The sequence below is a fragment of the Vanellus vanellus genome (genome assembly GCF_965231255.1).
Source record: "Vanellus vanellus genome assembly, chromosome: Z".
Taxonomy (NCBI): Eukaryota; Metazoa; Chordata; class Aves; order Charadriiformes; family Charadriidae; genus Vanellus; species Vanellus vanellus.
In genome coordinates, this window is record NC_138908.1 from 30,921,397 (window position 1) to 30,993,485 (window position 72,089).

Below are 72,089 nucleotides of genomic sequence, written 5' to 3' on the forward strand. Positions count from 1 at the left end.
GGAGTATTGCTGCCCTATCTTTTCAGGGCATGGAATTAGTAGGAATTACACCAGCTGTTGGACCAAAATTTCATTTAAGTTTTGTTTCGAGACAGGTTTACTACCCTTCTTTTTTTAAAATGTTAATGTAACTGTACAAATGTGCTTTTCTAGTGAGACAGAATCTCACCAAATAGGAGAAGATTTTTTTCATGCCCTGGCTTCAAGTTGGCTAATGAGAGTGGTAGAGATCTTAAATTGTACGTGGTAGAATCCATTTTGTTGACTGAAGGTTGATGAATCTGAAAACTTACAGCATTTCCTTTATGATATAATTGATCTGCATCTGTTGCAGCCACTCTTCCATCATCTTTGTATGCATTAGGTTTTGCAGGTTATTTAATGTTTCTACTTAATTTTTCCTTTGAATCAATATTGCTTGGTCACATGGGACACCAGTTGCCATAGTGAAGATAGTTTTGAGTGTTGTCTGTACTGTGCACGTTTTTGGATCAAATAAACATTAGTCACAAGCTACTTTTGAAAGAATTCTCTATGCAAGTCCTTCTTTGGGTTGTGTAGTTTCTCTCTAGTTCAGCAGAACTCTTTCTAGTTCCTGTAATGTTGTTATATATTCAGAAGTCACTTCATTTGGTTTTTTTTATTTTGTTTATAAGGCAGAAATGTTTCATAAATAGCTGTGTTTGGGGGATCTGTAGAGTTTCCGCTTTCTCAACAAGTCTTTTGCTTGGAAGAGCAATACTTGGAAGAGTTTGTATGCTACCCAACAGGCAGCATCTTCTAGGTTAGGGGCGGACCTGCTGGGAAGCAGTTCTGAGGAGAAGGATCTGGGGCTCCTAGCAGACAGTAAATTATCCATGAGCCAGCAATGTGCCCTTGTTGCCAAAAAGGCCAATGGAATCCTGGGCTTCATAGGGAAGAGTGTGGCCAGTAGGTCGAGGGAGGTCATTCTCCCCCTCTACTCTGCACTGGTGAGGCCAGGAATACTGGAATACTGTGTCCAGTTTTGGGTTCCCCAGTTCAAGAGGGACAGGGAACTGCTGGAGCGAGTCCAGCGAAGGGCAACTAAGATGATTAAGGGATTGGAGCATCTCCCTTATGAGGAAAGGCTGAAAGAGCTGGGACTCTTTAGCCTGGAGAAGAGAAGGCTGAGGGAAAACCTTATTAATGCATACAAGTATCTAAAGGGTGGGTTGAAGGAGGATGGAGCCAGGCTCTTTTCAATGGTTCCCAGTGACAGGAAGAGGGGCAATGAGCACAAGTTAGAACATAGGAAGTTCTGTTCAAATACACGGAAAAACTTCTTTATGGTGAGGGTGACAGAGCACTGGCACAGGCTGCCCAGGGAGGCTGTGGAGTCCCCTTCTCTGGAGATTTGCAAGACGCGCCTGGATGCAGTCCTGAGTAATGTGCTCTAGGCAATCCTGCTTTAGCAGGGGAGTTGGACTAGATGATCTCTAGAGGTCCCTTCCAACTCTGAAACTCTGTGATTCCATGATTCTCATGTAGACACATGTCTAAAGTGGCACCTTTTTCTCTTCATGCTGTTAGCAGTTATGGACCTTTCCACTTTGTCTAACTGGTTGGACAAAAACCTAGGGAGCTACCAGACAAGTCTAGGTTCCCCAAGTCACCAGGTTTTTCAAAGTTTACACATTTTTTCTCCTGCAAATGAGCTGTTTATTCATGAATGAATGGCTGCCAGTTCAGCTTACTTCCCAATTTTGTTACCATCTCTGACGTTACACTCTGCTTTGTTGACTCCATGCTTTGGCATACTGTCTCTGTCCTCAGGTATCGTGGTTTTTGCTTTCTTGCACAATAGCTGTAATAAATGTATACACGTGTGTTCATATTACTAATACCTACTAGTACACACTTGATGTGTATAAGATGATGTGATGTGTGATGTGTATATCATATATATAGCTGCTGATTGTAGCCGTGGTAGGATGGGCAAGATTTTCTGAGCAGTCGTTTGTGTGGAGTGTGCAAGCCATGAGCGTATGGAAGTTCACCCATGACTTGCAGGGGGGCTAAAGCATCACCCTGGAGGAAGGGCTGCCCCCAGCAGGAGGAAGGATTGCAGGCAGAGGAGGTCACATTTAGGGCTGGAAGAGAAGACTTATGGTGAGATGCCTGGTTCCTTGCAGAAGGGCCATCTTCTCCTCTACAGTACCCTGTGGTAGCCTTTTCCACCCTAAAAGATGTACATTGTTCTCAAGGACTTTTGGTAGGATATGACACTTCTTCCACAGATGGGAGTAATTCAATTTTTTTCAACAGTACTGTATGGTTTGTTCTTTGTAACTGATGTGCATGGAATCACAAATGCTATTCGTTTTCTCAGACAATCACTATTTTCTTATGTTAAGACCTACTTTGCTTCTGATTGTAAAGCATATGACGTTTTTGAAATAACTAAAGCAGTAGTTTACAATTTACTGATAAAAAAGGAAAGCATTTGATGCATTTTAATAGCCAGGGCAATTAAACACTTTTTCAGCTATCAAAGATGAATCAAAATCACGTCTGTTGTCACATTCTGAGGACGCAACTGAGCTTGCAATAACTGTCCTTTTTCTCTCTGGTTTTACACAGTTCTTATTCAGCTCGTTGAAGACATCGAATTCAGCCAGTGGCAATATTTAAATTAAAAGAAGCCCCAAGGAATAGCAACTAACACTGTTTTTCTTAATGCAGCTGTCTTTATAGTGTCCAAAACCCTCCGAGCTGTCTGTTTCAGGATCCTAGAAATAGCCGAATGCCTGTGAAGGGTTTGCTCTGTGCAAGTGGGCTATTCCACCGGGGAAATACTGCCTGGGAGCTGGGGACGGTGGCACGCCAACCAGAGGCGATGCTTTCACCCTCAAGGACACGGTCTTGCAACAGTCAGACCAGAAAAGCGGAGCAGTTCAGGAACAGCCAAGTCTCTGGCGATGAGGGAACTCCAAAGTCAATCCAGGAAAGTTGGGACAGCATTTCGGCTTTAGGGTCAGCAAAGTGTCTGTCTGGGTTCAGTGACACCCGTAACATAGCTCAAAGGCCTGAGGTTCGAAGCAGTTTGCTGGCAAAGGCGGGAAGGGCCCTGGTGAGGCACCTCGTAGCTCTTCCCCCGCAGCCTGGTGCAAGCCCCGGCGGCTGCAGGTTGCCAGGGCTGGCCACCAGCATGGGCAGCCAGTCCCCCCAGGGCCGGGGCGGGGGGGGCAGCTTGCAAAGCCTCTTGGTGCACACAGGGTTTTGACCCAACATCTGTAATTGTGTAGCACAAAGTGTGAAGGCAAGCTTTGGCAGATATATCACCAGGTGAGCAAGTTAGCCTTTAATCCTGAAAAACATGAATCGATTATCGGGAGCTAAACTCTGTAGGGTCAATTTAAATACAACCGAATTTTTGCCCTCTCTGCTCCCTTCTCAGTGTGAATAGCTACCCAAATCAACAAGGTGCTTCTATCACATTTTGCCTTTGCGTTTTCTTTTGATATGCTTTCCTCTTAGGCATGCTTTCTGACCTACATTGGAAAGTGTCGTTCCACTCTTGCGAGGCATATCAGCAAACTGTAACACAGAGGAAATTGTTAGAGAATTTTAAGGAGAAAAGAAATGTCTTCTGCCTGCTCTTTCACTGTCAGCATTCATCCCCATTTTATCTATTTTTAAATCAATCACCCTAGTCCTCAGTTTCCCAGTCCTAAATATTTTATTTTGAGGATGTAATTTACTAACTCAAGAGCTCTTTCAAAGGCTTTCTAACTTGATTACTGTCATTTGGAACATCTGCCTGACAAACTTATGCATTAGCAGCTACTAAATGAAATGTGGTTTTCGACCCTCAGGAGATTCATAGGTTTAATTCCAGGAATCCTTAATCCACGAGTGATTTTGCATTAACTAAAGAATTATCCCTTGCCTCCTGTTTCCTTAAAATTAGCAACTTTTTTTTTTTTTTTTTTTTAATGGAATAACAGAGCATAGGGGAAAGAAGAGCTCCAGAGCACAGATATTTTTAGCTAGAATCTATTGTCAGTGTCTTTGAGATACCAGAATGAAGAGCCTTATCATCACTCCAGGTCTGGCAACACCTGCACAATTAATAGATTATATTCATAACAGCGAAGCTGAGTGGCAATTGACCTATTTTGCAAACAAATACATAAATATGTCTGAAACATTTAGTAGTTACAAAACTGTTTCTTCATTCAGGCTTTAGTGCTGTAGCATCCAAGGAAAAGCAAACGATGAAAAAAAGCTGAAGAAAAAAACCAACATGTTTTCTCTTTTCCTTAAAGTTCTTTGTCTTTGGGGGGATTTCTACTACTAGGAGTAGGGTTTGGGTGACTATTTGTTCAACGATGGACTGTAAAATGAATAATCGTTGAAAGCTACGGGTAAAAAATCAGTAATTTGAACAGGGTTTTAATAATAAAGAATGATGCAATGGAATATGCAGGGCCAAAATTATTCCCTGTGTGTTTTCAGTGGGATCAACTGAATGTCATTGGCAAAGTTACTAAGAGTTTCAATAGCTGAAATCTTTTCTCTTTTTCCTAATAAACCTCAGGGGTTACTTCAAAGTGGAATGATTATATGCATTATCTGGGGCTTAGAAAAGGAAAGGCAAAGCAGAACCCCAGTGGTAACTGCAGGATTATGGCTTTAAGCCATTCATGTTGCTAGACGCAATGCCCTATCCTCTATAAGAATTCACAGTGAGAGAAGCTCCGCAATCAGGAACCCGATTAGGGTTGTGATCAGCAGCGCAGAGTCTAATAGGAGGCCTGTAACTAGCGGTGTTCCCCAGCGGTCAGTACTGGGTCCAGTCTTGTTCAACATATGCATCAATGACCTGGATGAGGGGACAGAGCGTACCCGCAGCAAGTTCGCTGATGACACAAAACTGGGAGGAGTGGCTGACACACCTGCTGGAAAGCAGCTCTTCAGAGACAGACCTGGGAGTCCTGGTGGACAACAAGTTGACCGTGAAGCAGCAATGTGCCCTGGTGGCCAAGAAGGCCAATGGCATCCTGGGGTGCATTAAAAAGAGTGTGGCCATCAGGTCGAGGGAGGTCATCTCCTCCTCTACTCTGCCCTGGTGAGGCCACATCTGGAGTACTATGTCCAGTTCTGGACTCCCAGGTTCAAGAAAGACAGGGAACTGCTGGAGAGTCCAGTGGAGGTCTACAAAGGATCACATCTCTTATGAGGATCTGTTTAGCCCGGAGAAGACGGAGGGGATGTTATCAATGCTTATAAATATCTAAAGGGCAGATGTCAAGAGGATGGCGCTAGACTTTTTTCAGTACGAACTTTTTTCCCAGAGACAGGAGAAGGGGCAATGGGCACAAACTGGAACACAGGAAATTCCATCTCAACATGAGGAAAAACTTTACTTTGAGGGTAACAGAGCACTGGCACAGGCTGCCCAGAGAGGTTGTGGAGTCTCCTTCTCTGGAGATATTCAAAACCCACCTTGATGCATTCCTGTCCAACCTGCTGTAGGTGAACCTGCTTTGGCGGGGGGGTGGGCTAGATGATCTCCAAAGTTCCCTTCCAACGCCTACCATTCTGTGATTCTGTGATAGCCAGCACCTGCCAGACGCATGAATTAGCAGTTGTAATACAAATTCTAATTGTTCAGAAAAACTTGTAGTAAGATTAAAAAAGCCTGCAGTTTTGGAAACTGGACATATATTTTTCAAATAACTGCTGCTGGGTGACTCCAGTCTTAATATCACAGCGAATATATAATTCTCTTGCAGCTCAAGAAACATCTATGTAGAACTATTTTTTCAACAGAATGACATAAAAATGAGTCACACATTTGTGTTTTAGTATTTTATTAAATGCAGCAGGCCCTATGCTATCTAGCATATTCCTTCAGTTGATTTCTTGCTGGCTTCTCTACTGAGAATACCTAGCAGCTTTATTTGTTAAACATAGACAGGATGGTGGTGACACAAGGCTGGATACTGTGATTTATGGGGTGCAGAAAGAATGATTTCCATTTAAATCATGCAGATCTCTGAATATACAGTTTCTGAACATAAGTGTGGGAATTGCCAACAGAACATGTACAGTGCAGGGTATGTGAGGGTAATTGTCACCTACTGCCTGGCTGCGTAAATAAAGACTCATCTGAAAAAGCTACTGGTAATTCACTGATGGTCCTCATTCAGTCCTGGAAACTGTTTTTCTCTAGAAACCGTTTTTAGCACCTCCTTTTCTGACAGTGGTCATTGCCTATCAAAGCAAGGCAGAGATTATCTTAACTAGGCCATATTTTCCCTAAGAAGAGCAATACTTGTACTGAACATCATATAGAGAGGGTCACAAAAAATACAGACTACAAGATCAACATTTTAGTTAGGGAGGGCTTCTTTTTGTTTAATGTTATGATCCAGCTGAACAAGGTGAGTGATCTCAAAAGTATTTGACAATATTTTGCCTTCCAGTGTGCCACATTTCTCTAAAGAAATTTAGTTTTCATATAGCACAAGAGGAAGCTGAAAGGTCTTTCAAAATCATCTGTACATCTGGAAAAAACTTACTACCTCAAGCTAGTTTAGAATATACCTGACAAATGGCACAGGGACTCCTCATTGTAGCAGAGATATGCCAGTATAAAAATGGACTAAGACAATTGTGAGTCATACTTAATGATGTTTTTGAACTAGGAATTTCCCAACAAAACCAGTTTGTTAATGGCAGATTACAGGTATTTGGGTAGATGTAAGCTTCTCTTCACGAAAATTGGATTTTTGTGGCCAGCAAAATGGAAATGGAGTCATATTGCTTATCCTTCAAAAGAGGTTTTCCTCCTCTTACGACAGAATATGGCTTTGTTACTGCCATGATATATGAGTGATTACAGTGCTTTCACATGCCATCAATAAATAATTTCCTCTCCTATCTTTAATTTATAATTCTAATGAAATGCTTGGATAGAAACTGAGCTGAATACGTATGACTATCTTTTTGCTGGCAATCTGTAGAATGACAAGGATTTGCAAAAAATTTGTTTTTGTGTAATTCCAGGAGAGAGTTCAACTATCTCTGTGCTCCCAGCAAATGAGAATTAGATTCCTACGTGCTGGCAGGAGGTGGATTTAAGACATAATCCTCTTCTCACTGTTCCCCGCTAGTCGATATAGGCAGTTGCTGTTTGAGCTGACTTTTATGGATCCTATTCTCAGGCATATAACTCTCCCCTTAGATTTTTTAAGGCACTGTCATCCAACATGATGTCTGTGAATTTCACAAAGCATTTGAGCCCTTGAGCTAGGCACTGAAACAACGCCTGCAGCAATTCTGTTTCCATCAGCTATTCGGCTTCAAAGACAAGCAACATTTTCTCCTCAGCATGATGGCTTCAAATGACACAGGAACTTAGATCTCTTTGGGGTTTTAGAGAGGGAGAGATAGATACTTTATATATAAATATATATATAAAAAGATATATGTGTAAAGGTATAGATATGCTTAAAACAATGAAAAAGGTGGTAAAGGTGGAAGGTTATAAGTGGAACGCCTCCGAGTAGTAGGACTTCAAAAATGTTCTGCACCCTTGAAATTTAATCCAGACTTTTGCAATATCATAGTCTCTTAGTCTTTTTGTATCCAAGATTTTGATTTGGATTACTACAGAAATAATGATCCACTTTTAGAAATCTGGAGTACAGTCTGAATTTTCACAGCTAATGTTTTCATTCTTTTTTTTTTTTTAAAGAATTTTCGCAGCCTAAAAGGGCTTCATCCCACTTTCTTATGAAACCTGACATAGCCAGGAGTGAGTGCTAGTCTCTACCAGAAAATGGTAAGGGATCTGAAACCTTCTCCTTCCTCCCTGTATTTCACTCTGATTCCCTAAATTGCAGTGGCTAATTTGGGATATACCGTGTTTACTGCCAATTTGCAGTTTCTTTAACAACATTATTTTAAAAAATGAAGGAAAGGTATCAAAATTTTACACCATGAAATGCACCTAATAGACAGGTGTCTTTTTCAGCTACACACATGCTGTTCATTTAATTACAGCCACAATAGAATTATACTCTAGAAGTATTGACTTTCATTGTAATGTTAGTGAAGTGGAAAGCAATCTACAGTTCCTGCATGCTGTTTTTAGGAGCTGACAGACATAAATACCTTTTAATTTTAAAGCTCTACTTTGACATTTGAATTAATGACATCGTTAGGTTTTTGTTTTTTTTTTTTTTTGCATCCACTAAAGGTGATCGCTGGTAGTTTTCCTTTATAAAAAAGATAAATGTCAGAAGACCACTTTGATGTTTGTGTCAGTTTTGCTGTCTATGTGTATTCTTAACTTACTGAGAAGGCTTATCATTCAGATATAACTGAAATATAGATCTGAGAGGGCTCTAATTTACTAACACAAATGTGTTTGTGTAGCATCCTGTTCCTACGTACCTTTCGGACGAGAAGCTGGTAGAATGAGCTAATGCTCAGGCATTCCTCTCTGGAGTTCTATATTCAAATTCATGCTTTTACAATACCAGTAAAAATGAATCCTCATACACGGAGAGTACAGTTTGGAACAAATTAATCCCTCTTCACAGTTTGCTCACGAGCTAGGTATGACTGGCATAGCACAGGTGTTTCAGCTTGAGCTGGAAAAGCTGTGTAGAAAAGCATGTCCAGTGCAAAAAAAAATACAAAAACAAAACCAAAAAGCAGTACTATAGATCAAGTCTTTTACTATTAAAGTGCAGCCCACTCAGTGGAAAAACCTATTAGCATATAATAGAAGAGAGGTGTGCTCATACATTGTCAGAAAAGTACTGCCAGGTGCCTAGTAGCAATGCCTTTGGAAAAACTCCCACATTTTGCAAATACCCGGGTAGCTAGTTGAATGATCCCATAGCCACCTATATTTTATTGAATTATGTTGGCATTCAATGCCATTTTTCAAAATTAGTGTGGTTATGTCCTGAATTTGGAGAAAAAATTAAGTCATTCACTAGGTTTTCAAAGGCAGCTCCCTGGTAAAGTCTGTGTGTTTAATTTCTGTGCTTTCAGTGAGGCCATGAACCTAACTACTCCAACATATTTAAAAAAAAAAAAAAAGAGTACATTTCACATGTCTAATATAAAAATGTGTCCAGATTACTAGAGTCAGTAACTCATTACTGGGTCCAACAAAATTCCCACCTAAGATGACTGGTTTCAGCATTAGTATGCTCTGCTCCGAACTTACCATTACCAATTTTTTTAAAAATTAAGAATGTAAGTACATTTTGTTATTAGCAAGAAAAAAGAATGAATGAGAAAGGAAGAATAAAAAGAAAATTGAATGGAAATTGTGCTAGTGAGTACAACATGTTTTTCTTGAATCACAAGTAACACTCTAGTTGGCATTACTCACAAAGTCATCATTTAGTTTCTCTGACATCCATCATCCTGTCCATGAACCTTTTGTCTTTACATATGTATTTGTTTAGGTTGGGTAACTTTAATCAGAAAATACTATCTTAATGCCCATGAACGCTTTCATTTTTAAAACTGTAAAGATCTGCACCTGTATGTAACTATTTGATTAATTTTCGTTAACATAAATAGAGTCAGAGTTTGCCAATTACAGATACTTTCCATGTAAACTAGATTAAATGAGCTGGTCTGATTTTGAAGCCAGTGAGTATATTTTGGCCACGTGTAGTTAACAAAGATGCGCAAATACCTGGCAAAACCAGATGAAGAATAGATTTTACCAGACAAATAACTGTATACCAAAATAAGTTTCTGGTTTTGGATCAAATCTACTTTTTTAGACAGTATTTTAAAACCAAAGATATGTCCATCTATATAGGAAGCACTGTAAAAGACTGTCAGCTTGGTTTGTCTGTATGCAGCAGCTTGCACTGAATGTGCAGGACCCTTTTCATAGTATAATTCCAGTCAAGGCATTCACTCCTTTCTTGCAAAATATGCTTCAAATTATTGAGTAATTGCATGCTCAGCACTCAACTTGTTCTAACATTCTTTTTTTTTTTTTTCCTGTTTGTTTTTTTTTTTTTTGTGTGTGTGTGTGTTTTCTTCGGTTGGTTGGTTGGGTGGGTTTTTTTAAGTGAACTGAGCCATTTAGTTGAGTTGTAAGCCCAGAATCACCACAAAGATCAACTTAGCAGACTTCGCCAGTCCTATACTGGTAACACTGTCCATACATACTTGCAAGAACTATTAGTTTTGTCAGCATAGCAGTATCAGTTACCTGACGCAAAAGAGACGACCACAGCAGTAACAAGTGTTTCTTTGCCAGTCTAAGTGCCCTTTTTATAACTACGAATTTTTCCTCTATATGGTACAGCTGACACAATGCACAAACCCCCACTTCTGATGCAGGACTATGTAATAACAGGAACCATGCAAACCTCATGGTGCCCAGAAGAGCTCCAGGTGGAAATAGGTCAGTGTATCTCCTGCTGCAAGGCAGAAATTAAGACTGCTTTGTTACATTGCAAAAGCAGTTCCTGACCGTTTGATTTGAACTGCGTCTGATGCAGTCTTTGGAGAAACTGAATGGAGAACTTGTGGGTTTGCTACTGATACGGGGATTTCATTTCACTCTGATGTCATTTAAAACTGCCATTGCCATCTATATCATATAATCTGTTGCCTAATTAAGGGAATTAAGGGTATAATGTATAAGGTATTATGTCCTGAATACCAGGACGCAATCTGGCGATCTTCTGATGTTACCCTTATGGCAAAATTAATTATCTGACTATGCCGTCAGCTACTGGCAGTATTTCTAATAATATACATCTAATATACACTAAATTTGTTCCTAAAATTACTACTATTCATGTGCAACTTTCTTTGTCTGTCTACTGAATCTTTGCATCTAGTTTTACAGTAAATGGCATACTTTGAGACAGCAAATTTTAAACAGAAGAACATTATTTGCTTGAAATTAGTTTTGACTTAATGAGTAAGTTTCATAAATACTGGTATGTGTCTTATAATTTCTATTGTGTGTGAGAATGCACAGTAGAAGACATTTTGTTCATGTCATCTGCGGGGAATTAGTAGGTCAATTGAAATACATTCTTTATGGTGTCTGTTACAGGTATGGGAATGCGGGTGGGAGTGTGAGAGAGAGTTTAGATGCTTTATCTCTTGAAAAGCTGTATCGGCCTGATGGGTGACGATGTTACAATTCAGCCCATGATCTGCTTAGGAACTTAGTATTTTCTTAGTTTCCTGGAGATCCTGAGAAAGATTTATGAAAACTAATCCAGACTGTAACTGTATTAACTGTACCAGATTCACCAGGACAAGAGTGTGGATATGTGTTTATCCTCACAGAATTTTACCTTCCCTAAGTAAGAAACCCAACTTCATTTTTTTAAAATAAACAGTTCTTTCATCATCCACCATCCCCAGTTGCAGAGGAAAACTTCACGACGCTAAATCTCAAAAATAATTACCTTTATTTATTTCAGTCTCTCTCTCTCTTCTTTTTTTAATATGTGAGGTTAGCAGTGCAGCTCTCCATCCACACCCCAGCTGCTTCTTTACCCCTACTACATGAAATGAAACTTCCCAGTCAAATACTGGGGCATAATTTTGCAGTGACACTCAAGCCCTCAGCCCTCAGCCATTCCCCATGTTGATCTTGGTATGAGGGTAGGAAATGAACAGGTTGGTCCGAATATTTTCTCATTCTGAAAGGAAGTCCCTTCCTGGTGTTTGACGTAAACACCATTGTCACTCAGCCTAACTTCAGTGCCAGTTCAACAATTTACATATCCATGGGAAATGTGACCTTTTGCTGCAACATGCTTCAGCGCCTCTGCTGGCACCTAACCTACTGGCTAAAAGAAAGAAAACTACTGGATTGAAAATAATATACTGTTTTCCCTTAGGAAATACAGAGCCTGTGGTTCTGTAGATTTTCCCTTTATTATTTTCTTCGTGTCATAAGCATCCCATCTCTTGAGACAGGGCATGGGACAGGACTCTTTTACTAGCCTTTGAAAACAGGCAGATTGCCCAGCCTGACTTGGTTACACTGAGGAATACAGGGGATTAGCTCTAATTCTGTATTCCTCTAGTGGTCACAGCTGGGAAACAAACACCTATCAGCTGCTCAAACCAGCTAAATTGGGAGAGCCCTGCTGCTGCTGAAATACACCGCAGAGCTTAGAAACACCAATTGGCTGCCCTAGTAGTGTACAGACAATGAAAGTTAGCACACACGCAGTTTTCTTCCTCTAATGCTCTCTCCACCCTAACCACTCCACACAGAAGCAATCATCTTCTGCATTTTAGGTACTTCACAAAATAAGCCACCAAACGGCGATGCTTATTAACAGTATTTTATTTCATTTTATTTCCTTTTTTTTTTTTTTCAGAAAGGTATTAACTTGTTACTTTACTCTTTTTTCTTTTTTTCCCCTCTCATTTCTGTTGCATCTAAGTGGTAGAACCTTTTCACTAGTCATAAACAGTATCAACTACTGTAAAGTAAAATAAATAAAAAAACGAATATGGTATTCAGAAATATAACCAAGATATGAATCTTCATATGTTTTTTACTGTGTCCTTGGTTTGGGTTTTTAAGGAAAATCTCTGAAAGTGATAATCAGATAATCAATAGTTGACACAGGTTCTAATGTTGTTAGATGAACAAAGTAGAAAGAAAAAAGAAAAGATTTTAAGTATGTTACATCCTACTCTTTTATGAGAGCCTGGTTTAATAGCAAAGTTATGACAGAAGAGAGACTTCTGACGCCCAGTGTCGAAGCGAGTTGCCCTTTCAGTATTCTATGATACTGCTTCCAGCTGATCAAAACTGGCATCACAATCCATTAGAGGGGGACACTGTGCAAGTAGTGTATCAAAATACGCAACAAAACAGGCTTTATCCAATCAGACTTAAACTGAGACAGAACACAATTTGGTTTAAATAGTCATATACTTTATTTTAAAACTTTTAAAAAGCAATGTGTTAGAGCATACAATTTAGAATTCCAAAATTTCTATTATATTTTATACTCATAAAATAATAATCTCTGGCAGTCATTAATAAGAGTAAGGAAGCTATTTGTTAGTCAATATGCATTACAAAGTGCTGTAATAATGCTTTTTATGCTATATAAATGATTTTCCCCATTAAGTGTGCGCATTTTTTCTGCCTATTGTCAATCTGCTGCTAAACATTTCACAGAAGTTTGCTGTCTTCAGAATCTGACACTCCAAAGAGCCAGTTTAACAAATGAAAGAGCTTGATTATGACAAAAAAAATCTCAGCAGTGATGGTAATATAAACCTCTTAGTTTTGGGTTTGTTTGGAGGGCTTTCTTCAGCTTCACTCTCTTTCATTTTATGTCCCATCAAAAAAGTCCTCTGCAGAAGACATTTTTCTTTCAACCACTGTCAAATATTTATTTCTGAAAATATATATCCCCAAGTATATATTAAATGTAAACTACATTTTAAAAAGATGTTACTGGCATATTTTCACTCTCTAGAAACAACAACTTGTGCCACAATATCTTTATATGTTGAATCTTTTTTTACTGTTTAACACCACATATCATTCATATTCATTTATTACTACGAAAAACTACCAGACTCAGCATTTAAATTCCAAAATTAAGATAAAATAGATTTCAGTCACGTTTTACAGGTCATTTACTGAGAAATTGGTCTCAAGAGGTAAAAAATGATTAGTGAACAACAGTGATCAAGTGAGGAAAGACACAAGACATATCTGAATGTAAATATCAAGTATATAAAATATTAGTCTGGATAACTATGTATAAAGACAGGTGATCAACACTACTGTTTTCTCATATAGTAGCTTGTATAGACTGTCCCTTAATAGCCTATTATTAGGTTAATTAAAGTTTTATCTTCCCAGATAAGATCATCTCATGTACTTCTTTGGTTAACAAGACATATGCCTTCTTAGAATTATCTAAAAAATAAAGAGGATCAGTAATTGTAGATGGATTAAAACCTTCATCCACCAGTCGAAATTTTTGTTGTTTGAATGTTCCAGTCATTTCCATTTTTTCCTATTGAAGAGAGAAAGATTTGTTACTCAATACAAGAGCTTCTTTTCTTTCCTCACATTCACATTTGTTTTTGAAAATCTTACCTCATATAAGGTTAATACTGTTTATTCTCGTTAAGCTGGAAAACTAGAAATTTTGGTTCTGGGTGTTGTCGTGGACCAACACCCAGAGACACAGTGGAAAAAAGTTACAGCCCATTGCTTTCTTTATTGCTGTGCAGTGTCTCATTCGGTGTAGCCCCAGCCTGCCTGAGACAATCTAGCTTCTTCGTTTGAGCACAGTCTAAAACTACACATCATAAAGAATCTGAGAGTAAAAACTGCCACTATCAAGAACTTATTCCTGATAAAACTCCCAAAATTCTCTGTATCTATGATTATTGCCACCTTAAATAAATGGTTGAAAGAATCACATACTAAATCAGCCATACTCATATTCAGCCAGATCCAAATAAAGGCGGATGTTTACCACATATTTTATAATGTTTTCAAGCTTCTTTTCCATGTCACTGTGTCCCTTGGAAAAAGTAGTGGGAGGAATCTCTAGTGCGACTCTTTTCTCTATCCTCCCTGCTGCTTCTCAGCCCCACTTTATGACCTCTCTACATTATCTTCTCTTCTGTCTTTACATTTCTATATATATGCAAACAATCTCTGAAAATGAAAACTTAAGTATTATCTCCAAGAACTCAGAGCTATTGTGTCTACTCCAGATCTACTTCCAGATTGTATCTACCTGCTTTTGTTGGTATAAGAAACATTCTGACATCTTCTAAAGTACGATTACATATCAGATAAAGCTCAATAGGTTTTTAATTTTTTTTTAATTTTAAAATTTTAAATTTTTTTTTAAATTTTTTTTCTCTTGAAGTTCCACCCACTACCTTCTTTCTTGGTTAATGACAGCAGTACCAACAGCAATTAATCTGTAATGTAAGCATTTAAATTCTAATCAAAGTTCCACATATTCAATACCCAGGCTACCTCCAAGATTCAGATACCTTTTGCCCAGCATAAAGGCTTTTTTATGCCCTGTATAGCAATAAATCTAGACTAGGTTCTCATCATTTTGTAAACTGACTACTGCAACATTCTCAAGTGTAATCTTGCTTGCTTGTACCAGAATGCTGCTTCAAAGGGTATCTTCCTGGACTTACGAGATATATGTATATATACACACACATATATTTCAATTTCAAGGTCTTTCATAGCCTCCACCTTTTCCCCTCTTTATTCTGAATGAGTATTCAATCTCTGATCGACCCAGGGAACAAACTTCCATAACTTCTCTTTTCAATGATTATTTTTTTCATCTTCTCCTCAGACTTAGGAGACTTCCTTCATCAACATCTTTGAAAACATTTTTCTGTTTGCCTTTGTCATGATGTTTTCAAAACACTTATCGGAAATGAAGATGCTCATCAGACTTCACTTACTGTGATGATCAGCATTCTGTGTTTTCTATACTATCCCATTTTTTTCTAGCCATATCTAGTACCTTGGATTACATTTACAATTTTAACTCTTGGGGGGGGGGACGACGACCATTTTTTTTCCTCAAATTGGATAGTACTAGTACACAAATAGCGATGACTTTGATGATTATAGTGGAGACGATAATATATGTTTTAATTCACCTTTTCAATTTACCTAGTACCTTTTAAAATGCTTTAATGTCATTATGTTATACAGCAAATAACATTTCATTTACTGTGCACAACCAGTATCTGCTTTAGCTCTACTTCTCTATTCTCTCATTTCGACTGAATAAAATGGATTTTAGATTGTTTTCTCTGGATGCCATTGTTCACATTTTACTAATCTGAATCTTTTTGTTTTTCCCATGTTCATGCTTCTAATCCCCCTAAATCCTTTTGTATGATCTCTATCCTTACTTATTTGTACAATTCCTCCCATTTTAACATAATCTGAAAATTTTATTGACTTTTTATGTAATTCCTTTCCCAGGACCCCATTAATGAAGACAGCAATTAGGAACAGTTCTAAAACTAATCAAGTGATATATGAACAAGCACTTTCTGTTACTCATTTAGCCACCTCTGTGTTAAATGATGTAGGTGTTTGCATGCGCTGTGCAGTAATGCAGCTTACCTGGACTCTTAAAAAAAGAGGACAAGCATAACTTGGTAGATAGGTCACTACTTGCTTATACATTTGCTCCAAGTCTAATGTTGTATTCTGCTTTAAAATAAGAGAGGCCATTCCTGCTTTTCCTTCATGATCTGGGGGAAAGACAGCGAGATGAGAACTTTAAAACATGAACAAAGTTAACATTTTAGTGATCAATCTTACAAAAAAGAACTGTAGTGTATTAATAAACTGACAGTCATAAATCATTTTCTGAGTTTCAGTAAAGCTGGAAGATTACATTCATATTTTATATGGTATTACATATACTTGGAGATCATTCAAGTGGTCAATTAAGCAATAGTGCTGTAAATGAGTTTGGCAGGTGAGAGTAAACAGAGTCCCATGCTCAATATTAATCAATAAATATGGATAAGCATCAACACCATTCGTCTCTGAAAAACAAGAGTGCTGAGCCTCTTTCCTGGATTAGCTAATTATGTCTTCTCTTCAGTTTTAGCCTTCCTCTCTTGCCAGTATCTTCTCTCAAACCTGGATCTGAATGTTGTTAATGGAGAGAGATACTAAAATTTCTTACTGGTTTGTCTGGAAAGAGAGAGCACTGTGGGTCTATGGGAAAGACCCAAACGGGTAAAATAGAAAAGCAATGAACTTCGGCAATCAAAAATAACTGCACACCTTAGCCATCAGCTAGTAATAACAGCAGAAACATTCTGCCAACTTTATCTTTTGTCTCCTTTCTATATTTTTTTTGTCTAATGCTGAGGAACTTGATTTGTTTATGTTTAAGTGCAATTATCAAGACAGTTGCATACAATGGGTAGGAATCTGCAGGTAAATGCTGTACAGGAAATAAGAAGCTCTCATATTTTTGAGTCTGATTTTCAGTCAGTCTTCTTTATTATGATCTTTCTTGTTGTGTGGCTTTAAACTAGAGGCAAATGACACTCTTTTATCATTTTGTGGTGGGCTCACCCTGGCCAACAACCAAACATCCAGCCAGCTTCTCACTCCCTCCCTTCTCCCATGGGATGGGAAGGGAACAGAAGGAAAGCAGGAAGACTGATGTATCAAGATAATGGCAGTTTAATAGGGAAAGCATAAGCTGCATGCACAAGCAAAGCAAAACCAGGACTTCATGCACTATTTCCCATTGTCAGGCAGATGTCCAGCTATTTCCTGCAGGGCAGGGGCTCACTCAGCACATGCGGTGGTTGCTTGGGAAGACAAATACCATAACCACAAATGTCTCATCCTCTTCCTTTCCCCAAGCTTTTATTACTGATCATGGCATCATATGATATGGAATAACGCTTTGGTCAGTTTGGGCCTGCTGTCCCACCTACGTCTGCTCCCAACTTCTTGCCTGTCCCCAGCATACTCACCACAGGGAGAAAGCCTTGATACTGTGCAAGCTTTGTTCAGAATAGCCATGTGTTGGTAAGTTATCAACACTGTTTTAGCCATCAGTAGAAAGCACAGCACCACATGGACAGCTATAAAGAAACTTATCTCTACCCCAGCCCCACCTAGTACACATTTTAAAAAAAGATTTAGCATGCATGGAAATCAAGCCCAGATGGTCTAATGAAAATTAACCCCAAAAAACTATTAAAAAGAAAATAATGTATTTTCTTTCTTAAAAATTTATTTATTTTTCTCTTAATTTTCTTTTTCACCTAGCCCTTGGTTTTGTAATATATCTGTTTACAGATGGTTTATGAAGCTAAGTGAAAAGTGAAATAAGACAGAACTGTGTCTTCATACACTTTCCTTTAGAGTTACTTTAATTCTTACCTTGTTGACATTTTATTTTGACACATGGATGTGTGGATTTTTCACGGATGTGAATTTAATAAATCTTTAAACTTTAATTTAGATTATGTAGCTATCACAAATTCATGAAAGATAACTTCTCAAAAATACACATGACTGCATACACAAAAAAACCCACATGACTCACTGGCTCATTCGCAATCTGGTTGTATTTTCATTATCTACACCTACATGGTCCAATCACAAGTGATTTATAGGTTTAAAACATGAAATACAAGAGTTATGAGGGTTAAAATCTAACCTAGGGGAAGAAAAACATATAGCCAATGCTTCTTTTACCTGGCACAGATACCCCATACACATTTGCTTCTTGTATGAAGTCCAACATTACAATGACATCAGAAACTTCTGTAGTTGCAACATTCTCCCCTTTCCATCTAGAACATGTGAAAAAATAATTTAATCCCATGAAAACATACAGGTACCTCTACTTTAAAAAAAACATTAATTTTAGGAGGAACTCCATTCATTTCAGACTAACACCACCTCAAACTTGTTCCCGTTGGTCACATTGGTACGTTGATCTGATCACCAGAAGACAATACTTGCAATTCAAATGGTACTGGGTATTAGCTATCAATATAAAGCACAATGAAAACTTATCATAATCTGATAACAGTTTTCAAAATTTTGACATGTATCTAAACATATCAAATGTGACCAGTCTTTCCTATTTCATACATTTTTCTCCACTTCAGTATCCAACTTCCTTGCTCACAGCAAAACCATCACTAGTTACTACGTTCATTGGAAAGACTGTTCAAAGAGCTGTAATTCTACAAAACATTCTGGAATTGAACTATCCAGCTCCATGGGAACAATTTTTACAAAATTAAGCCCCTATGATCCACTTCAAGATCATTATAAACTACATCGCAATAGTGATAAACTGAGCACTTCTGGTTGAAAACAAATAGAACAGTATTATTCTATTCTGCATGTCCATGCTTTTTAATGAAGAAATGTGAAAAGAAACAATGATTATACCTGAAGGTATCTCCAATCCTGTCCCAAAAATAAAGAAAATTCTCATGGTCTTGAACCATTAGATCTCCAGTATTAAAATAAAGATCTCCCTTCTTAAATACCTCACAGAGTAATTTCTTTTCAGTGTGTCTCTTATTGCCAGCATAACCAAAGAAGGGGTTCTTCGCATTGACTTTGGAAATGAGAAGACCAGCCTCACCTATACAGAGAAGTTGAAAGAATGTAAACCTAGGGTATCACTGCACAACTCCTGTACTTTACATTATTATTAATTTGGAACATATGATTTTACAAGACCAGGAACCAAGTTTGGCAGGGTTCAGCACGTAAGACCTAATAATAAAAACTTACCTGTTTCTACTGCTTTACAATTCCTGCAGTTACCTCTACATGCAAAGTGACCATAAAGACACAGTACAATATTGTCCACTGAAATTCCCAGTCTTTTGTGTTTCTTCCTGATGACTCATCAAACAGCTTTCTCCCAGAACTGCTATTTATCAATTGTGAGTTCACTAGTAGGTTTGCTACTTTCTCAAAGTGCACACTTCAAGTGAATAATATCTCCAACTCCCCACACCTTACTGAATTTCCAGTGATGAGTCTCAACTTCCATCAGCTTCCTACTGAAAAACTAGTGTTAATAAAAAGCAAATGTTGAACCCAGGCATTAAATTCCTACTTAGTCTCCTTTCAGGAGTTCTGAGAACACTTCTTAAGAATTTTCATTGTGATATAGCAGCATTGCTACCTTTTTGGAGTAAAATATAAAAGTTTTAATATAACTTTTTTTTTTTTTTTTTCTCAAAAAAATGGGGAGAGGTGGGGATAGGATTATCCTGTTATGCATGTAGAGTATCAGGGTGTTCGTTTGCTGAAAGTGGAATAGTTGTATGTACTCCTAATATTTTGGAAGCACATTCTGAACAATAAAGTTGAAGAGTTACATTACTTTGGATCAGTGACAGATTATAAACATGAAAATATACACAAATAAAAATGTGTCAAAAGGTATGCACAGTTTTTAATTTAAGGCCACCTGCTCATAAAAGTGCTGTGCCTTTTTTCCATAAGTTGGTAGTGTTTATGGTGAAAGCATTTAGTTCACTTTAGTGTCACTGCGGCCATGATGCTCTGAAGATACAGGGCATGGGTAAGAAAAAATCTCCAGATAGAGATGATACTTTTTATTAGACTGAATGATATAATTGGAAAAAAAATATAGATCAGATGTCTAATTAGGGCATGTGTTCCCTTCAAAGCCCACTCTGACATCCCTACAGATAATTTCCTATAAATTGTCATGTTTTGGGGACCGTATTTTCCTGAAAGAGCCCATCTTTGATTAACACCTGTGAGAGAATCTCTTAAGTTCTTTGAAAAACCTGCTTCAGCTTCCTGATAAAACTGACCTTTAATATCAGTTTTTCTTGCTTCAGCTTCCAGGCATTAACTATAGCTGTTATATTCCTATAGTACAACAGATACCTGATAAACACTTTGAAAATAAGTATAATCAAGAGATACCAGATATTTGATAAGTATTTTGAAGACGGCTATAATCAAGTAACCTCTTTAAAAAAAAATAAAATAAGCATTTGCTTTAATTCTGCAGTCTTTCTTGCAGATCTCTTAGGTAACCATCTCACTATGTTAACCTCCTTTAAAAAACACAGATGTCATTATCTACATATTCAGAGGTAATATCACATCACTACTTTTGAACACTCTTCTTCTGTGAATATACCCAAGGATCTTCTAAGTGCTTCTGGTGTCAGCACTGGTATGTTTAATAATGTTCTGTCTTAGATCAAAAATCATATTGCTTTTGTCAGAGCAAAGAGTAATAGCTGATGTTGGCGTAGTACAGTAACACAATTGCAAAGCTCCTTAAAAAAAATCTCTGGAGTATTTGTATTACAATCAAAAGGCCGTTATATCCTATTAAAATACATACTTACCTTTCTTAACTTTTTCACACCAACCATGCTTATTTCTAATTGGTTCATCTTTTTGGAAATCATACTTGATTAAATCAAATGGGAAAAAAAGCTAAAAAAGAGAAAAAAGGTCACCAGTTATTAATCTACACAGTGACATCTGGTGGCAGCAAATATAAGCAAGGAAAACTACTCCAGTGTTGCTCATCTAAAAGTAGAATGTAGTTTCATTTAAAACTGCAAATAATCTGTACATCAACTTACACCATTTGGTGGAGGTAAGCAACAGCAACGCCAAAACATTTTTAAAATCTTGTAACTTTCAAAAATACGTGGTGAAGACATAGAACTGTAATTTTGTTAACTTTCTTACAAGTTAGTTATCGGATCCACATGTCATTGGGAGAGCCTTCATGAGTTGGGATATCTGGAATTTAACAGATATTTAATGGTGGTGGCTGATATGAAAAGTGTTTTGGGGGTCTTCTGGCAAAACAAAGGCCTAAATTTCCTTGCAAAGAGAAACCTGCTTGCTGTTGGGCTTTCCTCTTTACTAGCCTCAGGTTTCCCTCAAGCTTTCTCAGGCTGGTATATGGTGGAAAGGCTTAACATGAGCAGCAGCAGAAGGACACACAGTCCCGTGTTGTTTGACCCGGTTATGTAGCTGTGGATATTCCACAGTTATATCAGGGTTTGTTCTGCATTTTTCTGAAATACTGTGAACCCCTGAGCCCTGACACTGCTGACCTAACTGACCTCCTAGTTATGTTCTACAACTAACCCTCCTCTTGTGTAAGGATCACAGAGAATGTGGTTCTGAGCAAGCTGAAGGAGAGGGCATTATGCTCTTATCAACACTATAAATTGCAATACTATTTTTCTCCAATATACAGTCTGACTCTTATTTTGCTTCATTTTTCTACTGTGATACAAATCCAAATTAGACCTTTGAGAGACATTGACAGATACTATACGCCTGACACTATATGGACCACTGTGTTTGCAGTTATTATCCTAAAGCTTCAGTTTACCCAGATGGGGATTCTGATTTCTCTTTTCATAAAGAAGTGTATCAGCAATCTATTTAACAACTAGTCAAACCAAGGATATACAATTATCTTCTCCTGGAGAAATCTTGGCAAGCAGAGAAACCAATTTTAAAAACATACAAATATACACCTGCACTCTTCACTATGAAGAAGTGCAATATAATTTAAGGATTGTGCTATGAAAGTGATTGAAGTAAAGGGTAGGATGCCAAAACATAAATCCCTTTGCTTTTCTGCAACTTATTTGGATGAAGAGTTGCATAATTATTTTATCCTAATTTGAAATGTTACTGTAGCTATATCACATCATTTTGTTTTAAAGAAAGTCTGAATAAATAGCAACTTGAATCAAACATCAAGCACAAAATCTCAGCCTCATATGGATGAACTTGTTTCACTGAGTCTTTTTAATGTTCACCACTGTATTTGCCTTCTACCCTCAGTCTGAAACAAAAACATATTTTTAACAGTTGATCAAAGGAAAAAGGTAATAGCGTGCAAAATCAAGTCATGATCTGAGAACTGGACAGTTTTTGAATAAAGTGAAGAGTATTTTTTTAATAACTACAGACTATAGCATTTACCAAAGTCAGGAATTTAAGAGCCAAACAGTTCACCTTAATTCGAAAATAACTATTATTCTTGATGAACAGAATGGGAAGTATTCATAATAAACACAAGTCATGTCTTCTTAGAGTCTTTCGGCTGTCTACATTGAATGCTGTTCTTTTTCACTTTCTTTTTTACATTGATGTTTAATTCTTTAATAGGTTTCATATGACTGACCAAATGCAATGAATAATACAAATAATAAGAATGAAATGGTATAAAAGGAAATGTTATTCCAATATTTTTGTGTTTGATTAGAACAGCAGCGTGCCCTGTCCAGTTCCATTTTTATCTGTTCATTCCTCCATAGCTCAATAGCTGTATTTTGTCAACATATTAGTCTGTATGATGCATTAAGTTGTTACAAGCACTCAAACTTTAAGTGTCTGAGATGATCTAAAAACTTGAGACTTTTACTGTATTCATATTGCTGCATACATCTTTAGTGCCTGCAACTTTAGAGTATTAACTATGCCTATGGCAGTTAGCTTTTTGAAATAATAGTCATGCAAATACATAATGAAAAGGAGAAAACAGCACATACTGCATTAGACATGCATAACGAAACTATGCCAATACACATTCTGTGCAAACAGCTCTCTCTGTGCAAACAGCTTTGTTGTCATATTAAATACTGGAAAATGAAAGCTCCAGAGCAAAGCATTTAGTCTGGGTACAGGCCTACATTTATTTTATCTAATTACTTAAAATTTATTGGAAAACAGGGCCTGAGCTGTTGAAGCATTACCATATTATTTTCACACAGTACTGCATGCAGCATTCATCATTTTAATCTACATTTTACTCCCTAAAGCACCACATAAATGTACCAAGCAAAAAGCATAATTTATCTAGCTGAAACTTAAAATGAGTTAAACTGCAACATTACTGTCTGTTTGCTGGATGTTGTCTAGTAACAGCATCCCACACCCTGCCCCCTTTTTTCTTAATTTAGTGGAAAAGTATGAATTCAAATATTTTTTCGGAAATACTTTTGAAATTCCTAAATTAAATTTATAGTGAGCGCTCACAGAATCTTCACCAGAGAACAAAGATCACAGGCTATTGCTTTTTATTTAGTTATTTTTTTTTAGAGATGAGATATTCTTGAATTCTGTAGGAGAATATCTGTTTGATAAAACAATGCATTACATTACAAGCCTGGAGTACTGCATACAGCTCTGGAGTCCTCAGCACAGGAAGGAAATGGACCTGTTTGAGCAGGTCCATAGGAGGGCCACAAGAATGATCAGAGGGATGGAATACCTATCCTATGAGGACAGGCCAAGAGAGTTGGGGTTGTTCAGCCTGGAGAAGAGAAGGCTTAAAGGGGGCCTACAGGAAAGATGGGGACAAATGACAAACTTTTTAAAAGGGCCTGTTGTGATAGGAGAAGTGGTAATGTCTTTAAACTAAAAGAGGGTAGATTTAGACTAGATAGAAGGAAGAAATTTTTTACAATGAGGGTGCTGAGACACTGGAACAGGTTTCCCAGAGAGGTGGTAGATGCCCCATCCCTGAAAACTTTCAAGGAGAGGTTGGACAGGGGTCTGAGCAACCTGATCTAGTTGAAGATGCCCCTGCTCATTGCAGGGAGTTGGACTAGATGACCTTTAAAGGTCCCTTCCAACCCAAACTATTCTGTAATTCTATGATTCTATTTCCTATATTTAGTTCCAAGCATCTTAAAAAAGCCAAATGTAAGAAAAAACAAAATAATTCCGGAGCAGAGCATACTATCATAATATTTTATAAATGTTTTAAAAATACAATTGTAATGCCTCATTTATGTTGTAAAAGCAGATGTATAGGTCCTCCACAGTTTTTTTAGAGAAAGTAAACAAAACTAAAAAAAAACTTTCAAAGCTATGCTTAATATTAACTGAATCACCACATATTATAATAAAATAACTTGGAATATACTTGAAGCACCTTAGATAACTTAGATAACTTAGCTCAAAACTAGTAAAAAAAATAGAAACAACACTGATTTTTATTGGCCAATGAACTTTAGAGCTTCAATTGCTTGGATTAACACTTGCCAATGTTCCTCCTGCAAATCCGGTTTTCCAGGGTCTTCAGATTTGCTTAAACCTAACTTTGTTTACTTCTAAAGTAAAAAGAATCTCTTCTGCCACTTAAGTTCTAGGACTGTATGAAAAAAGTGTAAAATACTAATTCTGCATTTCTGTTTGAAAGACAGAATATTTTATATGTTGAAACGATTTATGATTTGTTATAAGATTTAAATCTTTCTCAGCTCAAAGCTGATTTTGATCCCCACAGTTTTGAGTAAGAGATTTAGATTCTTGTAATATTTGGAATACTTGTGCTTAAAATAATGAAAACATACATTTATAAAGAAAGTTTGGAATATTTTTTTTACATGCCCTTTTTTCAGGTGTACTCACCATGGGTTATTTTTAGCCCTTCTTACAAGCTTCCTTGGATCTCATTAGTCCCACTCTCCCATTGCGTGTTCTCTGCCATCACTCAGAATTTATTTCAGTGTAAGAAAGGGATTTATATATATATTTGGTAACATGACTGAGAGTCTCACAGATTTTTTCCATATCACATTTAGATAAATACACACATAATGCATGTCATTACAATAAAATCAATCATTAATATTATCTACATACATATGTATACCACATATAAATATTAAACAGTGATTTACTATATTACTACTATACTAATCTATACACTATCTTCTTTGTAAAACATTGTTTTACCAGCTAAAAAGCTATTCAGAGGCTCCTACTTTTCTGTTAATTGATTGTATATGAACATGGTTATTGAAGGATTTATTCATACACCATAGGGATGCTTTCAAGCACATAAACCAACCCCTCTTATATAAAGAGCATAGTGTGAAAATAAACAAGTGCAAACAAGAGCACTGCTTCAAGTTAACATCTCAAACACAGTGGCTTCTTGGATGTCTGGCAACTTCTATAACATTCATCTATTTCTTCCTATTAATTTATGTCTTCCAAATTATTTATGAAAATTAATGTGTTATGTAGAATCTTAATATTTATCACAAGTATTTTTCCCCAACCCTTGGCAGTTACTGACAGAAAAGTTACTTTGTTCACTCTGAGAGCTAGTTTGTCTTTTAAACTTTTGTCTGCATTTCACCTTTAGAAACTGTGTCATTTCCACTATCTACAACAGAAATGCCTTCCTATTTCTTTTCCTTTTTTCCTGCTAAAAATATAATACTTTGAACCTACCTGCTATTATTCCCACTATACGCTCAATATCTGTATGTATGGGGGTTTTATGCTGCTTTTACTTCATTCCGACTTGCAATTATGCCAGGAGAAAGACAGCACGTTTCTTCCTTCTCCTTTACTGTATCACATATATGAACACATAAGCATCTGTCTCCCTTTCTCAGTTCTCTTTCTTTTTATTCCCAGTTTAAGAAATAGGTGTTTAGAAAATCCCTAGAGAGTATGTCTAAGGGTGTCTCCTTGTATAGTCCATGTTCCAAGAGAATAATGTTTCAGAAGTTGTTGTAGAACATCTTTGAAGAAATAAAAAAGAAGAGAAATCGGATGGCTGGGCCCTGTCTGTCCCATTCTCTGCTTTCGAGCAGAAAACAGTCTCCCTTTTTAACTTCAGATCATTCACGGGTCAACAAATCAGAAATGAAGCTGCTCTCCTTTACATATTGCTAGATGTCGAGCAGTTGTCATTCAGACTGAAGTAAAACAAACACAACAGCTACACTTCAGAATGCATTTTTAATAATCTGTAACCTGTAAAATGAATTAAAAAAAAAAACCCACAACAAATGCCTGAAATAAGTCAAAGTGAACTTATCTATGACATTAAAATACATCGTTTGTGTCACGATACTCATAGACTGTAATCAAAAACACATATAAAAGGTCCCCAAACTTAAGTATTTGTTTAAATATGTACTTGTTTAAAAAAAAAAAAAATCACTAAAAGGTATGTGTCATGATATTTTCAACATTCCTTCTCTTTCTTAACCTCTTCTACACTTTTATGAAACTGTACTAATATCTAATAAGCCCTTGTTCATGTCAACACTACTCTGCTTCAGCATACGAGGGAGCTAGCTGCTCCTGCAAACAAGTCTGCAGCCTGAAGGAACTGCCATCCAGAGGAACTGCAACAGTGACAGAAGCAGAGCCCCAGTAATTAACAGAATGCAGAAATGTTAATGTGAGACCTGTAACTATTGTAATATTATCAGTATGTCATGTTGTTCCACTGACATAAATTCTTTCGAAGAGAGAGACCGTGTATGTCACACAACCATAAATGCTCTGGACCAAAATATATTACTTACAGAACAGCTCCTGATGGAGGAGTCTCTGAAAGCTTCTTAATTTGAAAGAGATTTCGGGCAGTTCTATTTCCACGTAAAATGGGTCACACGATCCACCCACTGACCTGGCTAGACATACCATACCTATGTAATCAAGGTGAGGTAGTTTGCCTCTGCACTGAATCTGGTTTTCGGTGACAACGTTCAGTCTTCCCTCAAACTCTACAGTCATAGAATGCCAAATGTATACACAATGGGGGAAGGGTTAGGAGCCAATACACCTCAGGCCCCTTGGAGAATGGCAGTAGCTAAATATTGAGCCCGCTTGCTAATAATGTGCTTTAGCTACTTCCCTTATGACAAAAACTACAGAAATAACTGAAGACTTACTGTAGATTTATTTCTAGGGAAAAGACAGTATTGAAAAAGACAGAATAAAATTGATTTCAAGCCAAGCAAAATGGAATGAATGGCTTTTTCTGTTCATAAAATATCTTATGGTCTTTCCATATTCATACTGAGTAAGCAAGGGGACAATCTATAATTATCTTAGCAGACTATACTGACGTTTCCATAGACCGTAACAGTTCCAACTTGGAGTAGTATATAAATTATAGAAAAGATGTCCAGTGAGATCAAGTATTCAGTTACAACTGCATTTATTTTTTAATTGGAGTTTGCATGAGCTATTTTTTCCTTCTAATCTGCAGTGACTAACTCAAATCATAAGTCCAATCATTAAAGAGGAAAAAGTAGGATGTTCATGTGCAAGAAACCCCCAAATAGTAATATTTTCCTTTGGAAACACAAACATCATATGTTACTGACATATGAAGTGCCACTATTAATTAATGCAAAACCTCCACACTACTTGATTAAAAATCATGGAATCACGGAATTTTCAGAGTTGGAAGGGACCTCTAGAGATCATCTAGTCCAACTCCCCTGCCAAAGCAGGATTGCCTAGAGCACATTACTCAGGACTGCATCCAGGCGCGTCTTGAAAATCTCCAGAGAAGGGGACTCCACAGCCTCCCTGGGCAGCCTGTGCCAGTGCTCTGTCACCCTCACCGTAAAGAAGTGTTTCCGTGTATTTGAACAGAACTTCCTATGTTCTAACTTGTGCTCATTGCCCCTCTTCCTGTTACTGGGAACCATTGAAAAGAGCCTGGCTCCATCCTCCTTCAACCCACCCTTTAGATACTTGTATGCATTAATAAGGTTTTCCCTCAGCCTTCTCTTCTCCAGGCTAAAGAGTCCCAGCTCTCTCAGCCTTTCCTCATAAGGGAGATGCTCCAAGCCCTTAATCATCTTAGTTGCCCTTCGCTGGACTCGCTCCAGCAGTTCCCTGTCCCTCTTGAACTGGGGAACCCAAAACTGGACACAGTATTCCAGTATTCCTGGCCTCACCAGTGCAGAGTAGAGGGGGAGAATGACCTCCCTCGACCTACTGGCCACACTCTTCCCTATGAAGCCCAGGATTCCATTGGCCTTTTTGGCAACAAGGGCACATTGCTGGGCCATGGATAATTTATTGTCTACCACGACCCCCAGATCCTTCTCCTCCTAGCTACTTCCTAGCAGGTCCACCCCTAACCTATACTGGTGCCTAGCATTCTTCCTTCCCAGGTGCAGGACCTTGCACTTGCTTTTGTTGAACCTCATTAGGTTCTTCTCTGCCCAGCTCTCCAGCCTGTCCAGGTCACGCTGGATGGCAGCACGGCCCTCTGGTGTGTCAACGACTCCTCCCAGTTTTGTGTCATCAGCAAACTTGCTGAGGATACACTCTGTCCCCTCATCCAGGTCATTAATGAATATATTAAACAAAATTGGACCGAGTATTGACCCCTGGGGGACACCACTGGTTACAGCCGTCCAACTAGACTCTGTGCCGCTGATCCCAGCCGTCTGAGTTCTGTCCCACAGCCAGCTCTCAATCCACCTCACTGTCACCTCATCTAGCCCATACTTCCTCAGCTTCCTAATAAGGATGTAATGGGAGACAGTGTCAAAAGCCTTGCTAAAGTCAAGGTAGATGACATCCACGACTCTCCCCTCATCCAGCCAACCAATTATAACATCATAGAAAGCTATCAGATTGGTCAAGCATTATTTACCCTTGGTAAATCCATGCTGACCACTTCCAATAACTTCCTGTTCCTCAACGTGTTTGAAGATGACATCCAGAATGAGTCGCTCCATTACCTTCCCAGGGACAGAGGTGAGACTAACCAGTCTGTAGTTCCCTGGGTCCTCCTTCTTGCCTTTTTTGAAGATCAGAGTGATGTCAGCCTTCCTCCTGTCCTCAGGCACCTCTCCTGTTCTCCACGACCATTAAAAGACGATGGAGAGTGGTCTAGCAATACCATCCGCCAGCTCTCTCAGCACTCACGGGTGCATGCCATCAGGGCCCATGGACTTATGAATGTCCAGCTTGGCCAAGTGGTCTCTGACATGGTCCTCCTCAACTGAGGGAAAATCTTCCTCTCTCCAGACCTTCCCCTTTGCCTTCAGAGTATGGGATTCGTGAGGGACAGCTTTAGCAGCGAAGACCGAAGAAAAGAAGGCATTCAGTAACTCTGCCTTCTCTGTATCTTCCACCACTAGGGCACCTGTCTCATTCACCAGTGGGCCTACATTTTCCCTAGTCTTCCTTTTTCTATTGATATACTGAAAGAATCTCTTCTTATTGTCTTTAACTGCAGTGGCCAAGCTGAGTTCTGATTGAGCTTTGGCCCTTCTCATTTTCCCCCCTACCTAGCTTTGTTATATCTTGATAGTCCTCATAAGTTGCCAACCACCTTTTCCAGAGAATGTAAACTTTCATGTTCTCTATTTAGCCAGGCTGGTCGTCTTCCCCGTCTGCTTGTTTTTCAAGACAAGGGGATGGCCTTCTCCTGCGCTTTTAAGAGCACCTGCTTGAAGTATGCCCAGCCTTCCTGGGCACCTTTGCTCTTCAAAACTGCCTCCCAAGGGACACTCTCAGCCATGCTCCTAAACAGGCTAAAGTCTGCCCTTCGGAAGTCCAAGGTGGTAGTTTTGCTGGCTCCCCACCTTACTTGATCAAGAATTGAAAATTCTGTCATTTCGTGATCACTCTGCCCAAGGCAACCTCCAACCTTTACATCCCCCACAAGACCTTCTCTGTTAACAAACAGTAGGTCCAGTAGGGCACTTCCCCTAGTTGGTTCCTTCACCAGCTGTGTTAGGAAGTTGTCTTCCACACACTCCAGGAACCTCCATGACTGTTCCCTCTCTGCTGCGTAATTATCTGTAATTAATACAGATGATTAAATTAATAAATAGGTAATTTCAAGTCTAATCCTTTATCTGCTGTAACCTTAACATAGTATTTCCAAAAGGCTAACTATTTATGACAAAACTCTTTCAAAAGTTCTGAAATACTGAAAACAAATTTACTCAGGTTTGGAGGAAATGTAAAATTTCATAAGATTAAAAAAAAAAAAAGGTTTAAAACAATTAAAGCATGTGACAGAAAAATTCTGAAACAAAAATTAACGTAAGCCCTAAGGTTCCTGGTTCACCCACTACTCCCTAAATTCCAGATTCCTGATTTCCTGTAGTGATTCCGTACCCTTCTAGAGACATTCATCAGCACCAGATGTCCACTGTACACACTAAAGAGCATCAGTCATGCAGAACAGAGACTCAGCAGAGTCGGTCTTCTTAAATTCCTGAGCTCTCAAAAGTTTCTGAAAAAAACCCAAAACACTAGCTTTTGTGGTGTTTTTCTGAGTGTTTCCAGGTTTATCCCTGCAGTCTGGGTTCCTATCCCAGAAGCGAAGAATTGCCCTGGCCCCAACTTGCAAAGTAGTCTGTGGTGATCGTAATGTGGTGATGCTGTACTGAAGCTGTGGATCCTGGAACCTAGAAACCTATTTGCACATCATCAGAAGATACCTCTGATGTATTTCCAAACAATAGTATTACATCATTCTCTGAAAAAAAAGTTTTGTCAGGACATTTTATTATCAGTTCTCCTCAGGAACACAAATGGCACTTAAGTCAGCATGATTTGTATATATAGACAGGTATCTCAGTATAGATTGGTATCTCGGTTAATTCACAAGTTCTAGGCCCTGCATGTAGTCCTATTTATTTCAAGAAGAGTAAAAATTGGCATAAATACCAACATATTGTTAAATATCTAGTCTCCTTGACAGAAAGCCTTGCTAAATAATCTTTAATATTATTAGATTAAGTTTAGAACATGTTACTTACTGACTTCTCAAACCATTTAAGAGATAGCATTAATAGGACCCAAAAGGAAAAATCTATTTGTGGATTTCAAGCTGAAATAAATTCTTCTTGATTTAATCAGAAGGATGAAGGAAAAGCCACCATGTGTGACATGAATAATATGTATTCCTCTTCCCCAAGACATATAATTTCCATTGTTGAATCTGATTAAATACAAAAGAGAGACTATGGAATAAGCAGTGAAAAAAAAGTATGTTTTTTCTAGTTTTAGTAACCCAGAACAAACCAAATAAATATAGCAGATTGTGTAGATAAAGGGGCATAGAATTTTTAAATTGGTACCCTTGGAAAGTATTGTCTGTCACAATTACTCAACAGTGATTATATTTGCATTGTGTTATCTTTGAAATTTCTGAATAATGATACAGACTAAATGTAGAGTAGTTCGTTACTTATGTTTAATTGCACTTAGGTATAAAATATCTCTTAAAATTATATCTGCCTATATGTTACTTTATTTTAATTACTATTAATTCCCATTTATGCCAAATATTTACATAGTAACATGCAATATAAATATACACTTTGAAAACAGCTCTAAATATAAACTTTAGAACATTAAGTCAGAACAGAATGTCTATGTTTATTACATAAATGATGAGTTCTTCGCTATTAAAATAAATCCAACTTCCTCTTTTGTCCTTTAATATAGTACAGATTTGAAATGATACTCGAAATCTACTCAAAATTGCCAGAAGAGAGGCAAGGCCTTTTTGAGTCTTGTGAACCTCAAGAAAAATCTAAGTGTTACTGCTGAACTTATAACTGGGCTGAGTGCTAAGCACTATCTGCAATACCTTGTCAGCCAAGACTTTACAAAGGGTCAATTCAACTTGCAATAACTAGGTTAGAAAATTTACCTTGGATTTATGACTGCAGTCCCATGTCCTGTGGTCAAACTGATATATGCATTTACCTTCAGCACTCCCTTTTACAAAGTACAATGTAAATAAATAGTCACCTTATAAAAGAAATTGGTGCGTCCAACAGATCCAATTTTTCCTGTGTGGTTCATGAAACAAATGTTTCCTTCAGTAGCACCATAAAACTCACAGATCTTAACAGCACCAAATCTGTCTAAAAATTCTCTCCATATATCATTTCTTACTCCATTTCCAACTGCTAGTCGGACTTTGTGATTTTTTTCTCCTTCCTTCTGTTAAAAAAAGAAAGAAATAATTTAAAATATAATATACTGATAAATGCATTTGATTGTTGCATATATTGTGGGAAATTGTATCTCCTTTAAATACATAAAGTATAAAAAACAAAATAAAAAGAAAAACAACAATTAAATTAAAGAAAGCTAGCATAGCTCGCCTACAGCTACAATGTAGCAAACTGCAATCAGAAACCTATTATCTTGTGGAACAAGCAAATTATTTCCTGAATAATGGCTATATTAATTTATATAAATGCTTCCATATTTTAAAAGTTGTATCATCTCAGTCTGTTTCCACTCAGAGGAATCTGGGAAGAACAGAGAAATCAGGAATTATTTCTGTCAAGGGATTAAAGTCTGCATAGGTTAATAGTTACTTTATTGTGTCTTCAGAGTGATTATAAGAAACAAGCAGATTTCACACACTTGTAATATCTGTTCCTTCCCACACATTGCATGTAAGTAATTTTCTGTATTTCTTTCAATATTAAGACCTGTAAGGTTTTGTTCAGTGTTACTTGGAATACATTATTTCTTTGTGATCTTGAGTCTTTATTGTTGTCGAGTCACGTATTTTATTACAAGAAACACAATAGTATGTGTTCATCCAGTTCAGTGAGACTTTCTAAAATTTTATGAATACATTCCCAAACCTTTCAATTGCACAGAACACCTTTAAAATACAATCAGATTGAAGTTGAAGTATCACAAGGCAAAAGATCTAAAAATTTGCTTTCTTTTGTGTGTTTTTTTTTTTTTTTAATTTCACCTATTTTACAGTAAGACTCCCTTTTTAATCATTGCGAATAGAAATACAGAATGCCTAAGAAGTGAGACAGAACAAAATAAATATAGGTAGAGTTTGTACCACATACCTTTAGAACTACATAGCACTCTGGTATTGCAACACTGTCCGTATATACCTCTACACATATACAATTATACAAATGTATACAAACTGTTCCTTATATACATATGTACACATATGCACATATTCATACTGCTTTTATATCTATTTGTGTGTATACATGTCCATATACATATACTAAAGAAAGCAGACAGTCCCTATTTTCTGTCCTTCTGTTATAGCTTCTTTTTCCCCTCCCAACTCTAGTCCAGTATGAATTAGGTATGTCTTTAGAATGAAAAACCATTTTAGCACCTTTAATCTGGCATAAAAGCACAACAAATTATTTCTGGGAAGAGATCTGGTCCGCTGACTGAAACAGGAATCTTTAAAAATTTTGGATGTTAAAAACAGTGAACCTTCTACTAAGTACACAGACAGGAGTGTTCCTGAGAGGCTTATGTCTTGGCCAAATTCACTTTTTCATGAGGATTGTGAATTCGTACTTCTGTAACAAAAACTGCAAGCACAGTGAAATTTTAAGTTCCTCCTCTAAATCACAAAGACCGACCAAGTTCTTTTCTTCCCTCTTCAAAACCAGTAACTCATAGAAAGACAAAAAATTCCTTTATTAAGCTGCAGAGTCTTTCTTCTGGAAATTAAGTCCTCTTGCTGGAATGATTCAGCAAGGAACTCACCTGTTTCCCTAGATGCAGATAACTCTTGGCATATTACAATCTGAGGCATTATCCTGCTATTTTACCTCAAAACTTTTTACAACAACCCAATTGTTTCCTTTTCCCTTCTCCCTTCCTACCTAACCTTACATATAAAACTCATTTCTAAACACACAAGCATGTATTTACCTGACTTCATGCTAAATCATTACTAGCAAGTACTGTATCACATAGTACAATGAAACTGATGATAGCCTCAGTCTGGAACGAAGTATCTAGAAATTGCCTACAGATGTAATTTTTGGAGTGGTTTGTTTTTTCAAAACTTCAGATGCAGTATCACAATAGAACAGTGTAGATTTTCATATATCTGAAATAATAAGGTCTGTTATATTGCACATTCAAAATCATTATACTGTCAACAAACAACAAAAGTATTTCTTTTTTTTAAGAGAAAGTGTTTCAGTGCTACTTTGAACTTCGTCAGGAAAGCTTTTAACTCTTCTTTCCCCCAGAAAACTGTCCACCATCTTTTGAATATTCCAGTCAGCTCAATTTAAAACTTTTCAAATTGGGTTATTTTCCTTACAGTTTCATTGCTAAGCTGAAATTAACATGTCAGTTACTGAACTGCAGTTACCCCTTGCTGACGCCACTGAATTATTCAAATCTACTGCCTTTGCTGAGATATGAAAAATAGCACTAGAAATTCTTTCACAGAAATCCTTCGTCCCACAATGAACAGAAGAGACCAAAATGTGCATATATATATATATATACACGGACTAATTAAATGGGTCATTCATCTGGCTAGGAATACTCAAAATCTCTAGAGACCAAGTTAATAAGCAGGTGAGTTTGCTTCCATTATTTATACTTTAAGAAAAATAAACGCATTGATGGCTGTTTGCTGAAAAGACACAGACTAGAAAACAATGACCTACGTGGATTGTTTTTTTTTTTTCCAAAGGGACAAATACAGCATCATTTATAAGTGCAGTTACTTCAATACCTTCAGTTCCTCGTGTTATTTACACAATCACAGTATCACAGAATGGTAGGGATTGGAATGGACCTTCAAAGATCATTTCGGACCTGCCAAAGCAGGTTCAAAGCATAGTTTGGCTGGTTTATATTACCACAGCAGAAAGTTGTTTCTCTAGTGGAAAAGCTGCAGAGTAAACCTGACAGGTCAGCATCGTACTGTGCTTGCAATGTTAACACCTATCAACAATACAGTGTACGACTATCTCACTTTAGGAAGTATTCTCTTAGACATTCAGCCCTTTTGCAAAAATACAAAGAAGCTGTATGATGTCATCAAAAACCGATCACAGAAAGTGCATTTTCTTAAAAGAGAGGGCAGTAATTCACATCTTCACAACTAAGGTACATCTTCTGTTGGACTACATTGCTACAACTGTTGTATTTGTGATTTAGTCAGTTCCATCACAGTTGTACCCATCTGTTGACACATAGAATCACAGAATGGTTTGGGTTGGAAAGGACCTTGAAGATCATCGAGTTCCAACCCCCCTGCCATAGGCAGGGACACATGTCCAGCCTGGCCTTAAAAACCTCCAGGGATGGGGCCTCAACCTCTGGGCAACCTGTTCCAGTGCCTTACCACCCTCAAAGTGAAAAATTTCTTCCTAATGTTCAATCTAAAGCTACCCTCTTCCAGTTTAAAGCCATTCCCCCTCATCCTATCACTACATACCCTAGTAAAAAGTCCTTCCCCAGCTCTCCTGTGGGCCCTCTTTAGGTACTGGAAGGCCTCAACAAGATCTCCTCAAAGCCTTCTCTTCTCCAGGCTGAACAGCCCCAACTCTCTCAGCCTCTCCTCATAGAAGAGGTGCTCCAGCCCTTGGATCATCCTCAGGCCTCTCCTCTGGACATGGTCCAGCAGGTCCCTGTCCTTCTTATGTTGGGGACTCCAGAGCTAGATGCAGTACTCCAGGTGGGGTCTCACGAGAGTGGAGTAGGGGGGCAGACTCCCTCAAGAGTAGTGCAGGGCTTTCTGGGGAAAAGGCACTAAAACTGTCATGCATATAGCAGTCTTTCAACTGTAAGAATGGAAACGATATATGATTTAATCTCTCAGTGGGTTTAATAAGTATGAAGAAAATAATTATAATGAGGGAAACATTAAACAGTGATAATTCACTTTAGTTTTACATGAGAGTAAATTCATATAGCTATTTTTTTACATATTTTTACCTAAATTTGTATAATATATGACATTAATTCATGTTAGCCTTACCTGTAACTGACTTTCAATGGAAAGTGAACCACAGTAAATAAAATGGAGTTAGTAATTTTAACATCTTTTTCGTGACTCAATCTATATATTCACCATCTGTATTATTGTCCAGATCACTGACAGAGTCCAACTCTAGGGCAGGTGTGTTGGTATCCATGTGCACTGTGGCCGAAAACTTATGCAGTAAATAAAATGTAATAAATAAGAGAAGGCAAGGGAAAGGCATGATAATTTCAACAAATTCTAGAAACATGGTTGAGTGATGCATACTTAGTGTGTCCTAATGTATGAAAATCAAAATAAATTAAATATGCAGGAACTTATTCTTTAAACAGACTATGGCACCAATAGTTTGTTGAATTTCTGCCATACTCAGACAGCATTTCATCAACTAGCTTCCCTTTGGTACAGTAGACAGAATTATATGAGAAGAAGGAACTCCAAGGAGTTACCTAGTACACATCTCTTCTGGGAGACAAGCTCTACTACCCCTGTGCCATTCTTGACACATCAACAAGCTGTGGCCTGTCAGCCAGTTACTGTGCAACAGTTGGCATGCAGCTGGTCAGCATGCACATTCTTAGCCTGCTGCAACAGCGTAGTACCTAGTTAACATTTCCTTCACTTAAAGCTGTATTTCCTCACAATATCTCATATATGAAGGACTCAGTGCCTTGCCGTGGTCAACTATCACAAAGAAGTTCAAATACTGTGAAAAAAAAAAATGGGGAGTCAGTCTTTATCCACTTATTTCTAACAGTAAAGGTAAAACATTTTTTTCAGTGCCTTTCTGAAGCATTAATAAGCAAGAACTGTTCTTACCTTACACCGGGACTTTTCTTCAGTTCATTCTGCCAAGATCTTTGAACCGTATGCCAAATATCTGCATACATCATAAAGTTTCTGACGCACTGTTTCTCTGTTCTGAGTGCTTGTTTCATTTGTATAGTAATTAATTGACAAGTCAAGATCTGCCTTATTACACTAAATACCACATACCTGGGATTTTTCGTCTGCCAGTCTTTCCTCCTTAAGTGTTCTTTGTAAACTATGCGGACTATCTACATGATTAAGTCGTTGATAAAATAAATGCCTTTTAAAGTGCCATCAACAGTATATCAATTGGTGCTGGAAGGATTCATGGCTGCAGCTATACAAAAATGTACTTAGCAGTTGCTTTAAAAGAATACAAGAAAACAGGTTCATTGTCCTACTTTGCCATTTCTGCAGCAGGAAAAGACAAATGGAGAGAAGCATAGGTAATTTCAAGCAAAGGAGGCATGAAATGTTCTTGTGTTATGGCCTTGATGAAACTAAAAGCAACCTCAGGACCTGAGAAATGCAAACATCTGTTAAATATAAAATATGATGGACAGACCAGGACTGGGTTTACATTAATGTATTTACAAGGATTGTTTGTAACAACACATTCACCTGTTCTCTATTGACACACTAGCTCAAAAAAAGGGGCATCGGGTAGTTAGTAGAGAGACTGTAAGATGAGAGATATCTTACTGCTGTTATGATGACAAATGTAATAAATTCTTCAAGATGCGTGCTTACATTCACTTTTCAGTAATGCCTAGTTATAAATTGCAAGTTCATTTTTTAAGCAAAATACATACCCAAATTTAAAAATACAAGTAAAAGAAAACAGGAAGGGTACTGAAGAGATGCACCTTAAGACAGGAACAGGAATTCTAGAAACAGGACACATCCTTCCAGTTCAGGAACTGGTTGTTTGCTATTTCGTATAGCTCACTCTCACCATGCTTTCATTAATCAATCTCCTGATAATCTAACAGGATTAGATTCTATCAGGAGTTTTCTTCCTTTAGCTCTTCTAACAGGAAATGTTTTGTTTAATTGTAATTCTATTTCCTCAGAAGATATCTACCAACAAAAAAAGTCACTCTGTCTGTGTTCCACCCAGTAATATGAAGTAGATCATTGTATTTTTGCCCCAGGAGCCCACAAGTCAAAACAAATTACACAAAACTTTTCAAAAGTCAATTCAGAGAATTAAAGCACGCACAATTATTTCTTGTACTTCATATTGCCCCCAGTATTCTGTGAGCAATATGAAACTTCCCTTTTGTAAAAGTATGATTGTGCTTCCTAGGCTTCACTATCAGGTCTTCTTCTGCATGACTCCACCAGCTTAAGCCAAAAGATGAGTATCTAGGAAAAGAAGCTGGAAGGAAGGAAATTGTCCAAGTTACCTGACCTCTTAAAGACTCAGAAAAGGCTTGAGCCACCATGCTAAAACCAGTAGCTAACATTGCAACTAGCCTTCAGTGCTGTTTTGGGTATGGAAAATCAATGCTTCTTAAGGCCAAATGAGCTCTATGAACATTACAAAAGACTTTTGCAGGAAGAAAAACTGAAAATCTTTACCGGTAATAGTGAGCAGAATGAGAAAACAGACACAGAATGATTGTGTGGATGGAGTCCAAGAGCGGTATGCCAGTCCATTTAAATATCAGAAGGCAGTAGCCAAAATGGACAGGATTATAATCTGCTTTTAAACCCACTTTTAAAAAATAATACTGTTGTTGTAGTCATGGCAGTTTAAAGCACAAAGTTTGTTGTGATATACAATATATTTTTTTATTAGATCAACTGATACAGTCTGGAGGGAAAAAATACAAGCTTCCAAATCCCAGGTCCATTCCTAAGCTTCATTTCAGATGTGCTGAATATGTTCTTAATCTAAAAAGCATATTTTCTCTAACCTCATGTAAAATCAGTGTTCAATTCTCCTTTTAGGCACTGTTAATACTGTAGTAAATCAGTAACAACTTGGATTAACAATGATGTCTGCTTATGACATATGCAAGTGGTTGCAGATTTTTTAGGAAAAACACAAGTTACTAGAAGAATAAATAAATTGCAAAATTTCCCCCAGCAAATAAAATTGTGATGACATATAGAGATTACTCAGAGACTTCAAACGGAACGTACAGATGTGGTTGTCTGTAACTGTGACACACTAGTGGTTTGGGGTATTTAATAAAATGTGTTTGCTGAGAACCTGCAAGGGGCTTGACAAATTTCCGCTGCACATTTTAACGATAAGAGAAAGAACAATTTCCAGTACTGAACGTAAATTGAGCTAAAATTTAACGGGGAATAAAATGTGATGCCAAGTAAAACCTGCATTGCAGATAATTGCCTGCTGACTCATTTTTCCTTCTTTACCTGACCATCATATTCTCTTCCTTCAAAGGAACCTGTTTCTAGGTGGGAGAGACTGCTATCCAACATACATAAACTCCATTCTTACACCCCCTCCCACTACACTTGAGTAAACAGCAGGGAAATAAGTGTTCATTCTGTCTGCTTATCCCAGCAGCATTGACTTCCTTGTTTTCTCCTTCTAAATTACTATTGTTCTAACACAGAAGAGTTTTAATAAAATAAATCCTTAAGCATCTTTTCTAAAGTCACTCCAGAGAGCTTAATCCCATCCAAAGAAACCTTGGCCAAACTGGATCTAGTAGAGAGATTGGCTTGCTTCAGCTTAACAAAATAAAGTCTGAAAGCTGATACACATGGTCTTATACACTTGAGATCACACGAAGGAAATAGTAAATGTTACCGATGCCAAAGAAAAACATTGGCTCAATACCAAACTGACGTAAAACAGGACAGGTATTGATAGACAATTTCTAAGCAATGATATAATTAATTGTGAAATTGACTTTGAATACAAGTAGAAGTGAACTCTCATTTTAATAGTCAGCTTACCAAGTTCATGCAACGTACCACAAATCATATAATTAATCCCATAATGTATCACAGCTTATATCCTTAAGACAGGATATAATGATCAAGAAAACTGATTTCTAGCCTCTGTTTGTAAATCATTTCAGGATACACGTCTCCTTTACAGAAAAGCAGGAGAGATGCTGCATTACCATTCATATCTTTCTAAAAGCTTCAGGATGCAATGTATTATTTAAATAGCTCATTACTTCAAATTTGAAATAAACCTGCAAGTGCATTAGGAAGACTTTGTATACACTTTAAATGTTAAATTTTAAACATGCTGAAACCCTCTACGGAAAATATATCCACACCTTAGTACAGAAGTATTTCCAAGGCCTTTGCTTAGAGAGGAAATAGGGAGCTATGCTATGCCATACTTCTGAAATTTCATAGATAACAGTGACTTTGAGCACTGTCATCCAGCAAGACCAAGTTAATAATTTGCTGAATATTCTCTTCCACTCGAGTAGTGATGCTAATATCCTAGAGCAGGATCCATTTTGTAGCTACTGAAGGCTACTAGCCATCAATGTTGGTTCTTGTACTTTCACTATGATCAAAAGACTGGAGAAAAAAAGCTTGGAAGAGAGCACGCATGAGAATTATTCACTTATTTTGGAGCCCAGCAAAATCTATGAACGTCACATAATCCAAGGTCTTTGTACTCGTACTTAAAGAAAAAGGACGACTTCCTTTTCTAACAAATATTCTTTCGAGACAACAGGTTACTAAACCAAACGGGATGCAGAACAGGTTTCAGAAAAATTCTACTGTAAGAGTCTTCAAGAGCTGTTGCAGATGTGAGTGGGAGGCAGAAAGATCAAACGAGACAAAACTAATAAGGAAAGCTAAACCAAGAGTCTGTATGCTACCACAGAGACTTGCCAAAAGTTCTGTTCAAACTCTATGAAATAGAAGGCCATACTGTGGCCTTCACCTATTAGAAATATACCATTTATTTCAAGTTTAGTGTTAAATAAACAAATGAAGCACTTAAGATAATTGCTATGGTTTTAATCTGTGTTCATTAGAAGAGCTGTATAGTACTCTAACTTTGAGAACACTGCCCACATAATATCTTCACAGAGATTTAAAACTTGCATTAGCCATATCTTTCTCATGCTGCCAGTATATATAGTACTTCTAAGTTAATGAAACTTCAAGAGAGGTAACAACTTGGAAAATTATTTCACCTACTTGAAAAATTATTCTGGATTGCATAACATATTTAAAAACCTTCCACTTATTTGTGTGAACATGTTTCTCTTCCAGTTTTAACATGACAAATACTTACTACTTTTCTTCAAGTATCTAGCTGTCAAACTGATTCATTTTATCTTTAGCCAGTTAGCAAAAAAAAAACCAACCCCAACCAAAAACCCCCATAGCGTCACAAAGCAGAGTTTAGACATGACAGCTCCTAGAAAGTATGCAGGCAAATTAATAAATATAATAGTTATACAGTTAATGAATAGTTAATGATGGTATAAATATTTCATATAGTATATAAATAGTTAATGTGGTACAAATAACTTTATTTGCAAAATTTAAAACTCCTTTAACTTTATGATGTCTTGGTAAGGATTTAAAAATGAAACAGTTTGTTTGAGAAAATGAAGTATATTAATCTATCATTCTTGCTTTAAGGTACTGAACGGGATAAAATGGGTAAAACAAAATACCATGACCTAACTGTGCAGTTAAAGAACAGAAAAGGGGAACAAACAGTATCTGAGCCTGCAAACACAGCAAAAGCTGGGAAGTGTTGGAGAGGTGCAAGATGACTTTGAGGAAATCATGTTAGCCTACAATGAAGAAAAATCACAATTTATAAAAGCTAGCTCCTTCATATGTTTTGATTTTCCTTATGGTCTTTAACCAGATTTTTTGTTACCCTGTAACTTTTAGTTTATTTTATTGTGAAGTTAAAAAACAAACAAATAAATTTTTTTAAAAAAGATAAAAAAAAAAGAAACAGAGAGAGAAAGGTATTGCTATTCTGGTTTCATGTCACAGCCAGTGGTGTTTAATTCAAGAACATTCTCCTTGCTGAGGCACATATGGATAGTGCTGTAGGATCTATGACCCACTGCTACATTACTTCAACATACTTCTGAAAATTTTCAGGAGTAAAAAAATCCTTTGTCTTATGAACACTGACCTTTTCCATTCTTGGGTCAGTAACTTGAGATATTAATGCAAATTGTTATTCTGCTGGAAAACAAGACTAATTTGCATTCCCTTCGAATTATTAGAATACTGCTTAAGCAGGAGGTTATTGTGGAAAATCATAAAATGAGGACTTGGATTAGAAAATAATTTTCAGATTAATTGATTTGAATTATTGTCACCATTTCCTAAGAGGTGAGTCATTTCAATAAAATTCACCAAAAAAACCCCCAAAAAACACTGATTATTTTCTTGAAATCACAAAATGAAATTATAGAGGCAAAGGGAGATTGTTGAAAGAGATAATTCAACTTCTGTACATTTTCACAAATCTCTTTGTGTTCTAAACATTTCATTAAATTAAAAGAAGATACAATTCATTTCACTTAATGTTATACAGGTACTTGGAAACTGCTATTTCTTTTTATTTAGTATTCAAAATAAAAGCTGTTTCTGATCATAAGTAACTGCGTAAAGTCACTTATTACAATGTGTAACCAGGTAAGATAATAGATGATGTAACATTTAGGATTTACTACTGAAACACAATAGGACAATCTGCAGCTAAATGGATAGAAGTTGCCAGCATAAGCAAGATGAATTCTAGTTTATACTGGACTACGAATGTTTGTTTCATATTCATTTTGGCACATTTAGCACAAGCATTTGAGGACAGAAAGTCAGTTAGGTGTGCTATTGAACCAGGTATATCCATTCTCTCTATATTATTCTCTACATCTTGAATTAATTCCAACAAATTTTAGGCATTTAGCTTAGCCTAAGCATCTTGGACTCTCTCTGTCATCAGTGGGTAGATACAGAAACGTATCAGAAAATAGCCAGACCAAGAGTTAATTCATTTAACCTGAGTCAGCTATACTTGGTAATTACAATAGGTTCAGCATGCTTCGTACTTGATACCATGTAGATAGACCATCACACTACTGACTGCCAAGGGAAAAGAAGTATTTTCAAGTTAGGGCTAACACAGTTTCAGAGAGGAACGTCACTTTAACAAAACCAGCTTTGCTGTCTGGAATAGCTTTCTAATTGGAACAAAGGGCATTCCTCCTTTGAGCTGCTAACCTAGACCAACCCCCTTCCAAATTTTAAAATATGGTTTAGATGGTCTCAAAACAAGCACATTCCATGAGCCGAAACAGCACTAAAACATGACCTACAAAACTTGAGACCTTTGAGACCTTTATGGGCCAAGAAACAAAGTTTTTAAAATTCTGAAATTACATGGAACAGTAACCCTGTTTTTCTGAATTTACATTGTGAAACTCTATGAAATAATATTTTTTTCACCAAATGGTACTGATCCAGTTCTTAGTGTCGAAATCTTTTGTTTTAATACCTGGAGTACTGCACCCAGCTCTGGAGTCCCCAACATAGGAAGGACATGGACCTGCTGGAGCACGTCCAGAGGAGGGTCACGAGGATGATCCGAGGGCTGGAGCACCTCTCCTATGACGAGAGGATGAGAGAGTTGGGGCTGTTCAGCCTGGAGAAGAGAAGGCTTCGAGGAGATCTTATTGTGGCCTTCCAGTACCTAAAGGGGGCCTACAGGAGAGCTGGGGAAGGACTTTTTACTAGGGCATGTAGCGTTAGGACAAGGGGGAATGGCTTTAAACTGGAAGAGGGTAGCTTTAGATTAAACACTAGGAAGAAATTTTTCACTTTGCCGGTGGTGAGGTACTGCAACAGGTTGCCCAGAGAGGTTGTTGAGAGGCCCCATCCCTGGAGGTGTTCACGGCCAGGCTGGACATGGTCTTGGTCAACCTGGTCTAGTGGGAGGTGTCCCTGCCTATGGCAGGGGGGTTGGAACTCGATGATCTTCAAGGTCCTTTCCAACCTAAACCATTCTATGATTCTATGATTCTATGATAATACTTTAACATCTTCCTCATTCAAGCCATTTGGGTTTCTTTTTGGTCTACAGATCATGAAATATTTGAAAAACCTCTCATAAAAAGAAGGGCAGTGGGACAGGTTCAGTACAGTTTTATTATGCTTTTAACATAACCACGTTAAGAACAACAAATGTCCACATTACTTACAGACAAATAGCCATTGTTTTGGTTCCACTTACCACTGGCTGGCTGCAAAGGTAACGGCAAAGTTCTCCAATGTACTGGATGACAGTCACATTGTACTTCTTGCAGTCACTCCAAAACTGACTAGCTGAGAACTTCTTTTTTAACACACAGGTTGCACCTTTATAGAAACAGTAGAAAAGGAAATTAAGCATTTTCTCTACATGGCAGCTTAGCTAGCTATGTTCACTATTTTTACGAAATAGAACATAAGAGGAACTAAGGACAGCCTTGTTCCGAGAACTATAAGATATTTAAGCTGTTTTATTAGAAGACGTGTGTTCAAACCTGGTAGACAAAGAAGGGAGGTGAACCCAGCCTCCTTGGTGAGACAGTAAACCGATAGATAAGAGGTTAAAAGTAAGAAGACAACTTCTCTTTGTTGGTGCTGTAACATTGTTCAAAAGAGTTTAACTGAATATCCAGAAAAGTCAGTCTGAATTAGCAAATCATTTAGGTATCACTGATTTTTCAACAAAGAAAGTGTACATCGATGCAGATTTACACAGAATTAATCCATTATCCAATGATCGTTCCCTGGCTCTGACTTGTCCTTGATGCTTCAGGAAACAGGAAATATTTGCCATCAAGTTCCAAATAAATCTGTTATAAGAAAGTCATTGAGGACACCTACATTGTCTCCGCAAAATATGTATTTTATTGTCCGTGCCAAAACAGTACACAAGTTAAATGGAAAAAAAGTGATGTATCATCTAATGATATATGACAAAGGTGAATGTTTACTATAGATTTGTCAGTCTTTTTAAGTTCACCTAAATATTCTATTCCACTGTACAATGCTTAGTCTGCATATATACTAACAGACTATACACACTACCAAAATATTACATAAGTCCTTGAATTTTTTTTACCTAAATATAAAAGAAATTTGTGACACATAACTAATTATAACTAATTATTCTCCAGTACCACAAAGACAGCTTGTAAAGGCTCCTTCGCTATTACCACACTCCCACATCCCCAAAAACAGAAATATAAACCTATTCTGTAAAGACTTTTCATTTGATTTCAGCAAAGCATTAGTTTCCCTAATGGCAGTGAAACTAAGTGTGTTTTATATTTTTTTATAATAATTAATTCTCTATTAGCAACACAATTAAATGAAACAAGCCCTACCCAGTTCAATGCATCCACCAATGCCAAGAAGAGATGCTGCACTGTGATAAAGGGGCAGAGTAATATAAATTATGTCTTCTGCAGTAGCACCAAAAGCCCACAGTCCAGCAGCTCCCTTAAGAACCTGCATGTGACTGATGACTGCAGCCTTTGGAAGACCTGTAATGAAAACATAAAACCATGCATAAGGCTTCTCTTAAAGAAAACTCAATTATTTTTATTTCCTGTGTAAGGTCCCTAAAATGATAAAAGAATCAATTCTTTCTTCTCTAACCAATTTTTCAGCCATCTGTTTAGATGGCCGCTAACAGACAACTAGCTGTTTAAAAAAGTATTGCATGTTTGTTCTGTACACATAAAGATATATAAGGCAGTTTGTAACTTTGTCTGTTATATATTTAATCTGATGTCAAGTAAATTCAAATAGGTGGAAACATGAAGAAACTCCATGGTGAGCCTATTATCAAATTATATAGAGCCAACAAAGACCAAAAAGCATTTACTGTACATACGGACTTCCTTTAACATAAATAGGCATCACACTAGATGTCTTTCAGGCCAGAGTCACAGTGACTGTAACATAATTAAGAAAGGTATGGGATCTACATGAAATAGATCATGTAGTTCATGCTTATCTAAGATGTGTACATCTAAGTCTACATACTTGTTTTAGAATGCTATGAAGACTACATAGAAGTAAAAAAAAATCCAGCAAGAAATCCACTGCAGTTAGGTTCTTCTTAACGAGTTTCTTCAGGTTCAGCACAGTATTTTTGTTCAGCAACATGGAGACTCACATGCAAGAGCTTCTTGTGCTACTACTCTGGTACCCATTATTTTGAGTAGGGGATGTGTTCTTGCTTTATGTATGTTCTCACATACACACACAAATTTCAGGCTGAGTTCTGATGAAGAACAGTGAGAACTGATAAAAATTTCAAAAAATTTCATGTTACAGAAAGTTTTCTCACCTTTCTATTAAAGGTACCATTCATTTGAAAACTTAACCAGAGCTGTTAATTGGAAGTGTGGTCTGTGGAGATTCTAGCTACACTTTAAAGCTATTCCAAAGCCCATCATGCTAAAGAGAAAAGGCAGTAAGTCTATGTTGCCAGTGAACCATGTATAGCAAGAAGTGAGCTACAGTGTCTTGAGTTTTTTCCTTCTGCCTTTACAGACAGCTGGCTACAGACCATGCAAGATACTGCTTTTTTTAACTAAGTTTATCAGGCATTGGTTTTAGGAGCAGCACTATGCTCTTATTTTATCAAATTGTGTGAAAATGCTCAGTTACTTTAGATTAGAATTAGTTATTCCATACTCTTCAAACTAAACTAACACTATTCTTTCAGCTGCATGGTACATAAAAGAAATCCAATGTAAATTAATGTAATACATACAAGCACTCAAGCTCCACCACATTTATATTAGTAGTATTACAATCATACCGGACTTCTTGAAAATATTTATACCTTCTTAATTTTTTATTCCAGACAGACATCTTTATTTCCTGTTTTTTCCCCAGAATCCGAAGTAAATAAATTAAATAATTCTTTGTCTGAGGGAACAAAACCATAAAACACATCTTCATTTTAAATCTTCTTGTGACTAAAACTGTTGTGTTCAGTTGAATGAGAATGCCAATCTGCTTATCTTAACAACATCATGCTGCTTTTCATGTCAGTGATCAGTTTTTTTAAAGTCTTAGCTTCTTAGCTGCTGGAGCACTGGTAATAAATTCAGCCATCTGTTTCTAAACTAAAAGGCTAGTAACTTAATCCTATTTTCTGTCTCTACAGTGACCTGCAGAGAGCATGACTTAAATAAGAAAACCCAAATGTCTATTTGCTTGTTTGAAGATTGTCTTTTAAATTCTAGATACAATGTTAGCTATAGTAGCTATGCAGAGGTATGTTATCACAAAGTATTTATTATCATTGTAAATGCATTGAAAGAGCAAAATGTTTTATAAACACCTTAACTGTGAACTAATGAGGCAAAGCTTCTCATAGTATTTGCACAATGTGGCAGGAAAATAAAGAGCAATCCATAAACTACTGAATATAAACAGTCAATGACAAGAAACATGTTTATTTTCTACTATAATGCTTCTAGATAAGAAATATTCTACTATGAAAAGATGAACCAAAAGATTAGAGTTTCAGAAAATCAAGTTTTGAGATGAAAGCTGAAGGAAAATATAGACTCTTTAGCAGACTTGTACCTGTTGTTCCTGAAGTAAATATATATAAAGCAGTTGACTTGAGGTTGTTGGCAGACCGTTGATTAACTGGAACAGGGTCCTCAGATGCAGCCTCTATTTTGTCTAAAAGAGTATGCACGCTTGGGAAAGTGGAGTCTTTGGTCATTATCCAAACACTAACGTCTTTTTGGAGGTTAGGAAGAATTTCTTCCAGTGTGCCAAGCAAATCTTAAAAATGAACATAAAATAATGTTAATTACATTATGTCTTCACAAAACTAGCAAATAAAGTATTTTGCCTTTGAAATTTTTACTTTTTGTAATAGAAAGAGAAATGAAAGTCACCTCCATGGACATAAATAAATTCAATAAAACAATTGTGAACTAGAATGAAAATTCACTGAAAACAGGACATAATGTGGTAAAAATACTGCTGACCCCACAAGGTCTAGTTGTCAACTCACCCTCAAGGCAAAATGGTGAGCCTTGATTACTAGCTCCTGCATCCTTACCTCATTTTGGATAACCCTTTGCTAAGACCAGAATGAAGTGTAGTTAAGTTTCAACTTCAAATAAATCATGAAGAAATCTGTTGAAGATGCAAGGCAAATATATACATAGCTTGTAATTACAGTGCTGCCCTCAACAGCAATCTCTCATCAAACAGTCTTTTTTTCAAAAGCACAGAAGTAATTAATTTAAAAGCAAACACACAAACAAAAAACTATATCATGTGTGTAGGTACCTGAATTTCACAGAACAGAAATATGATACAGGCCCATGGCTTATTCAGACACTGCCATGTGGCTATTTATGTAGTGCTCTGAGTGTTTTGGATACCTTAAAGTATTTTGGGTACATCAGACAATTTTATTTTCTTATAATCACACGTTCATTCACTGAAAACTATTCCTTTTATTGGCTTTTACCTCTCTATATATACAAAATCACTTTTATAAAATAAAAACAGGAGAATAACTAAGACCTATTTTGTTGGGTTATCAACAAAGAAACCATGAAGGAGAGTGCCAGATCAAACAAAAAGAAAAAATATAAATAGAGGCCAATCCTTAAGTAATACATTTGGTATTTATGTTTACATTTGTAAGAATTTTACGATCTGTCACTTTCTCAGAACACTGCACAGGAATTAAAGTACTAATCCAGGAAAAATCTCAAGAATAGGAATAATATTGCTTTTAAAAGAACTATTCATACTTAAAGACTCATTTACACTTAAGTGCTTTGCTGGATCTCAGCCTATGTAATTAATCTTGCAAATATCCCCGTGGGTATAAATTTTTGTTATTATCTTAGTTTTTATAGATGAATAAACAAACAAAGTTGACATGACTCACCCAGAACCTCATAATGAGGCATTGCCAGAGCCAGCATTTGAAATCCTGATGTCAACTCCAAGCTCATTTCACAAATATAAATATGGATACCATTAATAGCATCCTCTTGCATAAATTTTACACCAAAATAACTGAAGATTTTTTGTCTTTCAGAAAAACTACTTTCCTAATGACAGATTGCTGTAGGTATTCTAATGAATGACATAGTAGTCACTATTACTATACAAAGATACAGTCTACTGTCGCCAACTAATCATGTCTTACAAACCTAAAGCCTACAGAGTACAAATTCTGTATATTTTATGAACGTTTAGCAAATAGATCTGATGAAGTGCAACATTAATATTTTTGTGTTCTAACTTCTTTGCACTGCAGAATGATTTCAGGAAGGAATCACCAAAATAATAATGAAAGTCTAAAAGACAGATAGCCTCCTGTTTCAATCATTGGAGTACAGTCGACTATACACTGCAATAGAGTGAAAAAATGTGAATAAAATGTTAAGGACAATAGTATTAACTGCAGGAAACCCGGTGGACTGAAAGTCAAGGTTCGTTGGCATATTAATTCTGTTTTGCTGTCATATTATAAAATTAGGGTATATTTTTCAAGTAATATATATATGAAAATACAACAGTATTATTTCTAAAGAAAAACAGCTATTAACAAACGAAGTGTGACAGAATAACTACATACTTATTATCTTCTAATACTGATTTTTGTGTTCCTGTTATGCATATATATACATGTATATGTCTCCTAAGTATGATAATGACAGTTTGTGTAGGTGCAAGCTAGGCTGAGAACCTAGCAAAAGAAACACAGGTGTTAGAAGTGGCTGGAGCTCCATTTCTGTTCTCAAAAATAGTAAAAGAACATAGCATTCTCTGTCATTCTTTATTGGTGCAGTGGCTCCAACTGCAGTGCCAGAAAAATGCTAAGGATTGTTAATTGTTAAAGACTGTTAAGAATTTCTTGGCTCTTCCAGCTTCCTTTGAACAAGACTCAGCTGTCCATCGTCTGTAGTGTCTTTTCCAGATAATAAACATGATGTACAAAAACTGAGAAAAACTGCCCAATAAAAGTCATCATGCAAAATTATCCTGGGTAACTAAAATGTAATTGTAAATGCAATTTCACCTATTGTTTAATGGAAAACCATCCTCTTGCAAAAGGTCTGGCAAAAATCCCTCAGTGAGTATCACCCTTCTTAAGTACTGCAGATACCAAAGGGACCATTGCCGCATTTTCTTATTTTCCATAGATAAATTCATTCCTGCTTGCATTTCCTTAAAGTGTTTTGCTTTTTACAATTTTGAAAGTGATGAAGATGAAGCCATGTCACCTACCAACTCTTAACTTCCCTACAGAAGACACTTTTGTTTAGGACTGCATGACATGAAGAAATTCACAAATATTTCTAATTTTTTAGTATTCAGAAGTTCTAGATGTGCACCAAGTTCCCTGTGTATTTGCATAACGTAAAATGCAAGTCTGTCAAAGGAAGAGAGCATACCTCTTCTTTTCCCTTCTTTTCTTTCCTTCCTTCAAAGGAAGAAAGATGGCAACTATTAATTTCAACTCTACAGACACAATCATTTAAGAACCAAGAACATCAGGAGGGCATTTAGTAGACTGAAACATATTTACTCTAAATAATTAAGATCAATCTTCAAATTAAACATACACATTGTTTACGGTTTTTCTAAATACTCACTCATAAAACCTATAGTTTATGTTGTTGCAGAGGCTTGCTTGTTTTTTTAACTACTATTGAACTATGAATCGACTGTACAATAGAATTTTTCTTCTGTGCTCAGGAATGTAGTACTTAGAACAATATGCCAACACCTTTTAATTATACACTATCTTGAAAGAAATTTCTAGTTAGATAGCAGAGAACAGCAGAAACAGTAAGTGATTTCCTGAATAAGAAAGGGTAATTTAAAACAGCTGTATTCAAGGTGCCAGAAACAGAAAATTACTTCTGGAACACACAGGACCATGTTTGAAGACAACTCGCAGTTGTACTAACATATTTCCAAAGAATAATTCTAATGATAGTCAACTAATGTTTTGTTCCGTGAAAAAAAAGAACTTCTGTGCCAGACATTGTGTAGGGCTCATTGGCCTTTACATATCATCTTGTACATGTGTCACGAAAAAACAGCCCTCTTGGAGGAACTATGATTTTTTCTAGAGGTACCTGGTATATGTACTTTATCATACAGAAAAGCAATTATAGTAAAGCAATTTAGCTATTTAAGCTTGTGGTTTCTCTCAAGTAACTGTTTGCTTTTTACACTACAAAAGTATATTCAGGTTTTGGTTTATTTGTTTTGGAAGAAATTATTGCTTATCTGAAGTTAGGCAATGTAGTCAGCAGTTCTGTGTGAGTTGTTTACATAGTTTGTATATGAATATTCACCACTTGCTAACTATTTGGCTTCTATTGGGAAAAAAAAAAACTGTAATTGGTCAAGATGAATATGCTTCTCCACTTTTTTGCTTTTTTTCCCCCTCTTGCTTTTAAAGCCTTTCATTATTCAACAAAAAGTTTGTGAAACTGTTACATTAAATTAAAATGAATACATAATTCAGCTATGTCTTTTGAGAAAGCAAAGAAAATATATTTTGGTTTTGAACTACAGACCTAGGCTTCAAGTTGGACAAAAGGCTTTTTATGTTATTTTCTAGCAAAGAAACAATGCAGCCTGTTGGCAAGGACACAGTCCTACACTGATGAAAGGAATACATCAGATTATGAGATCAACTTGTACTGAACAGAAAGTTACTCGGAAGGAAAACTGTATGAGATGGTTCTTACATAACTTCGATGTGTACCCTGGTTGATATGCTCAGTAAGCTATGGGAAGTCCAAAATCTTCCCCACGCTGTCTGGCCTCAGAAAATAATTGTTACTTGTACTTGATCCCCCAAGTGACTCCTTACACTCAGCATTTATTCTCACTAAGTAATAATAACAGAAACTTCAAGTCAGTTGTGGCTCAGGATCAGTGTTGGTATCTTGAAAGGCCACTGAAAATTGTAAAGGCAGTAAAACAGAAACTGACCCAGGAATCGCACTTGGCATTGTTTTCCACTCAAAGGCCACCTGGGACAGAGACACAGGCTAAATAAAAGCAAGTGATCAAAGAGATACGGTGTCTAATAGACCAGAGTGTCTTCTGCCGGTCTTCTATGGTTTCCTTGTCCTAAACGTTTAGGTCTAAATAGCTTTTCATTTCAAACAGCTAAGAAAAGATGGTATTGACAAAATGCATTCTTTTTCTCACTCAGTGACTAACATACAAGAAATGATACTGCTGCTTGTATATAATACCATATGACCTTAATTCACAAATACCAAAAAAGATTTTGTTTACTCTCTTTCTCCAGGATGTAGACACACTCCTGTCTGAACTTCACTCTTGACAGCATAAACCCTGGTTCTGAGCTGGATGGCGAGAAGTTCAAAATACACTCAGCAGCAGCAGAAAGCACTGCTGGTGCCTCAAGGGTAAAGAATCCTGGCCAAGAAAATGCTATACTGGCACAGCTGAGAGATGTAATTCTGTACAGAATTGCGGAATCACAGAATAGCTGTGGTTGGAAGGGACCTCTGGAGGTCATCTTGGTCAAAGACCCCTGCTCAAGCAGGCCCACATAGAGCAGGCTGCCCCCACCGCTGCCCACAGGCTGCAGCACGTAGGCTCCCTGAATAGCCTTTGTTGTCAGGATAGATGTAAACCAATCTCATGGAGTTTAGTAATGCAATCCTTTCACAGTTGAATCCTTGCATCAGAAGTCATGATGGCAATCTGGGATGTCCTACAAACAGCTGAACTCTTCTGAGTAGCAACACACTATAAATGCACTGGTAAATTCCATTTGTACCCTTCTGGTGGGTCCCTAGATTCTAAGTGTTGTTTAATAGTATTGCTGTTACACAGGTCCTGTCCAAAAAATAAAATGTAATCCCATGTTCAAGCAAGACTCCAATGAATTGAAATATTCCCTAGAAAGGACACAGTGCCTTAAAAGGTGCCTGAATTTTAAGCAGTACCTTACTCCTCTGTTAAACAAGTAGTTTTTAAATGAATAAGGGTGGCTTAATCTGGTAACAAATGCAGTGAGGATAAACACCTTTTAGACACATTGTTGTTAGAGCAAGCTAATGCTGGCAGTCTGACAGAGAGAAGGGCATACAGCTTCTTTTTTTCTCCTTTACAAGTTTGTCGTTTACTTACATGTTAGTTAACTGCTGTTTTATTAAAAAGGCAGTTTTAAACTCCAACTTTTGAATCTCTTTCAACAAACATTCCCCAGAATGGGAGTGGTGGTAGACAATGTTTCTGGGAATGGAAGTGTGAGAATGTTACACAACAAATTAAAGCAAGAGCTAAATGCTCTGGGAACACAGCAGACAAATTAAAGTAGCTAAAGCAAAAACTATCTCTCTGCCACAAAAGGCAAGTGGAAATACCGGAAAGAAACACAAAGTCTAAATATTGGCAAATCAGAGAATCTATATTTGCCTTACAGCCTACAGTTGGATGAGAAGGAAAAAACAAGTTACTAGATGGTTACTAGATGGTGCTAAATGGATTAAAAGAACATTGCTGTCATCTAAAAAAAATCAACCTTTTAGAGAGATCCATTTCATATAAGAAACTGACAAGTTTTCCAACATATCTGAGGCTTAAGAATAAAACATTCAATTGCAGAGAGTTCGTAGAATATGTAAGTCAAAACCAACCCCCCCCAAATTAAGTACTATTGGAAGACTCCCATCTAAAGTTAGAAAACGCAAACAAAATGTCAGTGAATTGTCAGGCCAGAAGAATGGCTGACTGCAAGCGCTGAAGGAAAGATAAGATGATACCAATTGGACCAGGTTACCAAACCACAACCTCTGAAAAATATGCAGGAACAAACCAAAACAAAAATAAAGAGTACAAATTCCACAAATGAGAGTGATCTTCAAGAGGCAGCATGAAAGACTGAACAAGGCATGGAAGACAATGCATCCGTAAATAGTGCCCAGCCTATTTGGGTTAAAGATATTACCTTTGTGAAAAATAAAAGCATTTTTGAAAAACTGCAAGATTACCTCCTGTTCCAAAGAAGCTGCAAGATGCAATCATCTCACACAGAGGAAAGCGATACCACCATTCCGAGCAGGGAAGATTTCGCAAGAAACAGTTATATGTGGGAACTGTTCCAGGTGCAAGGAGAAGGTGGAAGGTTCCCTTCAGCACATATGAAACCTTAATATTAAGTAGATTTGAAAACAGGTTCCTGGTGCCACTACAGACAGGAATTTCAAGAACAAATTTGGTCTTGCTGAGCACAGTTAGTTAATGGTCAAATTGTTAAGGGGATGCTTTCTGCTGTGCTGCTGTATATGAACAAGATTGAAGGTAATTCAGCATATTGAAAAGATAGTTTTATAACTGTTACAAGAAATGCAATTGCTAAGTCAAGCTTACATTTTTTTGTGGAGGGTGAAAAACCTACATATTTTTGAAAATTAGAATTTCCACTATCCAGAAATAATACCACTACTAATCACTGGTTAAAAAAACAGTCTTAGCTACCAAACACGATGCCAGACTATGACAAGGACAGATATTGGACCACAGACTAATGTTTTTTGAGGTAAATAGTTTACAAAAAAAATACACTATGTTCAAACTACGCACAAACCTGTGGAAAATGGTGCCACAAGAACAAAACACAAGAAAGTTCAAGTCATGCCTACCAATAAGAATCCCTTGAAACACACACTAACACTGGATGAAAAGATGCTTAACAGACCTCTGAGAATTATCTGACTGTGTAAACTTGGTGTTAAATACTGCCCTGCAACTTTTATAAACATTAGGGGGAAATTATTCTGTACAATAATTGTGTATAACAAGTTTTTGTTTCAAGAGTGGCATGGGTTAATCCTCACAGTCACTAGACAGTATATGAAACTTCAGTTGAAAAACTTGGACTCCTTTGGAGAGGCTCCTTTTCCATATGACATGGCCAATAAACAAGGACATAACAGAACCTCAATTTCTTTCACAGACACAGATTAAAAAAAAAACCTCCATGCCCCAAAGAAGAACACTGTGAAGACTTGCAGGCTCAAAGTACTGACAAAAAGACACTAAAACCCATGAATAAAGTAAGAAGACCAACACATAGAAGACCAGCTCAGAGACTGATTTGCTGGTATCTCTGTTGTGTTACCTGTCTGCGCATAGCTCTTCTTGTGTGAGTAGAGGCAAACTCAGAACAAGTTAGTTCAACATAGTTGCTCTTACTATCAGCTGCTGGTAACACATTAAGAGTGGAGAAACACAAACCCCGTTCCTGCTTTGCAAATGCTTTTTTCATTCATTAGTTAACCTCCCATTTTAATAAAGACTACTCTTGGATACAAGTTTTGATCCAAAGTTCTCCTTCACCACAGTCAATAAGCGAGAATTTCCTGAATGTTAATTCCATTCCTCAACCACACACTCAAAAGCACATATTTGTGAGAGGGTGTTAAATTTTTTTTTTTTATTATTATTAAGTAAGAAGGTAAAATTAAAAACTGTCAATTCAGAAGCTGTGTTTTTGGATTATACTTAAATTGGCTTTTGTTTCATTAGCTTGTTTTAATTACCAAGCATTCTTAAACCAGCATACCATACACAATCAGAATGACAAAATTTAAAATTAAAAATACGCAAGGGAAAAATCTTAAATACATTTTTGAAAGCACAAATTGGCAGCAGCAGAGAACACATGGAAGGAAATTCCATCATTTGCATCCATTTGTCATGGATGCAAAACCTCACAACCTGTGTAATAGGAATAAGGCAAGAAGTTGTGAAATAGAAATAAGGCAGAGTAGACTTGAAATAGTAATTTTAGAGAGGCAGGAAAACATTATATATTTACTATTTTAAAATACCCACCACCAATCAAATGACAAGGTTCTTTGTGATCTTTTAGCATTGCAGATTCACTTGCATTTGATCATAAATGCTCAGGCAAGTTTAGGTTTTGGATCTGTTTTCAGTTTATACATCTCTATAATTGAAGCCCAATTTGAATACAGAATGCATAATAGCCCTACATTAAGATTTTAAAGTCTTTTGAAGCACTTAACAAAAATTTAATACTTTGGAAACTTACATAACAGACACTATTATCTCCTATTCAAACACAGCAATTTCTTCTACAATCCAACACCAACAGTAAGCTGGATATTACAAATCAACCTCCTATGTGCTACACCTGTAGAAAAAGCCTCTCAATTTCAGTCCCTGGAAGAGTACCATACCTCTTCAAACACTTGTACAGCAGAGGTTGTACAGTCTGAGCTTAGACCTTCTAGTTCGCAGTGGTTTTGATCACTAGAAAGATGCGGAGATAGTACAGGATAAGAAAGTACATGACTCAAATAGGATTAAAATCGACGATTTATAATGAATGGGAAATTAGTAGATCATTTTAATATTTTCTAAGACACATCAAGCAACTACAAAAGCTATTAAACACCTGGAACAGGCTGTATGTTGATATTGCAAACTTTTCCGCAACGCACATTTTTTAAGAAAAAGTTAAATGGCTGTCCCCAAAGCATGGATATACCTGATTCTGCCTGAGAGGCTTAAACTTTATGATCTCATGAAGCTCCTACTAGCCCTAAGTTTCTTTCATACTGTGAACATCTGAAAACCGGATTTTCAACAAAGGAGCTGGAGAGACATACACCGGGGTGATGTGACATTAAAAACTTTAGATGTACGAATCAGGTGCATACTCTACCTGCTCCCACAACCAGTATCTTGGGCTCACAGCTGCTGACACAGTGCAGGAGAGATTTGGAGCGGACATTGAAGTTGAGGAAAGCCACCACGCAGCCCAGCTTGGCCAGTCCGAACCACACATGGATGAAGTCTGGCTCGTTACCCATCAGCAAGGCTACCGTGTCACCCTTCTTCAGAGCCCCGTGGTGTAGGAAGACCCGCGCTATCCTGTTACTCCTCCTGTCCACGTCTCGGTAGGTGTGCACCTTCCCTTCATAGATGAGGAACGGCTTGTGGGGCTGCTTCTCGGCCAGCTTCACAAACTTGTCCAGGACGGTGACGATCCTGCCTTGCAGCCGGTACATCTCCACTGTCAGCCCGTACATCAACACTTTCAGGAGGTACCTCAGGTCAGCCCAGAAGTAGGGGAAGAGGAGCTTCTGGATGAGGTGTAAGGAGACGATGCCGGCGGCAGCGCCCGGTACCCAGGAGGGCAGCATTGGCAGTGGATAAAGGTCGTCCCAGCCACTCATCTCCCTACAGCCAGGCGGCTTGTCACAGGGAGCCGGGACGTGGGGAGGCTCAGGCTGCGGAGCCTGAGGGGAAAGCCAGTGAAGGGCTGAGGCTTTTCCCGCCCTCTCTTCCTCCAGAGAGGCGCGCCGCCGCCCTGGAAAGTCCGCACCACCTCCCGCTCAGGCAGCAGCGGGGCAGGGGGAGCCCAGCAGCCGACGGCGACCGCCAGCCGCACAGCTCGGCCCCGCCGCTCGCCTCAGCCCCGGCACGGCCGCCGCCCGGAGCCTCCCGCCCGTCACAGCCCCCCTCCCCCCCCCTTCCCCTGCCTGGCTGTGGCGGGCCCCGCACCTGCGGGACGGCACGCCCCGGCGGGAGAGGCGAGGGCAGGTAGGGCGGGAGCTCCTGCCCTCACCACGCACGGCCGAGGCGAGACCCCAGTCCTCCCGCCCCCGGGACTCACGGACGGCACTGAGTTGCTGGCGGGGCGGCTGCGGCTGCTGCTCCCTGATCCGGTTGCATAAGGCGCTATCTGCTGCCTCACACACACACACACACACACCCCCGGGCCGCGGCGGCAACCGGGGAGGTTGGCTCCTGGGTAAGGCGGCGGCCGAGCGCAGGCAGCCTCGCCCCGGGATGGCCCTCTCCGCGGCGGGGAGGCGGCAAAGCGAGAGCCCGTTCCCCGCTCGGGCGGTGGGACGCACCGGGGCGGGGAGGTAACACACACCCCCCTCCCCGACGGGCTGTCACCTCATTACTTGTAGTATTTCGGCCCCGGGAAGTTGGTTGTCGCCGCTGGTCCCGGGCACTCTGCTCTGCGCTGAGGTGTGGAGCAGGGCTCGGCGTCCAGGCCCTGTCGCGACCGCGGGGGCCCAGGCCTCCCCTCTGCCCGGGCTCACACACCACCAGGCCTCCGGAGCGGTTTTAGCTGGGGTCACCAGCACTGCAACTAGCCGGGGTCTGGGAAACACCTTCAGGACCGGTTCAGTCCACCTGGGAACTGGGGGTTGGGGCCATGGCTGTGGATCAGTGTTCATGTGAATGTCTTCTTGCCACTGGCAAAGATGGGATGCCACTGGCAAGAAGCAGCCGTGCTTGGACAGGGTGCTGATTCCGCTGCTGCTGAGGTCTCGCCCCAAGGACTTCAATGCACAGATGGCTCCCTGCCATCTAAAGGCATCCACTGCTGTTGCCCTTGGTGAGGTGCGTAATGTCGTGTTCCTGTCTTTTAGTGCAGCTGAGTCTGGAGTTAGGTGGACTGTGAGAAGCTGAGGTTGTTTTACGAGTGACATGTTTTCAGCCCTTGTGTTGGCCTCAAACAATTTGAATTCATTACATTGTGCATTGTGACAAAGTATCAGAAGGTACTTATTATAAAACTGTAGCCTGTAGTTAATGCACTTTTTTACAGGATATGAATGTGCTTTTGAACAATTCTGAACTTTCTAAAATCATAAGACTGTAAGTACTGGTAGTTTACAGTATGAACTCCTCTGTCTGCCTGTTGCCAATATCACACCAGAATAATCTTGCCTCTTGTCACGTTCCACACCCCATCCTATTGTTTGCCTCATCTACTGGGCTAGTACTCCAGCGTGTTACCTTGACTAGTGCTCCAGCGAATTACTGCAATTACTGCAATATCTGCAAGAATGTATTTCGCATCCATCCAGTTGGCACTTGATATTCAAATCTTTTTCCTCCCCCAAATGGTTCATCTTAATTGTGAGATCTGAAAGCTGAAAATGTAGCCCTTGTTGCCATTGTCTTTAGATACCAAGCCAGTCTGAGGTGTCATTTGTGCACTTGAGTCAGTCAGGTATGTATTCCTTCTCTGGACAAAGAAAAAATTTATATACCAAAGGATACTTCTTCTAGACTCATCTTGAGTTTTACGAATAGCGTGGAGGGGAAAGGATATGCTAACCTTCTTGAGACTGTCTAGCAGAAGTGTTAGCAGAAACCCTGAACAGAATAGTAAAGCCTGAATAGTAAAACCAACTCGTTACTCAGTTTTTTCTAGTATACTCCCTTACTACATCCAGACAACGTCTCACAATTTCTGCTCTACAGGTCCTCCGGCCACTGTTTGTGCTTCCACACTCAGAGTGTAACAGCCCTGACAGACCTTTGCTTCTCTAAAACACTTATATCCTATTTCATTTAGCCTGTACCTATCCCATTGGCCCTGTTGGCTGTTTTGCTAAATCCTCAACCATTCTCCTTTGCTGCCAGTCTATACAGCTTCTTCTCTTTCTCCCCCCCCCCCCCCCCCTTTTCCCCCTTCTTTCCTTTTCTCTCCTGCTCTGAGTATCAGTCACTCTTTCAGCCTGTAAATCATTCTGTACTATACAGCTTTTCTTTCTATGGCAGAGGCAGTTTGATACGACAATTTAAAATGTTTAAATATTGGAAATACATGTGATAGTTATGGTTTAAACACTTCATACATTAAGCAAATCACCTAAATTTGTCCAGACATCATCTTCCGAATCTTGTAACTTATTTTGAACCAAGGCATTTTTCCTGCAAAGCATGCTTTGTCTAACTTTGGTGGGTTTCTTAGCTAACCCAGGTCACCTCAGCAAGAAACTCCTGTCAGCCTCTTCCCCTCTTCTGCCCAAGTCTTCCTCTTCATGTCTAAGGATCTCCTTAGCCTGTTTTAGAGGCTTCTGACAAAAGCAAGAAAATTGGTATCAATGAAGTGTGAATGGAAACTTATGGGTGAAGAAGCAACAGCTGCAGAGGAGCTGGAAGGATGATCTGTACCGATAATGAAGAACACAGTTTCCAGGCAATCAAATTGAGGAATGTATTGTTTCTGGCAAGCCCAGGAGGCCCACACTCTGATTAAACCACAGCACCAATGACTCATTAAGGGACAAACCTGCCCTCTCACCAGAGGAGGACAACAACAAGGCTGCAGTGTATCACATATGCCATTGCTCTTCTGTTAGGTGGTAGGAAAGCGAGAAAAATAGGTAGGAAATAAAGAACTCAACAGATGTAATTCAAGTGCTGCAAATAGATTCCTCAAATTATTGTGTTATTACGAGACCTTTCCCTCCACACTAAATGTGATACAGATTTCTGTTCTGCAAACTCGGAAACTCGGAAATCACTCTAAATCACAGTGCACACTGCCTTCCTCAATGTTTGAAAAAATGACTGCAGAAGGATAGTAACGGAAACAATAGATCATCAATTTCTCAGGCTCTTTGGCATATGTTCCACATCATGCAGTCGGAGAATTGGTACTTTGTTGCTGAGAGAAAAGACTTGATTCAACCAGAGCTTTTGAAGGTAGATTTTGTACCAATGCCCCACTAATCTTAACAGGAAAAGTTCAATATATTCTGGGTTTTTTCTGCCCCTGAAACCAAGGAGAAGGAGTAATAACAATTTAATTCTGACCATTTGACTCAAGCCAAAGTTCAGCTTCATGCTAATTTTTTCCTGTAATTTGAAAAAGGCTTTTTAGCTCTTGCCTTAAAACTCTGGGAATCATATGAACTCTGTTTCATCTGGTCCCATATGCACTGAGAATTGCATGGGAGGATCGGGGAAAAAGATGGGCTGAGGTAGCAACAAACACATTTACAAGTGGCAGGCAACAGCTTCTTACATCACTTTTCAATACTAAGAATGCTCCTTATTACTGGGACATCTTTCCTTTAGGTTGTTGCACAGTCAAGCTATGTTAAATCTTGAGCAGTCTTTGTCAGCTCCAGCTGCAGAGGCAGTCAGTTTAGCTCAAAACTCTATGGTTTTGACTAATTGTTAGGGTAAAGTTTTTAATGTAGTCTAACTCATTTGGTTTTACTCCAAAGGAATAGAGGAGAATACATACTTGGAGAGTTGAGTTGTATTCTCAGCTGGCTCTAGTACTGTTATTTTTGTGTTTTACCACTCAGACTGAGGCCTGATTAGATTAAGAATATAGACACAGCTTTGTTATATGAGTGCAGTCTAGACATCCATTGGAAATAAATTCAAGCATATTAAATAGTGAAAAACTAGATTGCAAATAGATTTCATGGCTCTTTAAAGGCAATAGTGGCAGGAGGCTGATAGTTTTTTCTTGATGCAGTATTGTTCCTTACTTGTAAGGTGCAATGGAGGTATCTGTATATGTTGTACCCTATATAGGGGTACATTGACAGGAAGACAGAAGTATTTAATCTTTCAGCTGGTAAGCATCACTTCTTCCAGAAAGATGTTTTGTGAGAAAACAGAATTTTAGCTTGCTTTTCTCAGGTGAAGGTAACTTAATGGGTAACTTAATTTATGATTAATAAATAATAAGTAAATTAAATGCTACAGTAACCTGTGCTTAAAGTAATGTAAAAGGAACACTGTAGAGTTATTTCGTTGACTACAGTTTGGTATTGTTAACTGCTACATAAATGCATAAATAATGAATAATGGGAAAGACTGTGAGTTTTAAGTAAGATGTAGATTTAACATGTTGATTTGAAAGAAGATAGAGGTTGAAAGATACTCCTCTTTGCAAGGATTACTTTGAAGAAGGTAGAAAGAAAGCAGAAGGGGAGACATTCTGCCACGTAGTGCAGACGTGACAAGAAATGAGAACAAAAATACTCAGAGTCAGATCTATGAAAAGCTCTGGGTATACTGATGAGAGTGAAAGGAAAGGCAATAGGTGATAGGTAATTGATAGAGCACAAAAGGAAGATGAATACAGAATGGCCTGTGGATGAGAGATGTATTTTAAATATACTGCACTGTGAGCTGAAAATCAGACGGGCAAGTGAGCAGGAGATTGCATTTACTAAGGTGACTAATGACAAGCACATCACCAAAGACATTAGTCATGAGAACAGGAAGGAAGAATTTTATGCTTTAGATGTTATCAATGCTGCTAATCCCAAAGAAGAGAAATGATGAGCAAGGTTTTAACATAAAGACTCTGATACTCTGAAATACTTAGTTTCAAAGGAAAACTGGTTTTGTGATCTCTGAGTTATTCCTGGTCCTCTCAACTGTGCACAGAAATTATATCGATTCTCTGTACTCATATCCAAGTTTTTTTGTAAAGTTAACATTAATGTACTTCTTGTCATCCTCCCCAAGGGAAGAAGGAAATTTCTATAGTGTATGAGTTGTTTTTCAGTAAATTTCTCATTTGTTATAAAAATGGATAAGCTGAGGCAAGAAATTTCAGTAGACAATGAAAGGGTAACAGAATTCGGGTGAAGCAATACTGGAATTGGATTTGATCCCTGCCTGTGCCAGAATTCCTGGTGATACTGGATTAATCACTTACTTCCTCCCCAAACTGGGTGATTTAGGCAAGCTGTACGCCTAACCTTAGACTAAGACTTTCTTAAAGTCTTGATTTGGTGGTTATTCAAAAAACTACAGGTTAAGACATGGGGAGCCATGCTTTGTATGCTACGCTAAGTGGAATGGTGAAAAACTGAACCCTTAAAAATTATCAGACACATTTAACAAATTTTTCTAAGCCAGATGCAGCTCATAGGTATCTGTGAGGTAGATGGGTGTCTAGATATAAGCGTTGTTAATAATGGGAGCTTGCACCAAAAAAGACCTGGGTATGACTAAGGGAATTTAGAGTTGCTAGTCTGACCAAATGCTGATGTCTAATTTGGGATGAGTTGAATTGCTTGCTTGGCTATACTGACAAAGTCTCAATTTAACTGTAACAGCAGTGTAAGAATGCGCTTATACATAAGCATCGTCTATACCTTGGACTTGAATCAGTTGCCCAAGATTAGGGGTCTAGTGCTATTCTAGATTCCTTGGCAACAAATGTGTGACCTTCAGGTGCCTATGCAGAAGGTGCTAAGCTTTTGAGTCATAGCTGCCAGTCTCACGAGTCTCAAATGGCACTTAAATGCCTCAGTTTAGGTAGCTGGTCTTGCCACTAAAGTTAGGAGAGCTAAATTCACCTTCAGTACTTCTGGTCTCTACAGTTTAATTTTTTTATTCAATGGAGTTGTATGCAAATTTATTAATATTTTTTAAAGTAAATAGCATAGGATTTAAAAGGTTCCTAAAAAAAATTAATAATGTTCCTTCATGTTAACTACTTAATATCAGCAATGAATATGACATTTTCTGCATGCATGGGTCAATGATTTTAACACAAACTACTGAACTGTTAAGTAAATACAAGCTACTGTGTCCAATGAATAAAGCAATAGTTGTCTGAGAAAAATTCTATGTTATTATGAGATTAAAATTACTAACATAACACATACTTGCAAGTGGTGAATTCTTATTGTGATAAGCCTTCATTATAAGGCTACTCCAAAGGCTAAGTCTAAAAAAACTCTTAGAACTCTTATTTTTTAAATGTAGTGATATTTATTTTTCTGAAATAAACCTCCAGAAGTATAGCAAGAAATTTACCCATTAATCAGTCTCTTGTTACCTGTGAAGAGCTGGAATTTACTCTTGATGTTATGTAGAACTCATAAACTCATACCACAGACAGACCACTGAACCTTGAATTATTTAGTGTGCTGTAATTATTCTGCTCAATTTCTCTTCAACAGAAAACATTTGGATGCCCGAGAGTATGGTATGACCCGATAATGAAGTATAAAGGAGTTTAATTTTCTTCTGGTGGAACTTGGAGAAGAAAAATATACTCTAGTTACTAAATGCTTCTGTAGGGTAAAAATCATGTAGTTTTGATAGTATAATTTTGACATGCTATGCCTTTTAATATCCAGTTAACACAATATAGTTCAGCATGTATATTTGCATTAACTCTGAACTGGGCTAATATGCCTAAGGGAGTTATCTTGTGCTATTTTAGTAGCATAAGCATAAAAAAAGTGAAATACTTCAATTTGGGGGCAAAAATAAAAGTTGTTTTCAGTACGGTATTTTATGTGTATGAAGTTTTTTCCCAGGGAAAATAATAGTGTAAATTTTGAAGTGTCAGCTATTTATTTCAATTTTTTATTGAAGTAGTGACTTTTCTTCTGGAACAGAAGTTTTGAATTTTACAGCAGAAAAAGGTGAAATGGAAATTCCTAGAAGAAAAGAGTGTCTATGACTTAAAAATAGACAGCTAGCTTTTCAGATTGTCAGAGAATGCTGTAATATAAAGAAAAAAGTAAACTGCTTCACAGTCTGATTATCTTGCAGATTGTCCCCCACTATTGAATTCTTCCTTAGTACCTGTTGAATCCTTTTCTATATTTTAAAAAATAGAAACATATAATCTAGAAAATCTATATAAAAATAAAGATACCTTGAAAATGCAATTCCCAACTCTTTGCATCTCGCTATTCCGCATCCCCATTAAAATAAAATAATTATATCTAAATGATTATGTCTATTAATTTCCACAGTTTATTTGTGAATCATGTCTAGCAAAGTCTAAAATCTTAAATCTGAAATGAGAACAGTTATAAGCAAGTCAGGAATGGAGGGCTGAGTGGCCAGTCAGCAAGTTATAGTGCTGAAACAGCCACACAAAACTAACTCTTGACTAATAATGTCACCTGGGGATTTGGGGAATGAGTGCTGTAGTCATACTAGGGTTATTGCTGGGACCTGAGGAGGTAAACACTAAGGTTGTTGTGGTGGTAGGGACAGGACATTATGGACATTTTTGATCATCGGAAAATTTAGGACTCAAATCCATAGGAAATGAAAAATCGTTTTTATACTATTTTTGAATGCTTCTTTATTCTGTAGTTCCATGAGGACATTAATTTAAAATACTTACATTACATGAAGTGTCTTGTCTCGAGGCATTCATTGCAGCATGTCAACACTACAGACTTGTGTCAGCCTTTCAAGTATGTAGAGAAATATCATCTCTGGTAGATGTAATTTTATTAACAGAAAGCTTTACTATTAATGTTGTAGACCATTAAAAAAAAAGAAACACAACAGAACACTTTATTATTGTCTGTTAATTAGCTCTATGGGTAAATCTGTAGTTTTGCCTGAATTCATGAAACTGTGTTTGTACTAGGAGCCATTTGTCTATATATTATGCCAATGTGTTAGTACTCCAGCAAAATTTAGCCATAACCCCCCAGAGAAGCAAATTGAATTACTCAGATTTTCTCTCTCCTTGAACAAATTTGTTGACTGCTGATGGAATAAGCTTACAACAGTGAGTTTTTTGGATCCTGCAAAGATAGAGTTGGGGTTCAGTCTCACTGTCATTAAAGAATTAAGAACCAATTAAGAACTGAATTAAGAATCAATTGCAATGTGCAAATACAAACCCCACTTTTTTTTTTTTTTAATGTTAGTTGTGAGTTTATACATATGAGGTGAAATACAGTAATGATATGGAACAGTTTCACGTTTTGCTATAACAGACTCAACCCAATGTTTTTTATTTTTCTCCTTACACAGCTCCTGCATTGCTAATCAAGTATAGGGAGTGGCACTGAGCTGTCAAAGGAACGCTTACCTTACTTGACTCCTGAGGATAGCAAATAATTTGTAGAGAAAGATCAAAAGCACCCCTTAAATAAGAGTCATATGAAGATTTGAATTTGAATACAAATCCTTTAGAAAGGATATTCTGGTGCAATCTCATGTGTAAGGTATGCAAGAAGACCGTGTCTTTAAACATGGGGAAAGCTCTGATAGGACATGAACTGAATGGAGAAGGAAACTGACTTCTTCTTAGTGTGAAGTGCCATCATTTACACGTCCTTTAAACAGATATTTTATTGACCACTAGTTTAAATGACTTCAGTTATGGGTGATTTCAAATTACCTAACATAGGCATTCCATGGCTTAATTTTGGTTGTTCTTATAATTGTTGTTCTAGACTACTAATGCAGAGCATAGTATCCCAATCTGTTTTTTAAGAGAAGTCAAATATTAAAAACGTACTTCTATGTAATCTTATCTTGGCTTGGAGTAGGATAACACAAGATTCTAGCAGAAAGTCTTCCAGTGATCACCAGGAAAATTTTCTGGCATGTTGGCCTGTGTTAAAACAGCGTGGATCGCATCTGAGACATGAAGATCTTGACTAAAACTGCAATGATGAGTAAACATGACAAACTGGCTCTATGAAATCATCTCTGAGCTAGATGCCTACCATTTCCATTCAGTTTTCTTCTGCTTTGTGGGTATGTGCTAGGGAGACCAAAGTTAATTTGAAAGAAAATTAAAAAAAATAAATCTTTCCAAGCAGGGTGTTTTGAGTAGCTACCAGTTGGAAGTATTCAGTCTTTTTATTATCCTGTTGAACTTCTAGGTGAAAGGGCTGCTGGAGTCATCCTTCAAAGAATTAGAACAGGGTGTTTGCCTTCTGTGCCTTCAGGCGTGCCTAAGATAGTTTTCAACTTGCCTCTGTTTTCTGAGCTTTCATGTTTCCATCACAGAGTTAAAGAGTGTGCCAGAGAACATCTGTCCCTTATTTGTGCTTTCATTATTTTGTACTTTGATTGCATTAGAAATTTTACCTGATGACTCTGGAGATAGTATTATCAATGTTAGCTGATATAACAGCTCGTTACTGTGGCCTCTTCTTGCTAGCAGTTCTTCCTTGTACTTCCATTTCTGAATTTGTCCCTATGTGTTAACAAATTGTGTCTTCTTCCACAAAGTGGCGTGGAACACCACTTTCAGAAAGACTTTGGCAGTTGGTATAACTGGGCTATATGCTAAAATACTGATTTCTTTAAATTCAGTAGCAAAAACTTTTGCTCATTTTCTTAGTTTTCTCATCGCTAGCTCCTTTTCTGTTGTTTGGAAATGAAGAGGGGAAGCAACTCTCTTGAAAGCCCAAGAACCAACTTACAATGGGCAAGGGAGAAAAGAATTTTAGGTGCTTAAGAGATACAGGTACTTGTACTTCTCTGCACATGTTTGGGCCATTTCTTCTCAATCCTGAAACCACAGTAATTTTGTGGTGCAAGAGACTCATTCCTCAAACATCTTCTACCTAGATCCTGGTAAATGTGATTCTAAAGCAAATTGTTCTTGTATTAAGTCTCCTGTATTGAGTTGGTGTGTTTTTTTATGGCTAATAACAGTTTCTGGCACACATGAATTTCAGGCTTGCTTGAAGCAATGTTTGACATTCTCTTTATGCTCCCCTTTTTTCCTGGTATTCTCCTCTCCCCCTTCACAAGGCAGCTTACTCTGAGAGATGACTGAAGAGAAAACTCCTACTTTGTATTACTGTGGATCTATTTCACGCAGTCAGTGTCACCAAGCAGCAACAGAAGGGCTACCCAACAAACTAGAGGACAAAACAGGTCCTGAGGATGACCACAACCCAGGTAGTAGTACCTTCCTGACCAGAGGGCAGTCCTGCTGTACCTGAACACACCAGGGTCTGGGGTACTTCAACATAGGGGCTGTCAGCAGTTCCAGACAAGGCACAGGGATGAATCAGGTCCAGGGTCGATCCGGTGAGTCCAGACAGGAGATGAGGCCAGAGATAAGACTAAAGGCAAGGATGCAGCAAGGTCCATCCACAAAACAGAGCAACATAGTTCAGGTAGGGCTGGCTGCCCAGACCTGAGCTTAAATAGAGCTCTTGGGTCCTTTGGGTGGAGGGGAGGAGATCCTAGGTGACTGTTGGTCAGGGCCATTAAGGCCAATTGGTGACACTTGACGATTGTGGCACTGCCTGGGACTTGATTCTCACAGGTTCTAAGAAGCTGCAGTGCCCTTTGACTCCAGCTGGAGCCTCATGCCTTTGGCAGTTTTCTGAAAAGTGTTTCTGAACAAAAAAAAATCCTTTATTTTCATTCAGGTAACTTGTCGTATGAAATGTAGATGAGATCTGTCATATTCAACCCCTTTGATTGATAAACCTCATGAAGTTAATGAGGAACAAATAAAGTGACTTGATCAAGATATTTTAATGTAATTACATTTGCATTTATTTGATGTATTCAGTACTGCATGGACTGAAAACCTTTTTTGTATGTGTCATTTTGCGGTGTTTCTAAGCTGTAAGCCATGAACATTTCAGACAAATTGGCCATTTTCTTAGTTTCTAACTGCATGGGGTGTGCCTATGTTATTAAGTGGTTATCTTAAAAATAGGGAGGTAAATATGTAGATATCTTCAAATGCTAGCCTGGTAATAAAAGAAAAAAGAAAGTGGTAACAACAAGGCAAGTATAGACACTTACAACAAATCAGCATTATGTGAGCAAATAACTATGCTTTTGTTTCTGAAAGGGATTTTCTTGCCAAAAGCTTCAGCTGGATGGAGTTTAATAACTTTTTATATCTATAGGAATGATCTTGTTGCAAAATGTAACTTTCATGCCAGGGTGTTGAAAAAGTACTTTTCAAGGATATGTCTGTTTGCAGTGGCCAATTTTTTTTTAAAGGACTTACCGTAACGAACTTTAGTAACCTGTATTGTATACTAGTCCATTAACCACTTAATAAGTGGGATATTGATTAATCACAGCTTCACAGTCCTGTCTCAACAGTGTTAACAGTCCCCTTAATGCATGAGTGTTAGTGGTCAGTGAAGTACTAATTCATGCTGAGGTAATCCCATTTTGGATTAGCCATCTTGGCTAGCCCACTGTCCACTCAGGTGCCACTGTGTCGACAGCACTGAAAATTGCTTTAACATGAGGTAGTCAGCTTCACTTTGACTGAACACAAAAGGAATTCTGGAAGCTTTCAGGTCAGCTGACCATGCAAAGATGTACAAAGATGACCAGCCAACATGGTCTGACTGGAGTAATTTGTGGTTAGTATGTCTTCCTGCCTTTCCCTGTGTCTGTAATCCATGATAGCTGAAAAAATAACAGCTTGGGGAAATGAACTTAAGAGCTGCTTTTGCAATTGCTACAGAATGCCAAGGCAGGAAAGTTTGTGCCTGATTAGCTTGTGGAATCAGCAAAGTGGAGAATTGCTTAGCTGGAGGAATTAAAAACAGACTGCAGAGGGGTTTCGTATTTGTGATAGCAGTTTCGTATTTGTGACTGCAGCAGTCTGCCTAGACAGCACGGGCTCAGGCATGGCAGTAAGTCACTTCTCTCATGCGCTCTCTTCTTTAAGTAGCTTAGTGAAGGTCTTTCACCCAGTAAAAAAGCAAAGGTTGGGGTTTTTTTGCCTTAGATTTCTTCTAACAATGGGGGCAAGAATGGATGAGGACGGACATGGGGGAAGGGGCAGTAAGAAGGATAGAGAGGCCAATGACATGCTGCACTCCTAATTTTGTCCCCTTCCTGTCCCCTGTCACTACATTGCCTTCCAAAGGTTGGGTATATGCTCATTGCATTGTCAGAGGTCGAGGAAGTGCAGTGGAGGTAAGGAGAGAAGCAACACACCATACTTCTGTGTCATGAGACCTGATGGTTACTTTGAGTACTAATTATTTGTTTTTCATCTTACATCTTACATCTTTCATCTTACATCTGGGTCGGGGCAATCCCAAGCACAAATACAGGCTCGGCTGGGAATGGCTGGAGAGCAGCCCTGAGGAGAAGCACCTGGGGGTGCTGATTGAAGAGAAACTCAACATGAGCCAGCAATGTGTGATCACAGTCCAGAAGGCCAACCGTATCCTGGGCTGCGTCAAAAGTGTGGCCTGCAGGTCAAAGGAGGTGATTCTGCCTCTCTACTCCATTTTCGTGAGACCCCACCTGGAGTACTGCATCCAGCTCTGGAGTCCCCAACATAAGACGGACATGGACCTGCTGGAGCGTGTCCAGAGGAGAGCCACGAGGATGATCCAAGGGCTGGAGCACCTCTCCTATGAGGAGAGGCTGAAAGAGTTGGAGCTGTTCAGCCTGGAGAAGAGAAGGCTCCAAGGAGATCTTATTGTGGCCCTCCAGTACCTAAAGAGGGCCTACAGGAGAGCTGGGGAAGGACTTTTTACTAGGGCATGTAGCGATAGCATGAGGGGGAATGGCTTTAAACTAGAAGAGGGCAGGTTCAGATTAAACATTAGGAAGAAGTTTTTCACTTTGAGGGTGATAAGGCACTGGAACATGTTACCCAGAGAGGTTGTTGAGAGGCCCCATCCCTGGAGGTGTTCAAGGCCAGGCTGGACATGGCCTTGGTCAACCTGGTCTAGTGGGAGGTGTCCCTGCCTATGGCAGGGGGGTTGGAACTCGATGATCTTCAAGGTCCTTTCCAACCTAAACCATTCTATGATTCTCTGATTCTGAAGTTAAAGTTCAGAGGTCTGAAGTATGCCAACGCTGTTAAATTTAGATACATTCCTTCAAGACTTTCAAAAGGCATTTTGGGTGAGTTATACTGAATTTGATAAAATTCAATCAAATACTTGCATGTTAAAACAAACACTAAAGCAAGCATTATCCAATAGTAAACAAGCTGTGATCTTTAAAATATTGTCAAGTTTTTTAATTTTTGAGAGATATGTTATCTAAGTCCAGATCCCAAGAAACAGGGAACAGTTTAAAACTCGCATTTAGTCTTTTTTGTAAGCACCTTCCCTTCTCCTTGACTCTCAGAATTTTTGATTTATCTGTAAGACCTCTGAAGTTAGTATGATTCTTGAATAGAAATCATAGTAAAATAAAGCAATATCAAAAACTTTACCCTGAAAGAGTTTTCTTTATGTCCAGTTGGGATTAGCCTATCTTTCCTGCAATTAAGGAAAGAAGATCCCTCATTTTAGAACTTTTATTTCTCTTTTTTTGTCCAATTTCAGCATGTTTAGGTACCAAACTCTGAACTTCATTTGCTATATTGCATGAGGACTCATTAACAGCTCAGAATACTTGGACAAAAATTTGCTCACCCCTATTCCTCTCTGTTGTGTGTGAAGGATATTAGCATATTTTCAGTAGATGTGACTTTCCTTTGTTGTTGACTGTCAAAGTTTAATCATGATGCATGTGGTAAAATTTGCCTTATCTGTATATTTCAAAACAACAGTTATACATTTTTTTGAACAAGAGGCAAAGGAACCTTTTAGTTTTTTCTTCTCAATATAAACAAATTTTTCTGCTAATGAGATTTATGTCTTCTTTTAAGCTTGTAAAATGTATTTGTGTTGCTCCTGACTTAAAGCAGGGTATTCTATGTGATGCACCAACAGTTATAGATTTATCTCATTTGATTTCTGTCAGTGTTCTTTTAATTGAAACCCCGATTTGTAGAAAATGTTGGAAGATGTCAAGCTTGTTTGACATTTCTAAAAAATTTATAGTTAATCTAGTCCTATCAAAGAAAACATATGAACAAGTGCTTTTAAGCCTAAAAGAACACTAGCAATGCCAGATAAAATTAGCAAAGCCACATAAAACCATTGGGATATTTTAAAACTGGCATGTAGAACGTGAATTAGAACGCCATGCAACACTTCAATTGCCCCTGAACGTTGGATAATGTTAACCTGCTTTCTGGCAGTTTGTTTACCTGCCTGCCTGAGGCTTGGAGCTGCTGCACTGCCAAGTATCTGCACAGGGTAAGAACTTCCCAGGTTTCTGGACGTACAAGGCTTCCAGGTTCCTGTGCTTCTTAGCTGTCAAGACTCCAAAGTTTTGTGGCAGGATGTTAAGAAACTTCTACTTTTATTTCTCCCCACAGAGGCAGTGGGAAGGTTGCTTTTTCTTTTTAATGCATTTTCTCCCTTATGTATTTTCTTCTTGAGTTGGTCTCCCAGGGAATATTTTCAATACTTAACTTGCTTTTCAGCTCAAAAGAACAGGTTTATTCATAGGTAGGCATGGTTCTTGCAACAGTTAAGTCATGTACGGGGACAGCAGAATGATGAATTTGTGATGCTGTGCATCAGCCCAGATAGAAGCATTCTCTGGAGGCCGCAGGACTGTTATGTCCATGACCCCAACATGGGCAGGAGCCTTGACAGTAGGAAATGTATTCAGCTGCTGTGTGACACACACTACAGAATCTGATCAGCACTCAAGTGTTACATTGGAAAAAAATGATCAGTGACAGTAACAAGCTCTAAATCTCAAAAGTATAAATATCAAAATGTT

General features: G+C 38.0%; 1 protein-coding gene across 1 annotated transcript; it reads right to left on the reverse strand.

Annotated features, from left to right (window-relative positions):
- Nucleotides 1-13,771: 13,771 nt before the first annotated feature.
- Nucleotides 13,772-57,175, reverse strand: LOC309683213 (long-chain fatty acid transport protein 6-like; the record flags this gene model as incomplete). The annotated part of the gene is made up of 10 exons (XM_082497425.1): nt 13,772-14,039; nt 16,151-16,281; nt 18,263-18,360; nt 18,971-19,169; nt 20,932-21,022; nt 32,123-32,317; nt 44,146-44,270; nt 45,287-45,445; nt 47,511-47,717; nt 56,662-57,175. 10 exons carry the CDS (start codon nt 57,173-57,175, stop codon nt 13,863-13,865), a joined length of 1,896 nt encoding a protein of 631 aa, XP_082353551.1. The 3' UTR covers nt 13,772-13,862.
- Nucleotides 57,176-72,089: the final 14,914 nt, after the last annotated feature.